At 42.6% G+C, this 72,089-nt stretch overlaps 1 protein-coding gene across 1 annotated transcript; it reads left to right on the top strand.

Moving 5' to 3' along the window:
• The first annotated feature begins 2,539 nt into the window (after nt 1-2,539).
• On the top strand, nt 2,540-59,665 carry SH3BGRL2 (SH3 domain binding glutamate rich protein like 2). Its single transcript, XM_082634365.1, has 4 exons — nt 2,540-2,726; nt 39,622-39,807; nt 55,021-55,101; nt 58,518-59,665. The coding sequence occupies exons 1-4, from the start codon at nt 2,682-2,684 to the stop codon at nt 58,527-58,529; spliced, it is 324 nt and encodes a 107-aa protein (XP_082490491.1). The 5' UTR covers nt 2,540-2,681; the 3' UTR covers nt 58,530-59,665.
• The last annotated feature ends 12,424 nt before the right edge of the window (nt 59,666-72,089 follow it).

Genomic DNA, 72,089 nt, shown 5'->3' on the forward strand with positions numbered 1-72,089 from the left:
TCACCCTCCACGCGCCTGCTTTGTTGTTCTCTTCCTGTTGACTACCTTCCTCAGCTTCTCTGGCTCTCACGTTGGAACAGGGCTTCTGAAAGCACTGAGCTTCCATGTCACAAGATGAAGTTCAAGCGTTCTCTCTCTCTCTCTTAGTCCTAATTTTATTATATTTATTTTATTTTTTTCAAATTTTTATTTATTTATTTATTTTTGGCTGTGTTGGGTCTTCGTTTCTGTGCGAGGGCTTTCTCTAGTTGCAGCGAGCAAGGGCCACTCTTCATCGCAGTGCACAGGCCTCTCACTGTTGTGGCCTCTCTTGCTGCGGAGCACAAGCTCCAGACGCGCAGGCTCAGTAGTTGTGGCGCACGGGCCCAGTTGCTCCGCGGCATGTGGGATCTTCCCAGACCAGGGCTCAAACCCGTGTCCCCTGCATTGGCAGGCAGATTCTCATCCACTGTGCCACCAGGGAGCCCTAGTCCTAATTTTAAATCCGTAGGGAAGAGATGTTGCCTGGCCTTACTTGGCTCAGACGCTCACCCCTCAACCCATCAGCTGTGGCCAGGGCTCTGGGTCTTGCTCTATGAACCAGGGGCGTGTTGGGAAACCACCCCTACAAGCTCTTGGATCAAAGCCAAGGAAGAGATTCCAGAAAAAGGCAGGGAGTTAGGCAGACAAACCAGTGAGAGCCTCTTGCTGCATTCAACCAAAGCTGTATTTTCAGCATTGCCCCCCGTTAGGACCCTGATTTTCCTTCCTGAAGCAAAACGGACCCCTTGCTGTTCCTATAGACCCTGCATATTCCATCCTGCATCCCTTCTATCTGCCAGCAGAAATTCTACACACCTTTAAAGTCTCTTCTACAAGGCCACCCTTTCCCTCGCTTTCCTTTATATCCGTACAACACTCTGCTGGTACAGTGTATCTCGTTCTGTCGCTATTTCTGTACCTGACTTTTTGTTTTGCAGACAATAGGTGCTCTGCTGACTGAGGAAATGACTTATTCAGCTTTTCACCCACTCTGGTACCTGTTAGAGCACAGCCTCTGAGTTCTCATTTGTTGAGTTTAACCATATCCTCAAAGCTGAATAATTCCAAACCGAAGAAATTGAGATTTTATAAAGTTGCATTTATACAGGAAATACGGTATCTACCATTAAGAAAATTATTGTAAAAGTAATAAACATTCATCTCCGCGTTTACGGTGGCCAAATTAAAGTAAATCTGCAGAGAGAGATTATCTACAGCCAGCAAAATTTATAGTTAAAATTGTTGAATAGTAAGAAGAAATAAAGTCCCATTAGCATTGTATCTTCTGTCACTGTACTAAATAAAAAATGGAATATACAGACATGACTTCTGATAAATAGGGACGGTTATACACTTCAAATACTCAAAATCGCTCTAAACAACAAATGCTCCAAAATGATTAGTGTTTGTGCAAGAATTTTACCAAAGAGCCGGAGACCTCATCATCTAATTTCTTTGTTCCTAGAACTATTAATTAACATTGCTCCCAGAACTCTGCTAAAACTCCCCTGCTGAAAGGAAGAAAGTAAGTACAGTACTGCAGGGAAAACGGGTTCATTTTCACGGAGCTGCGAGAGGCTTGCGCTTTCGTGAAACAGAAAACACTTGCTGAAGAACTACTCCTAAACTCTTAGCAACTACATAGAAGCTTTTTATTTTAACAGCATCCTCCTGGGAGACTGCGCTGGAATGTGCAGCAGGTCTGAAAAAGGCACAGATTTGGCTCAACTGTAAATATCAGGTGCACAGAGGCGAAGCCATTGTGTAGGGGAGGGGGTGGGGCGGGCGGGGTCCTGATTCCCGATGCTGATAGTAGGATTCTAATTTCGCTTGGTATTTATTTTTTCTGCTACAATTACAGTTTTGCTAGAAAAATAAAATATCGGCTGTGCTCTCACCTGGGTTTCTAATTTTCAGCGTCTACCGAAAAAGAAAACCTCTCATTTACCCCGCAAAGAACCACCTTTCCGCAACTCCAGAGCCGCTGGGAAAAGAGAGGAGCGCGCGTCCCCACCGCCCTTACCGTCCCCACTTCCCCGAGCGCCCGGCCCGCCCCATCCCGCCGGCCGCGGGTCGCTGGGGCTTGCTGGGCGGGCAGGAGACCCGGAGACGATGGGTCTCCGCGGCACCACTAAGTCTGTGGACGTTTCTGGGAGGGGATGCTCCACACCAGTAAACCACAACACTGAAACCCCAGCTCGGACTCTGAACCAAGCTCTTCTTGCCTAGTTTTCTTTTTCCCCCTTCGTCTCGCCAGGATCCTCGCCACCCCCGTCATAGCTTCTTCCCGGCCTCGGGTGGCCTTCCAGCCACCTGCGCGCGTCCGGCATCGACGCGCAGCAAGGAGGCGGTTGGTAGGAGCTCGGCCCACCGCCATCCCAGGGAGCTGCGGGGACTACAATTCCCATCACGCCCCGCAGCCGGCTCCTTCCCCTCCCCTCTGCCCCTCCTCTCTACCTTGGCCGGCGGTCGGGAAGCTCTCAGCTTTTATCTGCAGACCGGGCGGGAGGGATCCGAATCCCTGCGGTCTTCCCAGACCGGAGCGCTGTGCCCGGCTGTGGCGGTGGCGGTGGCGGCGGCTCTCAGCCGAGTTCTGCCTTTGCGTCCTCGCCATCCCGGAGCCTCCGGGGGCCGACGGTCAGTCCCGGCGCGACGAGAGGATGGTCATCCGCGTGTTCATCGCCTCCTCCTCGGGCTTCGTGGCGGTGAGCACGTAGGGGACCGGCCGCGGGCCGGGTCTGCGTGGTAGGGGCAGCGGGGCGCCGATCCTGCGGGAGGCGCGCGGCGCTCGCCCCGGTGCGTCTCGGCGCGCTGCGCGTCCGGCGGCGGGAGCCGGCGCCCGGCAGGTGATCATCATCCTCGGACAATGAATAGGGCGGGGAGTCAAGGTTGGTGGGGGACCCCGGACTCACCCACGTGCCCACCCTGCACGGCCTGAGAGGGAGACAGGAAAATGGAGTCGGCGGGAAGCCCCCAGCTCCAGTTGAGTGGCTCGGGGATTTGGGGATGGGTGGTCCGAGAGCTTCGGGGGTCCCGCTTCCCTTGGTGTCAGTTCTTGCCGATTTGGGACACTCAGCCCGGTTCTGTGTTGTACGGGAGCTTGTCAGGCTGCTTGGTTTGCTACCCTAGCTCCTGAATGGAACAAGTTTAAGTGGAGCTTGCTCTCCACCCTCTGTGCCCCGCCACCAAGCACGTTTCTTCAGTTTTATACCTGCGCAGAGAGAACAGTAAACCAGGTTTTTCCTGTCGTGCCAGGGGTTTTTGTTTTGTCTTTTTTTTTTTTTTGGCCTCGGGTACTATAAATCTTTTTACATCTATATGTAATATGTGGTGCGTTTGGTTTCTTTCCTCCAGTAATGCTGTGCTCAGTTTCATCTTGGGGATATATAAATTGTGGTCTCTAATTATTTTAAGCTGTTTTGTTTGGTCGATATTCTTGAATTTTCTTTTAGGAAGAAGTTACATAGCTAGATGTCAGACTTTAGGGGGAAATTCAGTAATATACTTGATAGCCCACTGAATAAGACAGGTAGCAATATGTTCTACACGACTAGATTATTAAGATTTGGTTACCTTAGCTAAGAGTAAAACTCTAGATTTAAGAGGCTCTTTGGTGAGATACAGAATGAAATACATCAAAAAGTGCAATGCTGATAGCTTAAAATTTGGTCTGGCCAGTTGGTTGCAGGCCCAGCAACTCAACCATATTTTCCCAAAATTTGTTTCTGAAGCAGGTGAGATGGAGGATGGAAGAAAATGTTGTTTGCAGCACAACACTGAGGTTTCTTATTTAAAAAGGAATTAACTTACAATAGAAAAAAAGGCCCCCTTTTGCATTAGTTACAATAGATGGGAAATTCCAACTTATCTTTGTATGCAGGCATGCCCTGGTCCCCCACATTCCTGATAGTTTTGGTGTTTCTTGTTATTTGGGGCTGCTTAGTCATACCTGCCTTTTATAGATGTCTGCACTGAAGCTGCACTTCATGTGTTTGGAAACCCATACTGTTTCATGGATAGATTTTTTTCCAATTCACTTCTTCATAAGAGTGCTACAAGGCTTTTGGTTTCACCATCAACTTGCATGCTCCGATAATTGTTGCAATAGCATTTTATTGATTGAAAAAGAGATGCTTTATGTATTAAGAAGCCTACGCTGTCTATGTTGGACAAGTCAAACTTATGGTAATGACTTGGCTTATCCTGTAAGAAGGTCATATATCAAGAGAGTTCTGGAACCCCCACATCTCTGTTTCCTCAATTCCATTAACAAATATTTATTGCCTGCCTGCTATGTGCCTTTTTAACTTTTAAATTTAATGTTGGGTGTTTTGCACATGAAGCTAGACCTAAGAGACCCCAGTTTTGAGGAAGGCTCTGACGAGTGGTGTGAGTTTGGTTGAAGTACCTCACCTGTGCTGGAGTTTCTTGTCCATAGAATGAAGGGTTGTGATGAATAACTCAGCATTGCACTCTAGCTTTAAAGTGCTTTGAATTAATTAGTTGGGTAAATGTGGATAAACCCTCATAATGACTTCTTTCACATTGACAATATACATGTTAGTATCAAAGTGAATTTATTCTTTTCCTCTGGTGTTTTACTGGGATGGCTCAGGTCCCTTCACTAACACACCCGGTAGTCTGTGTTCCAACAAGATACGGTTTCAGCTGGAAGACATACTCTGTTATCACATACCATATGTACAGCCCATAAATGCTAATTATGTATTTTAAAGTACCTGATCTTTTCGGGTCTCAGACAATCCTCAGTCATTGAGTCTATCCAATTGTAAATTTAGCTCCTCTATCAGTACAGAGTTTTTCTGTAATTATGTAACATCAGTACTTTGGGTGAGGGTAAGTTTATGCTTCTGTGCAAGAATGGTGATTTCTAAGAGATAATGAAGTTGTTTAGGTCAGCTGTTGAGCAGAAGAGGCTCACTAGGGCTTATGGCATTATGCTGTATTGAGCTGTGAGGGCACAGCTGTGTTTTCCCTCCAGCGGTGTTGCATTGACCACTGGCTCTGTGTCATTCGGTGACCAACCATGACCAGCAAGTGCACGGGAGAATGAATAATGTGATTCCCAAGTCAGTTTGGTTTTAGCTGGAGTGGATCAAACCACAAGGAAGGAATGTGACTAGAAGTAGACGTGGCCAAGTAAGTCCCAGGAATTTCCAAAAAACATGCTCTGCCCAGTCAACAATAGATTTAAACAGTCTATCTGGGGAAAACTCTCATATCTTGTTCTGATTTGCCTGAACTCTCCAGCTTCCACACCTAACAGTGGTAGTTAGAATAATTAACACAAGGGTGATGGCCCTTTTCTCTTCCCCAGCTCCAAGGAAAATCTGCTTTTATAGGAAATAAAAGCAGTGCCACGTTATTATGCTATGGCTACTTGAAAATCAGATTTCTTATGCGACTGATCACGCTGCTGCATTCATATCGTAGAGAAGGGCACTTTATTTCAGTCCTAAGAAAATAGTGTACTTATAGCAGTGCCGTTTTAAAATCTAATTTATTCTGGTTGTAGACCCAGAAGGGGAGGTCTTGGTAACTTTATCCAGGAAATACACTAATATGGCTTTTTAATGTAAAAACATTGTAATCAGTCGATTATTTCATTCGTTCATTGTTTTACTCACTCAACAAGCATTTTCTAAGGGTCTGCCGCTCGCCTACCTCTGTCCTTGGCCTTGTGGGAATTGGAGGAGAGCAGAGGGTGTGGTTTCTGTCCTCAAGGAATTCAGGTGGGGATCAGGTGGGGAGATAAGATAGGAAAGGTGAAACCACCAGTAATAAAGTACAACCCAAGGACACATGCCTCTGTCAGGAACATTCTTTACCAGAGACAGAAATAATATAGGCGCTGGAGGGATGCATTGCAGGATGTCAGATAAGGAGGAAATGTGCCAGAAATCATAAAATATGCATGTGGGAGCCTCAGGCAGATGGCAGAGAGAGGGATTGAGTTGGATTTGGAGCCCGGGAGAGAGTGCCTGAGCCCATCTTGTTCAGGCTGGAAGGGGAGGACCCTTCGGTGGGAGGGGACAGGCGGCAGGGGTCCCTGTGGACCTTTTGAGTACGGAGTGGACTCTGAGTCCTTAAAAGCAGCCCGTGATAACAAACTCCAGAGTACTCACCATCTTGGAGATGTCTTCAGGATCTGCAGCTGGCGTGCTGTCTGGAGCCTTTTGTCCCCAGGGAACAAGGTGCTGTCTGACAGGGAGAGACCCCTGGTATGTGATTTCAGAAGAATCTTTACCCTCCTGCTTGCCTTGACTAAAATTTCTCAAAAAGGAATTAAGTTTGTCACTCTTTCTGAAAAGTTCTTGGGCTCAGTTGTGAGAGCTGGAAGAACACCAAAAGAGATTTTCTAGTGAAGTCCAACCACCTCATTTCACAGAAGGAAATTTGGGCCTGGAGATTCAGTGACTTCCCCTGAGGTCATTAGTGGCAGTCAGCGCTGAACTGAGGGTTAAATGGAGGCCAGGTCTCCTGAGTCCGGAATGTATTCCTTTGTACATTCATTCAGCCCTACATTCATGCATGCCTTGATTGACTCAAGCTCTTAGCAATCATTGAAAACCTACTAAGTACCAGGCTCTCTGTTAGGTGCTGTTAGGTGTATGAGGGTCAGAACAGAACAGGCACACACTCTGCCTTCATGGCATAAATCAGTGCGGACACTCCACAGCCCAGAGACCTGGGTTGCAAACCATTTCATCAAGGAGAACGAAGGGCTGATGCTGGCTTGGGGGATGTTTCCATGGGACAAGGGGACATGAGTTAGACAGAAGTAGTATATCCCTGGCTGTTGGAGGGGACCGTCACTGGGAGGGAAAGGTACAAAGAAAGCAGAGTTGGAAGCAGAGTTGGAAGACATGGACCTTTGTCCACGGCTGCATCTGTGTTTTCAGGTGGGTGTGGGAATGGAGGGGAAACATGTAGAAACTATGCGCAGAGTTCTCACTCTTTTTTAGCTGTAGAAAGGCGTGCCCATGCCTTGCCTTGTGTGACTTATGACTGTTTTAAACATGCAATGATCAGATCCATGATAATGATCAAAATGCATTGTGAAGCTTCATTTGTGTAAGGGAGCTTCTGAAAGGAGCTCCAAGGTGGTTAAAGTCAGGATGTGACCATATAAAACAGAGTGAGCATCAATTCGTCAGTGATTCTAATGCCAAAGAAAGCTAGTGAGGGTAAGCCTGGGCTTGCTAGGATCTTTAACTCAATCCTGAGTCACATGGCAAGGTTTATTCCCATTTTACAGATGGAGAGACTGAAGTTCACTGACCTGACTGAGATGATACACAGTAGATGGTGAGACCCTGAGTCAAAGTCTGGCAGGCAGGTGGCTCCAAAGCTTCTAGAGCAAAATTTCTCCACCCTGGGCCCTTGGCGGAATGAAAGTACCAGGGGTGCTCCACATCCTGCAGTGTACTGGACAGTCCCCTGTAAGAGCTGCCCGATGCAAAATGCCAGTGGTACCCCTGACAAGAAACAGTGCCGAAGGGCATTGGCAGGGGAGGGGAGGGAGTGAGTTTAGGGAAGTGGCAGGAGCATTATAAGAAATAATTAGGAGAGACAGGAGTAAGTTGGGAGTGCAAGGACAAAGTTGTAAGGGAATGTCAGGCTGGGAAGGCTTGTGTATCGGTTTCCTAGGGCTGCCATTAACACAGAACCGAGAACTGTGGGGCTTAAACAACAGAAATTAGTCTCACAGTTCTGGAAGCTAGAAGGCGAGATCAGGGTGTTGGCAGGCTTTCTTCCTTCTGAGGGCTGTGAGGGAGACTCTGGTCTGTGCCTCTCTCCTAACTTCTGACGGTTTGCTGGTAATCTTTGGCACTCCCCCTTGGCATGTAGATTATGACCCTGGTATCTGTCTTCATGTCCACATGGCATTCCCCTTGTGTGTGTGTGTCTCCTCTGTGTCTACATTTCCCGCCCCCCCCCCGCCTTTTTTTTTTTGCAGCACGCAGGCCTCTCACTGTTGGGGCCTCTCCCGTTGCGGAGCACAGGCTCCGGACGCGCAGGCTCAGCGGCCATGGCTCAAGGGCCCAGCCGCTCCGCGGCATGTGGGATCTTCCCGGACTGGGGCACGAACCCGTGTGCCCTGCATCAGCAGGTGGACCCTCAACCACTGCGCCACCAGGGAAGCCCTACATTTCCCCTTTTTATATTGAACTTCCGCCTACCCTATTGGCCTCATCTTAACCTGATCATTTGCAAAGATCCTATTTCCAAATAAGGTCACATTCACAGGTACCGGGGGTTAGGACATCAGCATCTTTTAGGGGGACACAGTTCATTTCCCATAACAGCATGCAAGTTGACAGTTGAAATAGAAGGACTAATTGATGGCATTTCCCCCCTTTAATTGGAAAGACTATGGGTGCATTTCCTGAATCTTCAAGTCAGCAGCTGGATATGGAATTATAGTCAATATATACTAAGGTCCATTGCTAGAAAGGGAGATTTATCGATATCCCAAGTGAAGACCTGACCTCACTTTTTCTAGTTCATCTTAATATTTCCCAAATTTGATATTTTTTCCATTCTCTGATACTTTAAACTTGTAAATATAATCAAGGGCCTGGACTCCTTTACGAAATTAGGGACTTTTTAAAATCCATGTGCATTAGGACATTTTAAATAAATATTTCATTCGATTTGAGGAAACTAAATTTTGACATCTGTTTATAAAAGTATGAGGTGGTTTCCACATCGCAGGAGTGTAAGCCTAATTGAGCCTTGTTTATTTCTGTATTTTTCAATGTTTTGATCAAAAGCAGAAAACAGCTATTGTGAAAAAACCCAACAATTCTACAGGAAGCAATGTGAGATACTAACTCTAAAGAAAATTTCTTCTTCAGATTTTTCATGTTTAATTTATAAAAAGTTCTGAAATGAATTGTTTTTTTTTCAGTAAAGTTAGAAATGGGTGACAGAATAGAAAAATTCTAGATTCTTAGTGAATGTTTCACTTTTAACATAAAAGTTAGTATGACTTAGCGATCATTATATATGAAAGTTTGAAACACTGCATTTTGAAACGCAGATTTGAAAAAAACTGGATCAAGAAATTATTAGTTTAGCTGTCCAGGGTTAATCTTTTTAAAATTTGCCCTCCAAACTCTAAACTCAGAAGGAGACCCTTTTAGGTTTCATCAATTTTTCAGTAGGGACGGCTTTCAGGGGTGTTAGTTTAGCCGCAGAGTTCGTTAGAAACTCAAGTTCTCATTTAAATCACATTCCTGTATTCATTATTTTTCTGTGATCAATTTTATATTACTCTGTTTATCCATTTTGCAGAAAAAGAGCTTAGCTTTCCAGATGAGAAGTGTAGTGAAAAGTTATTTTTTCTCAGAAATGGCCAGTGCTTTTTTTTTTTTTTTTTTTTTTTTTAACCAGTACGCGGACGTCTCCCTTTGCAGAGCACAGGCTCCGGACATGCAGGCTCAGCGGCTATGGTTCACGGGCCCAGCTGCTCCGCGGCATGTGGGATCTTCCCGGACCGGGGCACGAACCCGCGTCCCCTGCATCGGCAGGCGGACTCTCAACCACTGCGCCACCAGGGAAGCCCAGAAATGGCCAATGCTTTTTAACATGTGAGGGAAATCCTCTATTCCTGATCATGTACAATTCTCTTTTTGGGCCCTCTTTCTCGTTGTAGCTTAACGACAAGTCGCTGAAACCTGTTTGGTGTTTTTTAGACCAATAGGGATCAGTACTTACCGTTGCCAGAGTTTTGATTGGCAGTTGGTGCGGCTGGGAGAGTGGGACGGGGGGTGTCAGAGGTTGGAAATGGACACCAGCTGCAACTGAGCATCTGGTTTAAGGCAGTGGTTTCCCTCTGCCCTCTGAAGAGGCTTATCTGAGTTTATCTGCCAGCACAGGCTAGTCCCCCAGGAACTGGGCTGTGGTAATTTAAGGTTAGAGTTTTTATTTCTTTTATGTTTGATTGTTTTGTTCCCAAATGCTAAAAAAGAAATCGACTGAGGAAAGGTACCTAATGGAATGTTTCCCTTCTGGACTCATGACAACTCTGCTGTAGGACTGAAAGCTGAGCTAGATGCTGGCAGAGGGGGCCCCGACCTACAATCCCAGGGACTTTTAGGCTGGTATGGCCCCTGGGAGACCCTGGAACGGTTTGATTGGTCTCCTAGATCTGATGCCTTGGTTTACCATTGACAGCTTATGTACTCCTGAGGGGACCTGACCCTTCTGGGCTGGCTTCGTAACTGGCAAAACCCCAAAGGGGGTTTCCTGGAACTGACCCCTGAGAGTGGAGTGGCGTGCATCAGGGTGTGTCTGCCTTGTTGTGGCACCTTTGCGTGCTCCCTGCCAGTATGACCTCAGAGCTCCCAAAGCCAGAAAGGGAACACTGGCTGTGACTGCGGGCAGAGAGTTCTACTACTTCAGGATGCATTTTCCATTTCCTACTGGTGATGGATAGCCCAGATCTGGAAATGGCTTTTTGTCACCTTGGCTCTAGTGGCTTGGGAGTGGAGGGCTAAGAGTAAGAGGTGACTTGACAGGTCAGTTCAGTGGTATTTGGTAAATGCAAATATATGTAGTTAAAGTCAGCAGCTATTGCTACACACCAATCCAATATTAAAACCAAAACAACGAACAAGGACCTACTGTACAGTACAGGGAACTATACTCAATATCTTGTAATAACCTATAAGGGAAAAGAATCTGCAAAAGAATAGATATAGATATATGTATATCTGAATCACTTTGCTGTACACCTGAAACTAACACAACACTGTAAATAAATTATACTTCAATATAAAAAAAGGTAAATAAAAAATACACCACCTGTATGCAACTTAAGTTGGGAAAAGAATTTGTGACTATAATATCTGACTTAAATCAGTTTATGACCACCGTCCGATTTCAAATAAGTTCAAGTGAAAACAAAACGAAATAAAACAAAGCAAGACAAAAAAACCTAAAGCAGCACAGCCAACATAGCTTTTGAGTTAGTTTTCCTTCTGTGGGTTGCACAAGGAGTGGGAGTATGGTCTCCATTCATGACGTTCCCGTGTGGATTGAAGCTTCCAGGTTCCCTGCTTTAGTTATCATGTTCATCAGGATAGTCCCTTTGACTGGAAATTGGCCATTTCCATAAGCCTGGATCCCCAGTTGACAGGAGGTTTGGGTTACACTGTCATTTTATGATAAACTACATACTAGCCAAAGTAGGTCTTTGGATTGAATACCTACTGGTTTATGTAATTCTGGAGTCAGTTTACATTCAACCCGTGCACCTACTTATGCCTCATCTTTGGATTATGTACCATTGGAGAGATGTCACCCAGTGCAGCACATTGGCTACATTGGTGTAGCCTCATGGTTAAGGCGGGGCTCGGTCCAAATCCTGGTCTGCCATTGGTGAGCGACATGACCTTAGGCAAGGAGCCTCAGCCCCTTTATTTGTAAAAGCGGGACAGCAGTCGTACCTTCTGTGTAGGATTGCTGTGAGCATTGAAGGCCTGAGGTGTTCCACATACAGTGCCAGGTACATAGAAAGTACTCGGAGCATTTTACCTGTTAGTTCTGTTATATCATTATGAACAGCAGGAGCAGTGGTAACAGAAGTCATAAAAGCATGAAACACATTATAACCCTGAGCTGTGCAAGATCTTTAACCATCAAAATATTACAGACAGTACATAGTGCCTACTAAGCCAAGGATGCATGCTGATACAATTTTTGGAGAATTCTTAGTACAGTTAAGTGTAAAGAGTTTTCAACTGAAATTTGAATAAGAACATTACAATTTGAGGTGGTTCCCCAACAAACCACCTAATTAGAGTTCTTCTGTAATTTTTGAACACTTTATAGGGACACAGCATGCTGTGCACAAGTCACTAAACCATATTTAGTCACAGCCTACAAAGTGCTTACTATGATGCAGATGGGCACTATTCCTTTCCTGTACACAGTACATGACTTTAGAGTCCTCATCTGATTTAAGGTTTCCTAAACTTGGCAAGTAGATTTCACCCCAAATGGCAGCTCTGTCTGATGAATGGTGGCTGCCTGCAGACGGGTTTTGGAGCCTTGTCTGGGATCAGCTGGAAAACACCCAGTGTGGTTTTTATGTTTGTTTGTTTGTTTGTTGTTTTTGACTGCATTGGGTCTTCATTGCTGCATGCGGGCTTTCTCTAGTTGCGGTGAGCGGGGGCTACTCTTCATTGCGGTGCGTGGACTTCTCATTGCGGTGGCTTCTCTTGTTGCGGAGCATGGGCTCTAGGCGCACAGGTTTCAGTAGTTGTGGTGTGTGGGCTTAGCTGCTCCGTGGCCTGTGGGATCTTCCCGGACCAGGGCTTGAACCCATGTCCCCTGCACTGGCAGGCGGATTCTTAACCACTGCGCCACCAGGGAAGCCCCCCACACAGTGTGACTGATTGTTGATGTCTGCTGTGGCCCCAGAGGAGGGAAGACCAGGGCTTATCCCCATACTTGCCAGCCCTGACTCTGTGTAGTTGGACTCTGTCTTTCAAATTCGTGTAACTGAATGCAGAATATTTTCAGTCTGTAAGAGGGAAGAGAGATATGAGACAGGGGGTTGAATTGGTGGATTATATCCTCTGCAAACATCTCACCTCGAATATGGGGTGAGGACGTGGCAGCAGAGAAAGGGCAGGATTTCTGTGGTTAATGAAAATGAGTGATACTTCCCGGAAAAGACAGTGAGTATCCTGACTGTGAAACTGAACACCCAACCTTGTTTGTTGTTGTGAGACGTAGGCAGGGTTCTTTCAAATCTGGCAGATGGGCAGGGGTGGTGGTAAAAGAGATAAGGGGCTTTGTGGAAAAAGGTGGTAGAGACGGGAGAGGGAGAAAAGCACTGGCATAGGTAGATTCGAGGATCCGCCTGCCCACTGTGCCGAGCCTCGGACATTGAAACGTCAGGTGAACAATGAGTGTTTACCTGTGCCCAGCAATGTGGGAGGATTTTTTTCTGCAGGTAATTTAAACCTTACAATCATCCTACAGGCTGCAGTCTATTATACCCATTTTACAGATGAGACTATTGAGGCACAGAGTTGTTAAGTAACATGCCCAGGATCATTCAGCTCAATGAAACCAGATTCGAGCCCCTGTCTTCTGACTTTGTGTGTGGTACTTGTTTCGTGACCTCACATTGCCCACCAGAAGGGCCCCTGATCGGAGATCAGTGAGGACCTGGTCATGCCAACCCAGAAAGCTGGCTGGGATAACAGTGCGTGAACTCATGCTAATGAAGGGGGAAGGGCCAGAACTCCACTCAGCAGGTAATTTTTAGGCACAGTGTCCTCAGGGCTTGTGAAAACAATAGCTTTGCTTCTTCAGAGACGCTGATAAAAGCTCTAAGGAGTATGGGTTGAGATGGAAAGCTAATATTTCATAATAATAATAACAACTGCTGTTCACAGCGTGTGCAGGAAGTACTCAGGGCTTTGCGTTTGTTATTTGTATTCCTTACAGTCATTTGGCATGGTAGCCATTGGAAGTGGAGAGAATAGATTTTTCTGAGCAGAGAGACCTGGGTTCAAATTATGCCTCTGGTTCCCTAACTGGCAGGGTAGCTTAGCAAGCCTTTTTATTTTTCTGGATCTCAGCGTCCCCATTTGTAAAGTTGTTGGAGCTTCAAGAAATGGCAGCCATCAATAATATTATGAGTTTAAGTCAGCAGTAATTCTCTGGTCTTTGGTAAATTTTCAACTTTAAGTGAACTATTAAGATTTAATTAAGGGAAAAGAATTGTTCTTATAATCAGACAATAGGTCCTGCATTCGATGGAACATGTCCCTAGGAAGACCTGAAACTGTGAAACTGACATTGCTTATTGGGATTAGTGTGAGCTAAGAGGTCACGGTCTGGTTGCAGAGGCTGGAACCCCATTGTTTTTGATTTGACAGTGTTTAAAATTTTTTTTGAGCAAAGATTTTAAATCCTGGGAGATGTCTTTCTCACCCCTCCACATCATCTGGATTTCCCATTCTTCTTGAGACATCTGGAGACCTTTTGATCTCCATCCTGGCATGGATCCACCGAAGCTGACTAATGGTGGCCCCTTCATGGGGGCATATACCCTGGGGGTCCCCACAGCCCCCCACCATTCCCACCATCTTCCCCACTCTGAGCCATTTGTTCTTGAGCTCGTGCTATTCTTTTTCTTATGTTAGAAAGTATTTCTTGGCATCCGTGTCTATCCAAAGTGGGTTAGATTGAGAGGATTATATATGTTTCATGTAGAATGGGAGCCAGTGAGAGTTCTTTTGTGGAAGAAAAGACATAATAGTCCCAAATGGTTATTAGGTGTTTGTTGGCTGCGTTCCTTTCTGTTAACTGCCGGACTCCTGCGGGCATTTGAATAGTCGACTCTCTGTGGAAGCTAATTATTCTGGGAGGTAAAAAGTGTCTATTTCCTGTCTCTGCTGTGCCAGCCTCCCAGTCAGTCTGTAATCTCAGAACTGCGGCTTGAGGTCATCATGCTCTGGAGCTTCTTTGGAAAGGTTGGAAATGAAGCTGATCATACCCTAAGCCCGGGTTCATCCGTAACACCGCTGTCAGCATCTTGGGCTGCATAGTTCTCTGTCGTGGGAGGTTGCCCTGTGCGTTGCAGACAGACAGCAGCGTGCCTAGTCTCTACCCACCCGGTCCCCCAGTTGCGACAACCAGAAATGTCTCTAGACATTCTCCCGTGTCCCCTGAGGGGTAAACTCCCTGACTGAGAACCCCAGCTCTCGTCACCAGTAGCGGAGAGGAAATGCTCACGGTGTGATATAAGACTTAGATCGCTAAAGCTGGAAGGAACAGAAGAGATCATTTAGTTCATCTTTCTCTTCTGCTGAGGTGTGAGCTAGTAAAGGGCTAGCTGGCTCGCGTCTACACTGCTTGTCCTGATCCTCCTGGAGCAGTGTGCTGGGCGTCGGGAGACTTGAAATCTGGTTCTGGAGATGCCCTTTAATCAGCTTTGTGTCTTTGGACAAGAAACTTTGCATTTCTGGGCCTCAGGCTTCTCATCACGTGACCGTTGTTGTCTAGTTGAGATAATTCACATACCATAACCCTTTAAATAGTTGTTTTAGTGGTTTTTCATGTTGTCACTGTGTTGTGCAACCATCACCACCAGTTCCTTTCATCAACCCCAGAAAGAAACCTGTGTCCATGAGCAGTCGCACTCCCCAGCCCCTCCTCCCCCACTCCTTGGCAGCCACTAATCTACTTTCTGTCTCTGGATTTGCCTCTTCTGGGCATTTCATATCAATGGAATCATACAATACGTGACCTTTTGTGTCTGGCTTCTTTCACTTAGCACATGTTCTCCAAGTCCAGGCCTGTTGTAGAATGTCTCAGCGCTTTGTTTCTTGGTATGGCTGAATAACGGTCTATGTATGAATGTACCACATTTTGTTTATTCATTCATCGGTCGAGGGATATTTGGTTTGTTTCCATTTTTTGGCTACTAGGAACAATGCTGCTGTGAACATTTGTGTTGGAGTTTTTGTGTAAATGTGTTTTTAGTTCCCTTGGGTATATTCCTAGGCGAGGAATTGGTGGTTCATATGGTAATAACTGTGTTCACTTTGTGAGAACTGCCAGACTGTTTTCCAAAGTGGCTACTCTGTTTTACATCCCCACTAGTTATGTATGAGGGCTCCAGTTTCCTCACACCCTCACCAGCACTTGTTACTGTCTGTCGTTTTGATTCTGGCCATTTTAGTGGGTGTGTGGTAGAATCTCGCTATGGTTTGGATTTGCATTTCCCTACTACCTAGTACTGTTGCTATTGTTTCTTAAGCACTGGTTTAGATCTTTTTTATTTTTAAGAGCTAGCTTTAACTTTTAATTTTTTTTCTTTTATTCCACACTTAGACCAGTAAGACAGAATTGAGTCTTTAGGGGATGTGTGTGTGTCTGTGTGTAATTAATTGAGTTAATCAATTCCCCTATGTTCATAAGTACCTTCTATTGCCCAGTGTTCAGCCATGTTTAGGACAGAATATATGGCATTATCCTTTTCCCCCAAGTAGCTAATCATCTGATTGAGGGAAGAGCACAGAAAACAGAGCCATAGGGAATATAGTGCTAGAATGAATGATCTGTCCTGTAGGTAAGTCTCCAGGGCAGATATATTTATCTGGGTAAGGGCAAAGGAAGTCATATTCTGAGCGAGACAGAAAGATAGCATATCTTCAGTGGGGAAGGTGGCTGTTTTTAAGATTCTAGAAAGTGTCACTTAAATAAAAGGCTCCAGTGGAAAATTGAGAGACTTTTTTTTTCCAAAATATTTTGTTTGAGCTTGGCTTGTGAACTAGAACAGATGTCATCTTTCCTGTTCTTTTTTAAATTTTTTTAATAAATTTATTTATTTATTTATTTTGGCTGCATTGGGTCTTCGTTGCTGCTCACGGGCTTTCTCTAGTTGCAGCGATCAGGGGCTACTCTTCGTTGCGGTGCGCGGGCTTCTCACTGCGGTGGCTTCTCGTTACAGAGCATGGGCTCTAGGCGCGCGGGCTTCAGTAGCTGTGGCACATGGGCTCAGTAGTTGCAGCTCACGGGCTCTAGAGCGCAGGCTCAGTAGTTGTGGCACACGGGCTTAGTTGCTCCACAGCATGTGGGATCTTCCTGGACCAGGGCTCAAACCCATGTCCCCTGCATTGGCAGGTGGATTCTTAACCACTGCGCCACCAGGGAAGCCCCCCTGTTGTCTTTTTGTCAAAGAAATGAATTTGATTTGTGTACCCATGCTGCCTTTTGTTGTAGACTGGATGATTCCTTTTCCACTGGCGTGCATTTCCTGTCAAGTGAGAGCGTGACACATGCATGCTCTATAGTGAGTTCCATAGTGATATTTTAATAGTGAGCTTGGTTCTAAGAGATAATTAACCAAGATGAGATGATTAATAATTCACCTTTTTAAATTCCTTTTCCATTAAAGGAGGGAAAACAGTGTCATCCTTCTAACAAGATTAAGTCTGCACGTTAGGTTCAGAGAGTGTAGGAGAACCTCACGGCTGCTGAGAGCTTCTACCTTCAGGGCCTCACCTTTTGGCCTTGCATCTTGGGCCCTCTGATCTGAATCTGACCTACCTTCACAGCATTTTCTTTCACTATTCTTTAGACCACTGTATACACACGCCAGGCTTTTTTTTAAACCCCTGCCTTCTGGGCGTTTTCTCATGCTGCTTTCTTTGCCTTGACTGTGCCAACCTTGCATTGAAACTGGTCAGAGTCCCCTCCCTTCTTTGAAGCCCATGCCAATAACATTTCCCAATGAAGGCATCCGTCCTTTGCCCTCCAAACTGGGAGGGTGCTGTTTCCACAGCCCTCCAGGGTGTGGAACTGCTCTCCTGGCACCCAACGCATTTCACCCTTGGTTACAATTATTTTGTACCCAGGTGGTTTGCATGCCAAGTTCTAAGCTCGTTGCGGTCAGGTCCTATTCATCTTCTTATCACACACTGCCCCATGTTTCCTGTTAGAGAGCTTGGCATGTTGTATTTATTGAACACGTGGAGAAGAAGTATTGTTTCTGTAGCTTCCACATCAAAACCAAAAGCTAATAAAAGTTGGTGACCATGCCAGGGCGGGACTGGAGTGGAGTATGTCGTAGACGAAAGTCTGATTGGAAAACAGAAAGGCTGCGAGGGCCATGATTTATTTCTCTGCTTTGTAAACAAGTGGCATGAATCTATGTTATTAGGGATAATTTTATTACAGTATTACGTCTCTTATCCAGATATCATAATTCTAGAACCTTCATTTGGGAGGAAGCAGTGAAACCTCTGAGAGGCAGTCGGCTATTCTACCTTCAGTGGAGCAGGGGTCAGGGAGCTGACCTCAGGGCCTCACCCAGAAGACTGGGCATGCAGTAGGCCCCTGCGGCCTTGGGCCCCGCTGAGGGAGCACCAGGGGAAGCTCTGAGAAGGGTCAGCCACCTTCTGAAAGCAGAAATGGAGAATTCCAGAAGCGCAGCTTTGGGCTCTGCTTGACATAAAATAAAACAGCGGGCTCTTGTAAGTGGGCTCTGAGAATGTCAGTGCACCACATCAAAGGACAGAAATGGGCCAGAGGGATGATGCCTTATCCAGAACAGATCAGATCAGCTTTGGCACATCTTGGTTTGATGCACCCTGCTGAACAATGCAGGAACACATGTGGTGCATTTCAGAAAGATTTCTAAAATAAAGGTAGCTTAAAACAAGATAATAATAAATTTGTGCTCAAAGGGCCAAGTTTTAGTTATACGGAAAACCTCACTTTCCGACCCCAGGAGAAAGTAACTCACTTGCTCTTAACTCTGTGCCCGTGTGGCCTGCCACTTTTCTTTCTCTCTACCTTTCAATATCACAGCTGTAGACTCTTTTTCCTCATCATCTTAGGAGTCGTTTATTTTATATTCTTTCTATATTTCTCATGCTGTGCTTCTCTTCCTTGCTTCCACATCAGCTGCAGCGTTTATAGCCCATCCCGGGCATCTTCCCCACGGAGCACCTGCCTTTGGGCTGCCCTGGCCCCGTGGGCACTCCTGTGTTACTGCCAGTTTTATATGGAAGTTACTTGTTGACAAGCCCTGTCTCCACCCCCTTGCCCAATGACTAGGCAACGCATCACACTGGAGCCCTTGATTTGTCACTTATGTTCCCCTAGTTACTACGGCAGCGTTTACAGCCTCGCGAGGTCTCCACAAGGTCTTGTAAAACCTGTTGAGTGAACCATGCCTCCTTGACCTTTTAGAGACTTCGGTTTTTCTTTGTGCTGCATCTCTCTGCTCTCTCTCTAATTCCTTTTTTTTTTTTTTTCAGTTTTAATATTTTTTTCATTGAAGTATAGTTGCTTTACAAGGTTGTGTTAATTTCTCATTCTTTGTTAACTTTTCCACTGACTCTTTGGCGTCAAGACGGAATGCAGAAATGACATGGCTGAAGATAATGAGGAATCTGAGGCGGAGACACCAGAATTTGGAGGAGCTCTTCAAGACAGACTGTCTTATCTGGGCTGCAGGAATCAGGGTCGTCTGTGGGAAGGGTGAGAGCTTGCAGAGATTCGAGCTAGCTTTGAAAGCGCCTCGTGGCGGTTGTGTGGCATCTAAACAGAATGGAGTGTCCAGCTGAATGGGAATTTTCAGCAGACAAGGCGCACTGACCGGCCTGGCTCAGTAGCTCGAGGAGGGAAGAGAAAGCTGACAGGACCGGTCCGTGGGACGCGGGTGAAAAGGCCCAGACTTTGTCTGAGGCATCAGTGTGCACCCACTATGGAAATACTAATTCATTATATGATCCCCCTAAAAATGTAATTGTGAGAACAATCAGCTGTCCCCATATTATTTGTCCAATGTAAATAGATATGGTTTCTAGATCACCTCTTAGGATCTCTTTTTGCACATCTGAGAATGGACTGGCGTAGAATTGGGAAGAACATATTCCAAACACGCTGTTGCAGGGCAGCATCTCCGGCCATTGATAAAAGCATGGCTTTTGGCTGCAGTCCTGTCGTTCTTGGTGGAAAATACCGTCCTCAGCAGGATTTCCTCGTTACTGCAGAGGGTTTGGACTATTACAGCAAAGTTTGCTGGAGCAGGTTTTTCTACAAACTATCCTCTAATTAACAGGAAGCATGTGTGTGAACAGTAGTACGTCATTTTCATAGATAGTCTTGCAAAAGAGTGGCATTTTAAGCTCACATTTTATACTTGGCTGACTGTTTCCTTTAAGGAAGTAAACATGTAATCTTGACAGGGAATGCAAAAACAGAAACATCAAACCACCCACATCTTTCATTCCAGGTTTTTGCTAATGTTTTTTATGGCTTCGCATTGCTAAGTAATACAAGTTGTTTTGTTTTCATTTTTTCAAAATGCAGAGTAAAAGTAATTTATTGCATGAGTTGATAGAGAAGTTAGTTAAAGCCGTTCATATCGCATCAAGCAGGTGGGAAAGGAGACAAATCAGCTAACAGGTATGTGACGAGCAGCTCTTCGGAGACACCCTGCTGAGTCCCGGGGGAACACAGATGTGATACACACATGGTCTTCCTCCGCCAGAGGAATTTACAGTTAAGTTGGGGAAAGAGGCACAGGTACACGCAACTGTTATCAACAGCGCCAGGCTGTATATCATTAAATGGTGGTGACCGTGGGTATAATGGGAGTTTGATGAAAAGAGGATCTGGGAGGGCTGTGGTTGGTATAAGTCAGGGTTTCTCAGCACCAGCACTCTTGACATTCTGGGGGGCTGTCCTCTACATCACGGGGTGTTTAGCAGCATCCCTGGCCTCTGCCCACTAGATGCCCGTTGTACCTGCCAACTGTGACAACCAAAAATGTCTGCAGACATTGACAGCTGTTTCCTGGGGGGGAACAAAATTGCCCCAACTGAGAACCACTGGGTAAGCATAGTTGATCGCAGTGTGGGCTTTGGGGCTGAACCTTGAAGAATAAATAGAACTTGGACAGGAAGTGTGGACCATATGGAGATGATTTAGTTAACAGAAACCATTATCTAAAGACCCAGTCAATTTCTTTTTTTCTTTATTTACTTGTTTACTTATTTATTGGAGTATAGTTAATTTATAATATTGTGTATGTGTCAAGTGTACAGCAAAATGATTCAGTTATACATATATATATATATTCTTTTTCAGATTCTTTTCCATTATAAGTTATTACAAGGTATTGAATATAGTTCCCTGTGCTATACAGCAGGTCTTTGTTAAGGATCCAGTGGATATTTTTGAGGTGGGAGTGATGTTTAGGAGGGTATTTGTCATTTGGCCTGTCTCTGGATTTAGGCTTCAGTCATCTGATTATTCCCACTTAGAAACCTTTTCTAGTTGCTTGCCCTTGGACCATGATTTTGAACTGGTCATTGTCCATCTGAAACGTTCATTTGTACGTTTTACACCTTGTGTTCACGTTGTGTGTGTCCTTCTCTCTTGGGATTTTTAAACAGTTTAATGTCTTTGGCACAGGGTAACTTTTGTGATTATTTGGCAATGCTTAAAGCTGTTCCCTAAAGAAATAAAGGAGAATGCGTTTTGGTTCATTTGCATCTTCTGTGAATGGGAAAAGATCTGTGCCTTTGGCACTGTTTTTATAGTGGTGTTCGTAGGTCTGTGTCTCTCTACTCATAATTTGGATTCCTGTTTGGACCCCTGGATGGCACTGGTGTCAGGTTATGGAGGCTGATTGCTTAGCCTGTGGTCATGGTCCTTTGCTCATGTCTTCTCTAGAAGCTTTGAAGAACTTTAGTTTGCTGAAATTCCACCTCCCACTTGAACTTTAAAAAAAAATTTTATTGAAGTGTAGCTGGCTTACAATATTGTGGTAATTCTGCTGTACGGAGAAGTGATTCAGTTATACATATATGTATTCTTTTCCATTATGGTTTATCACAGGATATTGAATATAGTTCCCTGTGCTATTCAGTAGGACCTTGTTGTTTATCCATTCTGTATATAATGGTTTGCATCTGCTAATCCCAGCCTCCCAATCCATCCCTCCCCCACCCCACCCCCTTCTGCCACTTACTTTTTGTTTTAATTAATTAATTAATTATTTTTATTTTTATTTATTTTTGGCTGCATTGGGTCTTCGTTGCACTGCCCGGGCTTCTCATTGTGGTGGCTTCTCTTGCGGAGCACGGGCTCTGGGCGCACGGGCTTCAGTAGTTGTGGCACGTGGGCTCAGTAGTTGTGGCTCGTGGGCTCAATAATGGTGGCTCACGGGCTCTAGAGAGCAGGCTCAGTAGTTGTGGCACGCGGGCTTAGTTGCCCCACCTGCCACTTACTTTTTAATTACCCCTCTTTTCTTTCTTTGAACATACTGCACATACTTATTGTATGTTCCATATCTGATCATTTTAATATCTGAAGTGTTTGTGAGTTTTTTTCTTCCCTTCTGTTTTTGCATCTCTGACTCATGGTGCATTGTATGTTTCTGGAATGCTTAGTTTTTCAATATTAACTGCTTCCTTGCTAATATCTTGAAACTAGTTGCTTGAAATAATGCATGGAACTTAAGGCTTTTTATTTTCGTTTGGGATGATATTCTGGGACTAGAATTCTTGGTTTCCCAATTCCTAGACATAAATCGCTTGGCAGAGTGGGGAAGCGGATGTGGGGCTGCTTGTTAGGAGATGTGGATTCCAGTCCTAACTGCTGGGTAAGTTCCTTAACTAACCTCTCGGTGTCTTAGTTCTATCATTTTGCCAAAAGAGTAGGTTGACAGGTCATTGAATAGTTGTAGAATAGATGGCTCATTTCAGGATCACGGTCTAGGCATTGGCAATTCCATGTCCATTGTTTCTGCAAGTTTATCATTTTCCAAGGCAGGGTATAGGGTACTTTAAAGTCAAAGAGGTATAGCATCAGTTCCCTGCCCTCCAGAATTGAAATTACTTGACTCGACAGGAGCCAGTGGCTCTTGGACACACAGTGAATATGGGTCGTGTTCTCTGGAAGTTCAGAAGAAGTAAGTGGAGAATATTCTGGACAGGGGTGGTACTGTGTGAGAGGTGGGCTCAAAGCTGGGCGTTGAAGGAGGTAGGACTTCACTGTTGAGAAGTCAAGAGGGTGTTCAGGCATGGGAAGCAAGGGTTAGTCACTGTGGTGAGGAACTAGGTGTAGGGAGAGGAGAGGTGCGAGGTTACGTGGAGAAGTTGGGACCTCAAAGGCCAGTCCCACACCCCTTAGCCATACCTGCAGTGTCCCCATCCTCCTCACCCTAGCCCTCGACAACCACTAATCTACTTTCTGTCTATAGATTAGTCTGTTCTCTGGACATTTTATATAAATGGGATTATACAATGGATGGTCCTTTATGACTGGTTTTCTTCACTTTAGCAAAATGTTTTCAAGGTGCGTCCTTACCGTGCCCTGTATCAGTACCTCGTTCATTGTTACGGCCACATAATACTCCACTGGATGGATATGAAATGCAAATTCCTGAACCCCGTCCAAGTCTTACCAAATCAGAAACTTTGGAGTCAACCTCCTCTCTGCAGTCTGTGTTTTGACAAGCCCTCCAGGTGACCCAGGTGCACTTATGGGTGGAGAGCCACGGCTGCAGGTGGGTGGGAGAGGGGCCTGAGCTGCAGAGGTGGGCCTCGTGGGCCTGGGCATGGATTTCTGCCTCCATTTCAAGGAGAATGGGAAGTTTCTGGAAGGTTTTTAAGCAGAGATCTGAAACCGTTATGTTTATGCTTATCTAAAAAATTCATTTTAAAAAGGATATATTGTACAACACAGGGAATATACCCAATATTTTGTAATAACTGTAAATGGAAAGTAACCTTTTAAAATTGTATAAAAATTAAAAAAAATTTTAATAAATAAAACTAAAAAAAAATTCATTTTAGCTTCTCTGTGAAAAGTGGCTTTGGGGGAAAGCTGGTCAGAAGAAAATACAGGAAGATACAGGTTGACCAGAGATGATAGCTTGGCATGGGCTAGTGGGAGTGAAACTGAAGAAACATGGATGGGTTCAAGAAAAAATTTGAAAGCAGAAACTTGATGATTAAGGACTCGATGATTAATTGTATCATCAGGGAGAGTCAAAGATCGAATCCTAGTTTCTGGGTTGGGCAGGTGAGTGGGTGGTGGTACCATCACTAGATCTTCTGAATTTTCTGGTTTTCCAATATGTGGGTAAATGTTAATCACCTGTTCCTCCCCCTGGAACCTACTCTTTCAAGCAACCCTCGGGGACAACCTATCAGATGACATTTGAGTACATACTACGTGGAAAATACTCTCGGGAGACACGCCATACACATCTAGAACCATAATACTAATATTAATGTGTCTAACTATATAAAAATAAAAAAATGTCTGAGAAGGTGAAAAATAAAGATGTAACCAAGGTGTGTGGGCTCAGGTGTGTGTCTTTCCAGGCACACTGGTGAATTTCCATAGTTTAGAGAAAAGAGATGGAGTGTTTGATGAGAGGAGAGAAGAGATCTGAGGTTCGTGGCCAATTCTGAAAGGACCGCCGGCATGAGGTGAGGTGCTCGGCTGTAGGGGTGTGATCCAGGGTTCTGAAGGTGAGATGGAGACAGGACACCACTGGTGAGAGGCCTGAGAATCTAGGAGCAGCAGACTGTAGAGCCGTCTTAAATTTTTTATTTATTTGTTTGTTTTTTAAAATCGAGAGCCAATGAGGAATTGTAAAGATCTGACAAAAGTAGTGGTATGTGCTTGAGAAGAACATTCTCGCCTGCCTTGAGAGGGGAATGGGTAGGACAGTAAGATCCCTGGAGGCGTGGCTGCCAGCAACATAAGAGTTGTAGAAATGGGGTGAAATCAGCAAGATAAGGGGAGTGGTAGAATTTTCAGGGCTTGGCAGCTGAAGGAAAGAGAGAAGAACAAAGAAGAGGAGATGACTTCATGCTTTCTAGGAAACTGGAAGACCCTGTGCCTGCTGTAGCTCGTGATGCAGGACTTGTAGAGAGAGGAAGGCTGTGAAAGACACTGACTGTAGTTTTTTTTTTTTTTTTTTTTTTACATCTTTATTGGAGTATAATTGCTTCCCAATGGTGTATTAGTTTCTGGTTTATAACAAAGTGAATCAGTTGTACATATACATCTATTCCCATATCCCTTCCCTCTTGCATCTCCTTCCCTCCCACCCTCCCTATCCCACCCCTCTAGGTGGTCACAAAGCAGCGAGCTGATCTCCCTGTGCTATGCGGCTGCTTCCCACTAGCTATCTACCTTACATTTGGTAGTGTATATATGTCCATGCCTCTCTCTGGCTTTGTCCCAGCTTACCCTTCCTGCTCCCCATATCCTCAAGTCCATTCTCTAGTGGGTCTGTGTCTTTATTTCTGTTTTACCCCTAGGTTCTTCATGACTTTTTTTTTTTCCTAGATTCCATATATATGTGTTACCATATGGTATTTGTCTTTCTCTTTCTGACTTACTTCACTCTGTATGACAGACTCTAGGTCTATCCACCTCATTACAAATACCTCAGTTTCATTTCTTTTTATGGCTGAGTAATATTCCATTGTATATATGTGCCACATCTTCTTTACCCATTCATCCAATGATGGACACTTAGGTTGTTTCCATCTCCTGGCTATTGTAAATAGAGCTGCAGTGAACATTTTGGTACATGACTCTTTTTGAATTATGGTTTTCTCAGGGTATATGCCCAGTAGTGGGATTGCTGGGTCATATGGTAGTTCTATTTTTAGTTTTTTAAGGAACCTCCATACCGTTCTCCATAGCGGCTGTACCAATTCACATTCCCACCAGCAGTGCAAGAGTGTTCCCTTTTCTCCACACCTTCTTCAGCATTTATTGTTTCTAGATTTCTTGATGATGTCCATTCTGACTGGTGTGAGATGATATCTCATTGTAGTTTTGATTTGCATTTCTCTAATGATTAATGATGTTGAGCATTCTTTCATGTGTTTGTTGGCACTGACTGTAGTTTTTTAACATGAACGAGTGATCACATGGGATTAAATATTTAATTGTAGTTTTGAAGAATAAAGTTATTAAATTTGACGTAGCAGATTTTATTGACTCCTTTATCTTTTTCATTTTAATTCAATTCTTCTACTGTCTTACTAGGTTGTCTTTTAAAGTTATACCAAGAATTAGAAGCAAATATTGTTTCAGTAACCTATGATCTGGAGTGTGAAGGGACTTGCCTAGGTTATTCTGAAAATACCAGTTCACAATCAGAAAATAACAGGTAGGACTTCCCTGGTGGCGCAGTGGTTGAGAATCTGCCTGCCAATGCAGGGGACACAGGTTCGAGCCCTGGTCTGGGAAGATCCCACATGCCATGCAGCAGCTAAGCCCACGCACCACAACTACTGACCCTGCGCTCTAGAGCCCGCGAGCCACAACTACTGAGCCTGTGTGCCACAGCTACTGAGCCCGCGTGCCTGGAGCCCGTACTCCACAACAAGAGAAGCCACCACAGTGAGAAGCCTGCGCACCGCAACAAAGAGTAGCCCCCGCTCGCCGCAAGTAGAGAAAGCCTGCGTGCAGCAATGAAGACCCAACGCAGCCAAAAATAAATACATAAAATAAATTTAAAAAAGAAAAGAAAATAACAGGTAACATTTTTGTTAGTGGCAGATTAGATTCGAGTTCACTGGAAGAATCATTCTGCCAGCAGCAGGACAGCTGGAGCCTCTCTTTGATCAGTTCTAAAACATTTCTTTAAACCCAAGAACCATAGACCATGAACTCTGCTGACACCTGGCTAAGTTTCGGTTAGGGAACTAAATGAAGTGATTGGATTTAATTACATGTTCTTGATCTTAATCTGTGATTCCAAAACTGTGACTCCAAATAAACAGGCGCTTAAATTCATGTTGGCTATCAGCTTAAAAAATTGATGTTGGTTATCAGTTTAAAAATACGCCGGACGGACTTTTAGTCCTAGAGGACAGCCATGGGGACATTTGTTAATTCCTCTTTACTTGTCTGACATTTGTGGTTCTCCCTGTTCCACTTTCTAGTTTGTTTTTTTTTTAATTTATTTTATTGAAGTATAGTTGATTTACAATGTTGTGTTAATTTCTGCTGTACAGCAAAGTGATTCAGTTATACGCATATATATACCTTTTTCATATTCTTTTCCATTATGGCTCATCACAGGTTACTGAATAGAGTTCCCTGTGCTACAGTAAGACCTTGTTGTTTATCCATTCCATATATAATAGTTTGCATCTACTAACCCCACACTCCCAATCCATCCCTCCCCCGCACCCGTACTCTCTAGTTTTAACTCTAGCATTCGTTTTCTCAGTCCCTGTATGCAGCAGAGACGGGAAAGTCAAAAAGGTTACTCTTGTGAACACACAGCAAGGGACAGCGCCTGTCTGTTCCTGGGTTTGGTGAGTCTGGCCTGGGCAGTTGAGGTGCATTCTGCTGTGATGAGCTCTGTGCAGCGTGCGCCTGAGGAGACCCGTCCTGCCCTCGTCACTTGTTGGCATGAGGATACAGTCTCGCAGAACATGCACTAGCGTGATGGCAGCCATGCTCATCTCTAAAGGGAAGCCCATTCTTACCAAAGGGTATGTTCCCAGAGAGTGGATCCTGTCAATGGAAATAATCAATAAACAATCAATCGTAAGAATAGAAAAGAGTTTTATTTGAGCCAAACTGAGGACTAGCCGGAAGCCCGCTTCCCAGGTGACTCTGAGAAACTGCTGTGCAGAAGCAGGGTTTCCAGCACAGTTTTATATCTTGTCAGAACAGAGAACATGAAACTAGTCAGGGTTACATTTCTTCAAGGTTTCAGAAAAAGAACATTCCAGCCAGCACCCAGCAAGTCAGCATGGCCTTGGCCCCTGGGAAGGGAGTCTTAGCCTCAAAGGAGGACCAGCATTGGCATCCCAGGAAGAGAGGCATTTAATCTCTGTTTTTAACACGGACATCCTTTACTTTTAATCAATGTGTCCTCTTCTCTAATAATTAAAACAGATGTCCAATGTATGTTTGATAGGCCACAGTCTATTTTAGTCAGCATAAAATTCAATGTAACTCATGGGAAAGCCAGAATGACTTCCCCATATCTCAGTCTGTGAACATTTCTTTTTATCAATCCTCTCTGCGTTACCTAGTTTTATAGTTTGGATACTGTCAGTACCTTGACTCCCTGTAACTCCCAGCTTTCTTGGGCGTGAGCTGAAGGAAGGCAGAGGCAGGTGTGTACCCACTAAGCCTAGCACAGTGCCTGGCACCTGCTCGACCCTCAGAATGTCCTTCTGGAGTGAACAGATGAGTGACTCACTGAAGGAATGGCGTTGTACTGGGCCCAGGTGTCCTCAGTGATTGGCAGGAGAGTAAGCTTGCCAAAGAACAGAAGAGCCGATGAGGTCTGTGGCCTTAGAATTAAAAGTGTAATAGTAATAGTGACTAGAGTGTGTTGAGATCTTTCCCTACGTGCTGGGCACTAGGAACATTACGTCATTTAATTTTCTTCACCACCGTCTGCCCTAAATTCTGATCTGCCTTTCACCGATGAGGAAACTGAGGCTTTGATAGAAGAAGTAACTTGCCCGAGGTGACAGATCCATCCCTTGCTGGTTGTCCAGAACTAGAACACAAATCAAAATGAAGTGGCCCTTATGGGGATCAGGCCACTGCCCTTGACATCATCATCAGATGTTCTGACTATCATGGAAAAAGTCACAGATGAACCAGGGCCCCTCGAGGACATCAAAGTCACAATTCCAGTACCTTCTCTACACCATTCCTGTTCTAGTGCTACCAAACTGAGATAGGAGAGGCTCTTCATCTAAAACAGGGGGAGAGAGAGGGAGAGAGAGAGAGAGAGAGAGAGAGAGAGTGTGTATGTGTGTGTGAAAGCTTTCCTTAGGTAGGTTATTTTTGGAACAGTGTTAAGTGTTGGACTCACAGGCAGGTCTGTGGTCATGCTGAGCCCTCAACACAGTGATGTATTGTTAACAGAAACAGGGAAGTTAGGAGAAGGAGGTAGATTGGTAGGTTGATCTTATGACAACAAAACCTTGTCAAAACCTTGTTGTGTTGTTTTGTTTTAGCAGTGAAGTTTGAGGTGATGGTGGGACGTTTAAGCATACATTTCCAGAAAGGCTTTGGCACTATGGATTGGCCCTGGTGAAAGAGGCCAATTTTGAAATGCAAATTTTAGATATGTCTCCATAGAGGTGACAGTTGAAGATGTGGAAGTATGTGATGTCTTCAAAGTATTAGTATCAAGAGAAAGCAGATTATAAAGGATATGCAAATGGAGGATAAGCATCATTAGAATTAAAGGACAGTGATAATCATTTTTCTGGTCCCATTCATCTATAACACAAAAGTGGTAAAAATTTTGTAGTTAAAATCCTACTCTCTTCCCTGATGTCAATTAGTTGTTCCTGAAAACGAATTGAAAGATGTTAGATTTTTACATTAAAAAAACTCACTGAAATTTTTCATTTGAAAGATTTTTTAGTAGATTAGAAAATTATGTTTCTAGGTTTTCGTAATGAAAACTTTTATAGACAACAAGCATTGTTTTCAGTAACAAAATAATAATATCAATACATTTCCTAAAATCCATTTTGTGAAATAGTTACCTGATAAAGTATCATCTTTACTTTGAAGGGACAAATCAAGAAAGAAGAGGGTGTGTGTGTGTGTATATATGTGAGCGTCTCTGTGTGTTTTAATATCTGTTAGGTAGCTTACTATCGATATAATTTGTCATCATGAAAAATGTCAGCCCGTTTGAAACAGCTTTCTTTTCTTATAAAAGAAAAATATATCTAGAATATACTTAAATTTCCAATGGTTGGATAATGTTCTAAACATTAGAGTTAAATACTTAATAGAATCCATGCATGCAATAAGATAACTATGAAGATTATAAAAGCAGAAAATATTTGTAATACAACCGAAACATTCTACCCAAAATGTGTATGTTATTATGGCAACCATATAAAGTCTGTTTCTGAATGTTGAATCCTTGGAAGGTAATATAAAAAATAATTACTTCAGGATGATATTATTTTTTTAATTGAAAAGACGACTTAACATTATAAACATGGAAAAAAGAAGCCAATGCAAGTTGGTTAAGAAAACAGGATCCAAAGTATTTACTGGTTAAAAAGAAAATATGTTAAAATAATTTATTCAAGCTCAATAATGTTTATTTGTTTAATACAAACATATGGAGTGCCTAGTAAGTACCAGGGGCTGTGCTAATGATACACAGACAAAAAAGCACAATCTTTTCCATCATTGAAATTGTATTGCTTTAATTTACGACATATAATAATGATTCTTTCAAAAATTGCCCTGTAGTTCACAGTTCCTCTTTCTGACACTCTGATTCCCTAAAACTCAAGTTTCAATCTCTTGCAGACAGCCTCTCTCATTGTTATCTTCGGCTTGGTAGCCTGGTATTTGCTTTCTAGTAAGACAGACTGAAATAGACACCAGAGACACAGTACTTTACGTGTAATCTCATGTTGAGTTAAACAGCATTTGAATGTTGCCAGTGAGCCAGTGGCTTGTTGGGGTTTCTTCTACACCCTGTCCTGCTTCCCAGAAAGGAAACATATCCGTGGGTGTTTTAGGGGAGGAGTGTGTCCGTTTGCAGGTAAGAGAGAACCTGAGTAACGTGAACTTAAATGAACAGAGGTGGTTTGGTCTCTCCAGGTTAAGTCTGGAGACTGATTTGTTCAGGGCCTGTATTTCTGGGATCTCTTGGCCTTTTCCTGATGCTTGTTGTCTCATGGTGGAAAGGCGGCCCCTGCACCTCCAGCCCTCACACCAAGGTTCCAAGTGAGAAGAGGGAGGAAGGGCAGGGACAAAGGGCCCTGGTATTGATCCATTAGCTTCAGCGGGAGAGCAGAGCCTCGTGCAGAAGCTCCACCCATTGGACTTTGACCCCCAGCTTAGCAGTGGGCTCTGGGTCAGTGACTTCCCAGCTGCAAGGGTGGCTGGGAACACAGGGCTTTCACTTTCTAGTCTTCACAGGAGAGGTAGTGAATAGCTTGGAGTAACTAGTCCATCGCCTGCCATTTACATCCTCTTTATGAGAATATAATGCCTAGTGAGTCCAACAGTGTGGTATTAGTTAAAGAACTTGCCATGGAATGATAGATCTTCGAGGTACCCTACTCTATTGCTTGGAAGTTCCTGTGTCTTTGACCCAGAAAAGATCATCAGACCTTTCTTCCCTTTTTATTTGGAAGGAGGAGTTGTCTTCGGGCCCCCTACCCCTCCTAGTCTAGTCCAGCCCCTCCTCTGTAAGTCTCATCAGGTTATAAGAAAATCTGTCCTCTTTCCTCTGCCTGCCTTTGATTTCTTCCTTGTGGCAGACATAAAAGGCCCTGATCAGCCTTACATCTGCCTCAGGTCAGAAGAAAGAAAACTGTGTATTTGAAGTGTGAAAGGAGGTGAAATGAAGAACTGTTACATCCAATGCCTAAAGTCTTTGAAAGTTCTATGAAGTTACTTTATATTTTTTGCAGAAGGCCACATCTAGGGCAAAGAAAGAAAAGTTAACACGCTTGAATGAATGAAACAACTGAGCAGTGCCTATTACTGTTTAGCTCTTTTCTTATTTAATCCTCTCAATAAACCTGTGAAAAAAGATTCTGGGTCCATTTTACAGATTTGGAAACTAAGGCCAAAAGAGAAGCTTAGTAATATCTCCAAGGCTACTCGACTGACAGGGCCAGGGTTAAAACCAGGACAGTCTAACTCTAAAATACATACTTTTCTTTTTTTCCAGTTTTGCTTGTTATCTGCCATCTGTGCTTTGTCTTTTTTTTTTTTTTAATTGAAGTATAGCTGATTTACAATGTTGTGTTAGTTTCAGGTGTACAGCAAAGTGACTCAAGATATACATATATGTGTGTGTGTGTGTGTGTGTGTGTATGTATTATATATATAATATATATGTATTCTTTTTCAGATTCTTTTCCCATATAGGTTATTACAAAATATTGAGTAGAGTTCCCTGTGCTATATACTAGGTCCTTGCTGTTTATGTATTTTATATATAGATGTATGTATGTGTTACTTCATAATTTATCCCTCCCCGCCACCTTTCCCTTTCCCCTTTGGTAACCATAAGTTTTCTATGTCTGAGTCTCTTCCTGTTTTGTACATAAGTTCATTTGTATCATTTTTTTTAGATTCCACATAAAAGTGATATCATAAGATATTTGTCTCTGTTTGACTTACTTCACTTAGTATGATAATCTCTAGATCCATCCATGTTGCTGCAAATGGCATTATTTCATTCTTTTTTTGTGCTTTGTCTTTACACTTGGTTTCCCCCAATTGCTCACATTAAATCTCAGTTTGAAAAAAAAACAAGCCCTATCTTATTCAAATTGATAATGTCTTTATTTACTAGGGACTCCCAAGGTCCCAGGGTACAGCCTCTGCTGTGTTCACCCCGGAATTCAAACATGATTAGACACGTCTGGAAGCGTCTGGAAGAATCTGGCAGGGCCTGCTTAATTACATAAGTTAACTGGCAGCCTTCTGGGAAAGAACTAATCCTACGCGAAGAGAGAGTGGAGAAGTGCAAGTTTACTTGCACTCAGTGCCTGAGAATAGGGGGTAAGTGTAAGTCAAGTGCAGTATAATTTAGTTAGCCTGGCCTCTGATCCAGTCCCTAGGGATTCCTGGAGTCAGGAGGTTGCCAGTGAAAGCTACCAGTGTCTTCACTAAGATTTGCATGGGTCATTGAGTGTTCACGCTACATCAGCAGATTGAGCAGGACCAGCCCAGACAGCTTATCACCGGGGCCGGTTCATCAGGGCTTGGGTCTTCAGCAGATCTGGGTCCTGCAGGGCCCCAGAGTTGAAAGGGTAAAGGTTTTTTGTCTTAGTCCATTAGGGCTGCTATAAGAAAATACCACAGACTGGGTGGCTCAAAAACAACAGGAATTTCTCACAGTTCTGGAGGCTGGAAGTCCAAGATCAGGGTGCCAGCATGGTTGGGTGCTGGGGAAACCCCAATTCTGGGTAGCAGACCGCAGTCTTCTGGCTGTGTCCTCGCATTGTGGACGGGAGCAAGACAGCTCCTGGGCCTCTTCCATAAGATCACTCCACCCTCATCACTTAATTACCTCTCATTAACCTCACCTTCTGATGCCATCACCTTGGGGGGTAGGTTTCAACATAGGGGTTTTGGGGTGACACATTCAGGTCATAGCACTTAGCAACACAGCGGCCAAGGAGGCTGCTTCAGAGCACATGTGAGAAGCTCACTTCAGAGCTCCTGGAAAGATTGGGGGGAAAGTGGTAGGGGGTGATAGAATTCTATGGTAGCAGCTGGAAGCAGGGTCGGGGAAGTACCAACATATTTGCTTGATTTTCATTTATCATCAATTTGCAGATATATCAACAATCTCATAAAAAAAACATTTGGGCAGAACAAAATACTACATTATGCACTTGCAGGTTTTAAAATTAACTGACAATAGCATTTGTTTAAACATAGAATCACATCCAACTTCCTACTTCAATGTCAGTGTCAGTTTTAGAAGGGAAGTCTTTTTTGCATTCGGGGTCCAAAGATTCTTCTGAATTATTTAGGGTGTTTACTGTTTCATGTAACATCATAGACACACTCCTTTTTAAATTCATACAGCTTTAGTATTCACTGAGAAATATGGGTGTTTGATCTACATTCCTGTTTGGCTAAGCTTCAGTTACATTTGTTCCTAAATTAAATTATCAATTTAGTTTGACCTCTTGAATAGCACCTGGAAAACTTTGATGTTCAGCAGTGGGGTAATAATTCTTTTTTCTTTTTTTTTTTTTGCGGTACGCGGGCCTCTCACTGCCGTGGCCTCTCCCGTTGTGGAGCACAGGCTCCGGACGCGCAGGCTCAGCGGCCATGGCTCACGGGCCCAGCCGCTCCGCGACATGTGGGATCTTCCCGGACCGGGGCACGAACCCGCGTCCCCTGCATCGGCAGGCGGACTCTCAACCACTGCGCCACCAGGGAAGCCCCTGGGGTAATAATTCTTTAATCATCCACTCAGTTAATATTTTCTGAGAGCCTCCTGTACGCCAGGCCCCGTGCTTACGGAGCTGACACTCTAGAGCAAGAGGTGAGCATAAAAACAAGTAAACAGATAAATAAAATTGTAATAAATTTAACTAATAAAACTTCAGCTTAGGTGGCAAGAGAGGGCTCTCCAAGGAGGTGGCACTTGAGGTATCTCATCCTCATGATGAAAGAATCAGCAGTACCGTTACACAGGCCTTGTACTTGTGAAAATCCTGGCTGTTCACTGACAGCCGTTTACTAAGCGTCTGCACTGTGCCAGATACCATTCTAGACCCCAGGGATCCAGCAGTGAGCAGAACAGCAGACAAAAATCCCCTGCCCCAGGGGCTTTGGCCTGTGCCGAATTTGTGTTCTAGTAGGACGAGGTGGACAAACAAATGTGTAAAACGACAGTATGTCAGATGCTATGTGCTATGGTAAAATCAAGCCTGAAAGGGAATAGGGCGTTTTGGGGGAGGGAGGCTGGTAAAAGTGTAAAATCGCATAGTCAGGGAAGGCCTCACTGAGAAAGTGAGCTTTGAGCCGGAAATGAAGATCTGTGAGCTAGCGTAGAGTTGGCAAACTTTTCCTGAAAAGGGCAGTTGTTAAATACTTTAGGCTTTGGGAACGGTACAGCCTCTGTTACAATGGCTCAATTATGCTAATTTCTCTAGGACGAAAGCGTCCAGGGAGAACATGTAAATGAACGGATGTAATTGTCTTCCAATGCGACTTTACTTATGGACACTGAAATTTGTATCTCATAGAATTTTTATATGTCATGAAATACTATCATTCTTTTGATTTTTTCCCCCAACCATTTAAAAAGATAAAGATTATATTTGGCCGTGGGCCATAAAAACACAGTTAATGGGGCTAGAACTGGCCCGTGGGCCTCCCTGAGATAGAGCCCAAGAGATTTAACAGTGTCCGTTCCCCTTAATTGCTTTGGATGACGTGTAATGGTGTACCTTTGAAAGATAAGGTGGAATGCAACTCATGCTTTTGCAGGTATCTGCCTGTTTTAGGTGCAACAGCTTTGCTGTTGCTTCACAAAGAAAAGAATGAAAATTCGTCTGTTTATCCAGCTTTTTTTTTTTTTTTTTGTCTTACAGCTTTTATTTCTAGGCTCTGCTGTGCAATAATAGCTTTTATTTTCAATCCATCATACTACAGTATTGCCGAAGACATTTTATGTAGCAGTTAAGAGTTTTCCAGGTAGCATTGCATTGGGATGCAAGCCGTAGAAAAGTTGCTAAAAAGTGGCTTAACTAATTAGGGGTTTTATTTGTCTAATAAGGTTTAGAGTGGGCTGCACAAGACTCGCGTGGCAGCTGTAAGATGTCATCAAGAACCCAGGTTCCTGTCATTCTGCTTGACCACCGCCATTCTTGCATATGGTGTTGGTTTTCACAATTGCCAAGTGCTTTCTGCACCTCCGGGCACCACGGGTGCCTTTCTGCAAGAGAGAAGGGAGAAGGGTCACCAAGTGCAAAATGGGCTTTGTCTTTGCATTCATTCGGTGGAGGCTTCCCAAGGAGCACACGCCCCACATCTCACTGGCCAGCACTGTGTTCTGTGATCACCCGTAGCTGCAGAGGAGTTGGGTCAACAAGTTTTTGTAGCTGAGCACATTGCTTTCTAAAACAAAATCAGGCTTCGGTTATTAAGAAAGAAAGGGAGATGGGCTACTGGATAAATAGCGTTATCTGCCATGGCTTCTAAGTGTGTTTGAAGAAAAAAAAACAGTCACGTGAGTTACAGGTACCGTCACCCATGGCTAAATTGACATGGGTGAAGGCCTTGACTGTCGCCCCGCAATTTACTTCTCTTCCACAAATTTCTCTCCCCTAACTTCTTTTGATATTGATTGCAAGGTGCGTTTTGTTTCAGAACGGTTGAAACGTAAATAAAACTCTTTGTGTCAAGGAAGTGACGGTATATGTTATTGTTATCTGAACCCTGGGTTTATGCCGGCCGTGCAGTGCCCTTGACGGCTTCCTCTTGTCACGAGGAAAGCCCTTCCCGTGACCTACGACCCCGGCTTCTCCCAGGCCCCACCTCCTGCGCTGCCCTGTCCCTGCCGCTCATCCCTGGGCTTCCACAGTTCCAGCCGCGTTCACCTGGGAGATCTCAAAACAGCCCTGCTGCCGTGACTCATCTTCCTTCCTGAGGCTAATGTCACAAACATCCCCTTGAAACTTCCTTCTCTGGAGTACAATTTCTCCCCTTTGTTTATTTGGGTGACCTGCTATCGTATTAATTTTCTGTGGCCTTAGCTCTTTTTTTTTTTAATTTTTAAAAATTTTGAACATGTGCTAAAATTATTTCTAAACTTCAACAAAAGCAAAGCAAAATATGATAATTTGTTTCACCTTGTCTCAAAAAAGTGAACTTTTCCCTGACACTGCATTCTGAAAGATTTTTTTTTAATGTGATGTCAAATAACAAATTCAACAATAATAATTAAGACGTTTTACAGCACTGTTATGTGCCAGGCAATAAATATTGTAAGCTACACATAATTTATCTATAACCTTCACAATATTCCAGTGAAGCAGGTAATACTATTATTCCCATTTTAAAGATGGAAAAACTGAGGCATAGATTAAGTAGCTTGCTCAAACTCTCCCAGTAAATAAGTGGGGGAACAAGGATTTGTAGCTCTTTTTTTTTTTTTTCTTTTCTTTTTAATCATCTGGCCTTTCTTCTAAGTGTAAGGAGTCAGGGAGGCCAGCAAGTAACGAAACGCTCCAAGTCCAGCTCCATGTCCTGCTGATGTATACGAAATGCCCCTGGTCTCTATGGCCATGGACTCCTGCCCCGCTCCAGGTTGTTTTCTATGGGAGGCTTTCTTTCTCTCTTAAATTTCTTCCCTTTAATCTTTTGAATGTTGACACATTCACACTTTTCCAAAAGGTTTACACACATAGAGTGAAAACTCTTGCTCTCACTTTGTCCCCATCCTCCAGTTCCCACCCACCCCCCAGGCAACCGTTTTTGTTAGTTTCTTATATAAACCTTCAAGCATTTTTCTAAAAAATGAAAATACAAGTAAATACAAAAGTGTTCCTATTTTTCTCCTTTTTTTTTTTTTTTAAATGTGCCTAGTTTACACACAGTTCTGCTCTTTTTTTTTTTTTCTTCCATGTATACATCTTGGGGACCTTTTCATACCAGTGTTAGCAGTACTTACAGAATTTCTCCTTTTTTCTGTTTCAGCTGCTTAGTATTAAAGTGATCTCTGTGAAACACAAAGCTGGTTGTGCCTCTCCTGCTTTCCTCTTAAAATACAGATATAATTACTTACATTTCACACCTCATGCTACCATCAGCCATAACCAGTGTTGGTGAGGAACTGTGCTTTGCTTCCTGAGCACTGATAGGGTATAATGATGCATTTGAATTTTTTTCTTAAAACAGCGACCCTTTTCCCCCAGTTTTATTAAGATATAATTGACATACAACACTTGTATAAGTTTAAGGTGTACAGCATAATGATTTGATGTATGTATATATTGTGAATTGATTACCACAATTAGTTAACATCCATCGCCTCACGTCATTTGAATTTTAATATTCTACGATGTAACTTTCAAATATTGGCTATAAGGAGGAGGGGTGTTGAGACATGGACACTCTTAGACTAATGGTAATGTAAATTGAGGTGGCCTTGATGGAAGACAGTTTTACCCTGAGTCCTTCAGGAGTCTGAGAAATATCTCTGCCCTTTCACCTGGGTTTCATTCACAGGGCTTTGTCCTAAAGTAGTCTTGAGCGATACCATCAAAGATATATAAAGATGATATTATTTCTAGTGGTGAAACCTACAAGCATGCTAAGTATTCAACAATAGAGTAATAGTTAACTGTATATCTACATGATGGAATTGCCAGGAAGATATTAAAATTCATACTTCTGAAAAATTTTCAGTGACAGAGGGCAGTGCTCATGATACATTTATTGTTCAGTGAAAGGGGCAAGGTGCAGTTTTTTACCAGGTGTGATTGTGTGAAAGGAAAGACCAGGTGAGCGGTAGGGGATTATAGTCCAGCAATAAATACCCTGTGTGTGTGTGTGTGTGTGTGTCCCTGTGTGTTTATGGCCAGGAGGTGGGGGGAGTAAAGAAGCTGTGTACATGTCTTGATTTATCCTCATATTGAGCCTTTAAGTACCCACATTTTGGAGTCGTGGTGGATGTTATATGTCTGTACATTATATATGGAAAACCAAGGTTTGACTATGGATAAGTTTCATTTTTGATCATGCTCAGGAACAATTGAAATGTGCTGGGTATGTAGAGCTCCAAATATGGATATTAAATCCAGACCCTTTTCTCTATTTAAATTTTGGCAGTGGCTGTCTGGATAGTAGGGTTGTAGGTAACTTTTTGTTTGCTTTACAAAGGCCAGTGGGGACCCACTAAAGAAGGATTTTAGGACAGTGACATGATTGTCTTGATAAGAACGCACACTAGGACTTGGATCAAAATAGGTGAACGCCTTCAGCCTCAGGGTCGATAAACTCTACCTGGTAGAGTTGTAAGGGGAGATTAAGTAGGATGGATGATACTTTTTTGCACACCGAAGTTACAAAATAATATATATTCTGAAATTCTATGAGTGAGGAGAAAAAGTTAACTTTTTCAGACATGAGAAATAGCTTAATTCAAGAAATGGAGATAATATCATTTTCAACTTGGATTTACAACCATACAGTAATTCTCTCCTTTTATAATATTATTGTGCTTTAAAGATGTCTTTTTTTTTTTTTTTTTTTTTGCGTTACGTGGGCCTCTCACTGCTGTGGCCTCTCCCGTTGCGGAGCACAGGCTCCGGACGCACAGGCTCAGCGGCCATGGCTCACGGGCCCAGCTGCTCCACGGCACGTGGGATCTTCCCGGACCAGGGCACGAACCCGCGTCCCCTGCATCGGCAGGCGGACTCTCAACCACTGCGCCACCAGGGAAGCCCGATGTCCTTTCTTGCCAGCCTTTTATTTCTGTCCATACTAACTATGCCGTCTGGTCATTAGTCATTCACAGACTTGAACCCAGTGATCAGAGACACATGTCCCTGAGGCTTTTGGGGAGCCGTCGGATTGAGGTGGGGTGGAGGGGATTGGCTGGGACAATCTGTCTGTGAAGGTTTGTTCTTCAGCATTTTATTTTCTTTGTCCAGAGGTCTTTCTAGCTGCTTCACTTCTCAAAGTGATTCTTTTCTTTGGCCATTATAACATTTACTTCACCGCTTAAGTTTGTTTTTTTCTGCAGATTTCCCAAGATCGTTTAGAAAAAGCACACTTGTTTTCTCATGTTTTACATGCCGTGGTTAAGATACCTGAATACTGTCACCGCATCTCAATGAGTTAATCCGTACCTTCCATTAAGAAGGTTGGTAACATCTGGAAAACCCGCAGATGTGTTTGCAGCTCTTCAAGAGCGTACCTGACCCCTAGTGACTGGAGAAGGAAACGTGCACCATCAGGGGAAAAAGAAGGGTTAAGACAGAGAGTTCACAGTAGGATGGTGCTTGTTGTTTACTCTCACCTTGGAAGTGGAGAACACTTTACTCCTGTGAATTGATGAAAGGATGCTTTCCTGACAGTGGCTACAGCTGTGGAATATCTGAAAGAGGCTGCTGAGGGGAATAAAAATGTTGCCTCTCCCAGGAATCAATGAAGTGTCGACATCTCAGATGGGCGCTCTGTGGTTTTCAATTGGTTGGGGACAGAGAGGGCTTTCGTGACTGTACATGTCAACTTCTGGGGCTGGGAGTGGGTAGTGATGGCCCCCTGAGAACTAAGTGAATCTCCCACCTCAGACCTCGTCTGTCCCTCCCAGACCGGCGGAGTTGTGCCCCAGAATTCTTGGAGAAATCACTGTGTCAGTACTTGCTGAGGCGTCTGCTGGAGGATCACCAGGGAGTGGACAGCGTGTGCCGTCTGCAAAAATCACCTCTCTTTTTTGGCCTAGTGGCCTCTGACGATGAGCACTCACATCGAGTTCAAATCGGAAATGTTTCCACTGGGTTTTGGAGGAGCATTTCTCCTTATGTGTTTGTCTTCTGTCTGCAGATAAAGAAGCAGCAGCAGGATGTGGTTAGGTTTCTGGAAGCCAACAAGATAGAGTTTGAGGAGGTGGACATCACGATGTCGGAAGAGCAGAGGCAGTGGATGTACACGAACGTTCCCCCGGAGAAGAAGCCCGCCCAGGGCAACCCTCTGCCGCCGCAGATATTTAATGGGAACCGGTACTGTGGAGTAAGTAGCAAGTGGTTGTTATCTCATCATTTCTTTGCCTGATTCAAAACAGTCGTCTGGAGAGCAGTTGGGTGTTTTTCAACGCAGACTGACCTCCTTACCTAGTACCTAGTCAGTTCCACCAGTCCAACAGAGGGTGGATTCGAGAGGGTGTATGAGTCCAAGGTCACAGACTATGCCTTCCTGTTTGCTGTGGGAAAAGGGGGTGGGAAGGGAAGCCGCGTATGTGTGTGTTTACTGTGTTCTATATATTTTTTTTTTTTTGCGGTACACGGGCCTCTCACTGCTGGGGCCTCTCCCGTTGCGGAGCACAGGCTCCGGACGCGCAGGCTCAGCGGCCATGGCTCACGGGCCCAGCCGCTCCACGGCATGTGGGATCCTCCCGGACCGGGGCACGAACCCGCGTCCCCTGCATCGGCAGGTGGACTCTCAACCCCTGCGCCACCAGGGAAGCCCTGTGTTCTACATTTTAAAGCGTATTTTTTTATTAATACATTTTGGGGGGCAGAGGGGAAGAGGTCATTGTTCTTGAATCTTTTTCTCTCTATAGTGTAAAAAAACTGCTAATGGCTGATTATAAACCAGAGTTTCACTTTTTTATGATCATGAGCCAGATGGATCACGATGAACAACTAAAATACATCAGATGCCTTCCTGCTGCATGTGGCATTGAGAAGATGAAGGCACTTTCGACTAATTATTTTCCTTCTCACCTCTTCGGTTTAGAAAAAAAAGTGAGAAATGTCTCCCTAATGAGTAGTTAGGATTTGCTTTCTGCCATAGCTTTAAGTATGTAAGTCAGTGTTTATTTTGAGACCTGAACTGCAGTTCTTTAAGGGTGGCCAGGAGAAGGGGAAGGGGCTACAATGCACAGGTGCTCAAGGTGAAATAAATAACCTGGTGCTCGTTAGGGTGGAGAAAAGGGATAACAGTGCTTTTGGTGGCTGGAAAGGAAACAGTTCTCCAAGAACATGAGGGAGAATGAAATGCTGGAACATAAAGCCATAAAGATTGTGCCCAGTTACATGTCATGAAGAGAAAACCGAACCTGGCACTAGACACAGATTTGAGTTCTAGTACTACTTTATGTTGGCTTGACACCTTTGGAAAGTCACTTATCTCTTTACATCTCAATTTTCTCATCTTTAGCAAAGGACGATAATATCTATCTCACTTCCCAGGATATTTGTCACTGTTTCTAAAGTACTCCTAAAACTCTATACCCACCGAAACTGCCATTCAACTGTAAGACCAGAATAAAGGCATTTTCACAGCCGCAAAGTCTGAGGAACAGAGAACCAATGGATTTTTGTTTTAAGTTTTCTAGCACTGTTTGACTAATAGCTTTATTTTGAACTGTACAGCTCACACACATTTTCATCTGTTATCTTATTTTGGTCTGCAGGCACAAAAGTACATTTTCTAGACGCTGTAATCATGAATGGGATACACTCTCGGTAACCATATACTTTCCCTAATATGAGATCGTGATGTAAAAACATTCCACAAAAATAGTAACCTTTATTCTTATCTAATAATGCAGCCTATTTCTTGTCGAAGCTGCCTCTGCAGACACTGAGGTTTGACCATCCTCTGCTCTTGACTTCCCTCTCCATTTCTCTACCCACGTCCTGCATACATGGTTCAGGGCTGTTGACATCTCCCAAGTTTATTGTAAAAGTGGAGTTGTTGCTGGTTTTTTTTTTAATCCTTGTTGTTTCATAGACCTCTCAAGAGGAAGGAGGCAGAAACCTGTTTGCTCTATCACCATAAAAGCCGAAGTCTTCAGAGCCCTTTGAGGAGAGGAATGTATTCAATGAGTAAAAAAGAACGTGATGTGAAATACAGTTAATGCCTTCCCTTTATTTCCACCTCTTTATGACTTTCTAAACCTCTGTGTATCTTTGCCCTATAGAGTCTATGGAGGTTCTTTCAGGCAGACTGGGAGCTGGCCAGCGGCTTCCATATTGATTGAACTGTGCCAGATAAATGGCTGCTCGAGCGGTGTCAGTCGCGTGGCAGTGTGACAGCAGTACTGCCGTATTCCTTCTGTCTGTACAGTCTGCTCTGGCAGGAGTTTTGAAGACAGTGTCTGCTCTTATCAAGGTCAAATACCTTCGACTTGGACAAAAGCAAAAACATTCGAGGGCAACGAACCGTGGCCTCGCGCGTCCCACCTGCTTCCGTGCACCTTGCATTGCCCGGCAATAGTTTATGAGTGGTCGTATCTGGTCGGATAACCTGTGGAAACCTGCCATATTGCAAGTGACAGGATCCAGTAAGCATGAAGAGTCTCCTGTTTCCTGGAATTGGCTGGAAACTTATTACTTTGTTTTAAACTGGATGAGCCAGGCATGTGAGACATACACAGCTGCTAAGCTGCTTGCTAACCAGTGTGGACAACTGCCTTCGCTCTCTCCTTTAGCACAGGAAAATCCTGCCTATTGGGAGGAATTCCCCACCGAATGGAAGCTCCCCTGGCATGTCCAATCAGTTCTTCCCACCCCAGATTTGGACACTGAGGAAACGATGCCAAAACACAGCATCAGTTGGAGGTGGCTCAGTGAGTGTCCAGGGGTGATGGGGCCAGGCAGAGCCTGGTGGCTGGACACCACATGGCTGGTGTCCTAAAGAGGCTGATCCTGGGGTGTGGCCTAGGTGTGTTCTTGGTTCCCCAGACATGGAAGTTCCTCCTGTTTTCTAAACTGGTCCTCCAGGCTTAATGTGGATTCTGTGAGCTCCCCGCTATACCTTCATACGTTCTTTTCCTTTTAAGTTGCCAGTGTCTGTTTCAGTTGTCTGTAGGCAAGAACCCTTATTGGGGCAGACTGGTTGTCCTTGCTGTTCCCCTGAAGTGTCCTACTATAAGCACGATTCTTCTCTGGAAATGGGTTCCTAAAGGTCAACATCCCAATGCCTATAGGCTTTTCTCATTTTAGAAAGCTCAGATCCTCACATTCAAGGTTTAAACTCTGTTCTCTCTCTCTGTGGAGCTGGCATGTGTGGAATGCACTAGAAATAAAAACACACAAAAGGAAAACATTTCCTCCCATTTCTTTTCTACCTCCCCATTCAGAAGAAAAAAAAAATTGGATTTCTTTATATTTTTTCTTATTTTTTATTGAAATTTTTTTATTGTGATAAAAACATACATCATAAAATTTATCATCTTAACCACAATTAAGTGTACAGTTGAGTAACGTTAAGTGTATTCACATTGCTGTAAAACAGGTTCCCAGAACTTTTTCATCTTGCAGAACTGAGACTCTATACCCATTAAATAACTCCTGTTTGTCCCCTCCCCCCATCCCCCGATAACCATCGTTCTACTTTCTATATCTATGAATTTGACTACTTTAGAGACCTCATAAAAGTGAAATCATATAGTATTTGTCCTTTGTTTTATTTGTTTTGTTTTTGTTTTTTGGCCACGCCGCGAGGCATTCGGGATCTTAGTTCCCCAACTAGGGATCGAACCCGTGCCCCCTGCAGTGGAAGCGCAGAGTCTTAACCACTGGACCGCCAGGGGAGTCCCAGTATTTGTCCTTTGTGACTATCTTACTTCACTTGGCATCATGCCCTCAAGGTTCATCCATCTTGTATGTCTTAGTCCATTAAGGCTGCTATAACGAAATACCACAGACTGGGTAACTTACAAACAATAGAAATTTATTTCTCAGAGTTAAGTCTAAGATCAGGGTTATACTAGGGTTGGGTTCTGGTGAAGGCCCTCTTCTAGGTTGCAGATTGCCAACTTCCTGTAGTATCCTCACGTGGTGAAGGGGGCAAGGGAGCTCTCTCAGTCCTCTTTTTTTTTTGGCTGCGTTGGGTCTTCATTGCTCTGCGCGGCGTTTCTCTAGTTGCAGCGAGCAGGGGCTACTCTTCGTTGTGGTGGACGGGCTTCTCCTTGCGGGGGCTTCTCTTGTTGCAGCGCACGGGCTCTAGGCACATGGGCTTCAGTAGTTGTGACTCATGGGCTCAGGAGTTGTGGCTTGTGGGTCCTAGAGCACAGGCTCAGTAGTTTTGGCACACTGGCTTAGTTGCTCCACAGCATGTGGGATCTTCCTGGACCAGGGATCGAACCCGTGTCCCCTGCATTGGCAGGTGGTTTCTTAATCACTGCGCCACCAGGAAAGTCCCAGACCTCTTTTATAAAAGGCATTAATCTCATCCGCGAGGGCTCTGCTGTCGTGACCTACTCTCCTCCCAAAGGTCTTTGGGCATCTGCATTTCAATGTATGAATTTTGGGGGGATACAAACATCTAGCCTATAGCATTGAAGCATGTGACAAGATTTCCTTCCTTTTTAAGATCTCCATTGTATGTATGTATCACATTTTGTTTTTCCACTCATCCATTGATGGACTCTGGGTTGCCTCTACCCCTTGGCTATTGTGAATAGTGCTGCTGTGAACATGAGCTTGCAAATATCTCTTCAAGATCCTGTTTTCAATTCTTGGGGATATGTACATATTAGTGGGATTACTGCATCATGTGGTAGTTCTACTGTTAATTTTTTGAGGAACTGCTGTACTGTTTTCCATAGTGGTTACACCATTTTATAAACCCATCAATAATGTACAAGAGTTCTAACTTCTCCACATCCCTGCCAACACTTGTTATTTTCTGTTTTTGTTTTGTTTTGAGAGTAGCTATGCTAATGGGCATGAGGTGATATCTCACTGTGGCTTTGATTTGCATTTCTTTGATGATTAGTGTTGTTGAGCTTGTATATAATCTTTGAGAAATGTCTATTCAAGTCCTTTGCCCAGTTTTCAATTGGGTTATTCGGCTTTTTGCTGTTGAGTTGTAAGAGTTCTTTGTATATTCTGAATACTAACCTCTTATCACATATGTATTTTGCAGGTATTTTCTCCCATTCTTAGGTTGCCTTTCACTCTGTTGATTTTATCTCTTGATGAACAAAGTTTTTAAGTTTAATGTAGTCCCATTTGTCTGTCTTTGTTTTTGTTGCCTGTGCCTTTGAAGTCATATCCAGGAAATCATTACTTGCCAAATACAGTGTCATGAAGCTTTTCCCCTAGGTTTTCTTATAGCAATTTTGTAGTTTGGGGTCTTAAGTTTAGGTCTTTAATTCAGTTTTAGTTAATTTTTGTGTATGGTATAAGATAAGGGTCCAACTTCATTCTTTTGAGTGTGGATATCTAGGTTTCCTGTTAGCATTTGTTGATGAGACGGTGCTTTCCCCATTGAGTGGTCTTAGCACCGTTGTTCATGATCATTTGACCATATATGTGAGCGTTTATATTTTTTTGGACTCTATTCTGTTACACTGGTCTGTGCCAGTACCACAGTTTTTATTCCTGTCGCTTTGTAATATGTTTTGAAATCAGGAAACATGATTTCTTTAACTTGTCCTTCTTCAAACTTGTTTTGGCTATTTGAGGTCCCTTGAGATTCTGTATGAATTTTAGGAGGTTTTTCTTTTCTATTTCTGCAAAAAATGCCATGAGGATTTTGATAGGGAATATGTTGGATCTTTAGATCGCTTTGAGTAGCGTTGACATCATAACAATATTAAGTCTTCCAGTCTATGAACATGGGTGTCTTTTCATTTTTTGTGTCTCCGTTCATTTCTTTCAGCAATGTTCTGTAGTTTTTAGTGTACAAGCCTTTTACCTCCTTGGTTAGGTTTATTCCTAAGTTTTGTGGGCGTTTTTGGCGCTATTGTAAATAGAATTATTTTCCTAATTTCCTTTTCCAATCATGTATTATTAGTGTATAGAGACACAAGTGATTTTTATGTGTTGTTTTTTTGTCCTGCAACTTTGCTGGATGAATTTATTAATTCTTTCATTTTATTAAAAAAAAAAACTTGTAGTTAGAAACGGGAATGCAGCCAAATTTTATTTGACTGGGGTCACATTAACCAGTTTGTGGATTTGCCATCAAGGGGGAAGAACACAATGACCATTCAGATAATCAAGATGAGCTGGTGCATGTTTGGCCAAGGATGCCAGTACTTAGAACTGGGCTCTGGGTGAAGGTGGGGAGAGAGGTGAAGTGAGGTAGGATGTGTGGCTGGAGATACTCATGTAAAGTCCTGTCTAATGAAGAGAGGACAGTTCAGCTGAGAGACAGAGGGCAGACTTTTATAGAAAAGTAACCATTTGATTATTTTCCAGGAGGCAACTTTCAAAATTATTTATATTTTAAAACTGTTGAATTACTTTTTTTTGCAGTTTTAGATGATACTTGTAGAATGTTAAATTTGTGCCCAAGCATTGGGTGTATTGCTAGCCAAATAAGATTACATTAAAGCTACTGACTAGTTTTGTTTAAGTAATGATTTGGGGGCCAGCTATGGCAGCCTTTCCCCATATTACCTAGGTTAATGGAGCCTGAAAGTAGACGACAGACAGGTTAAGACTAATCTTCATGAGGCACAGAAAAACTAAATGACCAGCAGTGGTTCTTTGTAGAGTATCCTCTCCTTTTCTTTCTTAGGTATGAAAGGAAACAAGGAGATGTGTTAGCATTTTCTAACCACTGGTAGAGGTTCAGAAGCACACCACAAGAATACCTAAATGTACGCAGTTGTATTGTTCCCAAGTGCAGTGTTTATGTAAGACTCTTGAGAAGATTGTCTCTGGATGATATATTTTAAGTGTGTTTGGGGATCTTTTGTGAAGCTGAAGAACCAACTCCCTTAATTAATTAGTTTTACAAATCCCTGCCTCATACATATAATTTTATTTTTAAGAAGATTACACACAGGGCTTCCCTGGTGGCACAGTGGTTGAGAGTCCGCCTGCCGATGCAGGGGACACGGGTTCGTGTCCCGGTCCGGGAAGGTCCCACATGCCGCGGAGCGGCTGGGCCCGTGAGCCATGGCCGCTGAGCCTGCGCGTCCGGATCCTGTGCTCCGCAACGGGAGAGGCCACAACAGTGAGAGGCCCGCGTACCGCAAAAAAAAACAAAAAACAAAAGAGATTACACACACAACACACACATACAGACACATACCCTTGGTATGTGCAGGGGATTGGTTCCAGGACTCCCCACGACTACCAACATTCACAAATGATCATAGTGTACATACCATTTTGTGCCCTGCTTTGTTCTCCCAACAAAAATAGCTTCCATGTCATTGTAAACTAAGTTTTTAGAGGTTGCCTCTTATTTCCCTGGGTGGATTATTAGAAGTAACTTAATCATCACCCACCTATGTTGAAGTCCAACTGTCTGCAGTAATTAACAGAACTTGGTTTAGAGTCCATAAGAAAAAGGAAAGTTAAAGTCAAAACTTTTCATTTTCCACAGGAGATGTGGTCTGTCTCTAAAGTAGGGATGTTATTTATGTAGGTTCAAGGCAAAGCCCTGAAAGTCACCCGACACACATTTTCCTCATCTCCATACTCCCTTGGTCACCAAATCCTGTAATTTTTACCTCCTACATAATTCTCTCCTGTTTCTCTTTCAAAGCTCAATTCAAACGAGCCTTGCCATTGACTCTCTCTAATTAACTAGGACTCTGGTTATTCCTCCCCCTCCCCCATGCCCAGCAAACCTGCCTGTCATTACTCTTATTATGACCTTTAGTTCACAGAATTTTTTTTCATGTCTTTGCCTTCAGCTGGTCTCTGAGTTCCCTGTACTCACCCTCAGCAGGGTACGTGGCATATTTGTCTTAGTATCTGGTACCTATCAGAAAGCTGGGAACACAGAACATACTTAACGAAAATTGGTTCTAGAAGTGGCTGAATAGCTCCACACGTTTTCAGCCAAGCAGGTAGCTAACCCATTCTCTTGGGTCTCGCCTTGTCAAGGTTCTGAGCATTTCCATTGCTGTTTATTAATAAAACTCAAAGCCAGATCTCTCAAAAGCAAGCTTATTGAAGCTTCTTCTAAATTTTACAATGAAATCTCTTTGGTATATCACCTCTATTAGAAGCTTACCTACCCCACAGGTAGAATTTTCTCAGGAAACTTGTGATCTGAATTTGAAAATCTGTATTCTGAGGTTTTCTGTCTAAAAGATCAGTTATCTAATCAAGGAGAATCTTCTCCTTCAGATGTTTTACTATACGTGATCTCATGCGGCATCCTCACAGATACTAGGAAAGGGTGGTGGGGAAGGGAGATATCAGTTCTCTTTATCGCTGATTGCTGGATGCCCAGAAGCATAGCAATTCAATTAGATATTCTTTGCAGTCTTATCTCTTCTATATAACCCTAGTTTTTATTCTTCTGTCTATAAATGTTTAATCTCCCATTTTCACTTTACTGAGATGTTTGTCTCAGTATTCCACAGTGATGAATCCCTAGGACATGTCTTTCATGAAAACTATGGTTTGTGCTCTGAATATTGAAATATTCAATATTTCAGTATTCGTCCAGACAATTTCAGGGCACCCCAGTTGCATGTTTAGCCGTGTATCTTAACTAATATCCAAACTGGCAGTTTCCCCTTTGTTAAAATTTTCCTCTTTTCTGAGCTTTACACAGTTTAAGTTAATGAAAAGAAAACAAAACTGTTAAAACACTAAGGCCATGTTAATATCAATGTTAACACAATAAAGTCTGTTGACGGGAGGGTACAAAGTGAAAAGTCAGTCTCCCCCAGATTCCCAAGATGTAGCCTCTTTTATGAGTTTCTGCTTTGTGGTTTTAAGTTACCACCACTCTGTGTTTCATAGACTAATATCTATATTGCTTGATTTTTTTTTTTTTTTTTTTTTGCGGTACGCAGGCCTCTCACTGCTGTGGCCTCTCCCGTTGCGGAGCACAGGCTCTGGACGCGCAGGCTCAGCGGCCATGGCTCACGGGCCCAGCCGCTCCGCGGCATGTGGGGTCTTCCCGGACCGGGGCACGAACCCGCGTCCCCTGCATCGGCAGGCGGACTCTCAACCACTGCGCCACCAGGGAAGCCCTATATTCCTTGATTTTAAATTAGACAGTATTTACTTTTTTCTTTGGAAGATGGGAAACTTGCATTCTTATAGCTTCTCTCATTTCTCCCCCGTTTGACTTACACACATGTGCACGCGCACAGTGCATTGCTAAAGTTTATAACAATCACATACTCATCTGTAGGTATAATACCTGTTGTATACTTTGTAAATATACCACATTTACATTGTTATAAACATATAAATATTCTCTACAGAACTGTTCAGTTGTGTGAGTGGTCACAGAGGAAGGTGTATAATCCTATTGTACTAAATTCCTGTGGCTTGAAGAACGACACAAATATTTATGAGACTTTTCTTAATTGATTTTAGCCTTTTCACTTACTCCTCTGAGTATTTCTTAAACTTTTATTGCTGGTTGCTTTTCCTGTGTTTAGCACAAAATTGTTTCCCATCCGATTTCAGTGGGTGCTTGGGTAGATGTACTTGCTTGCTCCGCCATCTTGTATCAGAATGGTCAGAAGTGGTAAATGCGTTAGGAATTTTAAATCTTCAGCTTTGGACTTACTCGCATTTTTGGTATTTGGCCTAAAAATTGCTGAATGAAGCTGTTTTAGACAGCTACATCTTATATATCCTACCAGGATTGGAGCTGTCAAATATTTTTTCCCTCTCTATTAAGATTTCACAAAATGGAATATAGCATTAATGGTCCTTAACCACTGAATCAAAAAATTCTGCTCAGAGGCTACCCTCAGGCTTGAAAGACATTTCGGGAAGAAGGAGTCTCTGCCCATTTGCAGCAGCAGCAGTAGCTCTGTAGTCTTGGGAAGAATTTTTTTTTTTTTAATTTCTCCTTTGGGGTAAACCAACTTTGCTTTGGCTCATTGAGAAGTGCTTGCTGCCACCATTTCCTTGTGGGCCACGTGTTGTTTTTGTTCCCTGCAACCTTCTGTTGGGAAAGGCCCTTGGCATGTAGAAATAATTTGGGTCTGTCACTTGTTACCGACTTAGCGTGGGAAGCGATACAGCTTTTCAGAGTGGCTACTGTGGGTTTTCCTCGCTCTTCTCTGAGGGGACGCTAAAAGGGCAAAGAACTTTAAGGCCTTTGTCTCAAATGCTTGTCCAGTCCATAATAGTCTAACCGTAGTGAACGGGTGATGTCCTTAAGTAAGCTCTGTGGAAGAATGAGACTGCTGTGAGCTCTACCTGTTGTAGATTTTATCATGAGCTTATAAATGTCTCTAACATTGGTTTTCACTTAAACGCAAACAGAAGTATAGGTAATAGAAGCTTTTTTTTTCTTTTTCTTTTTAACAGTTGTTTAGCTTGCTTTATTCTTCTTAAAATTGTAGCATTTAGATAAATATTCCATTAGTAACAGTGCTCAGTTATGCTGATATCTTTATAACCCAGAATTTTTTCTTTTCATTTGGCACTAGAAACAAAGTGAATTTTTCAGCCTTTGTTTTAAATGTAGTTAAAAATGTTCCAGCTTCTGAAACTGAATGATTTTTTTTTTCTTGAATATGCTTTATGTATTTGTACTCTCCTCCAAAGGTGATTTTAACTGATCGTTATATTTTATAGTCACAGGAGGTTGATTGTCTTACAATGTGCAATTTGCAGACATGTATTTGCAAACACTTCAGAGAGTGTCTTTGACTATAAGGAATTCAGCAAGCCTATTTAGAAACTTTATAGTGAGTTTTAAAAATACAGTGCTTTTAACTTTTGCAGTATGAGTTCTAGTGTGGTTTGTTTCTTTTAAAATATAAGCCTGATAAGTGAAATGAATTTGATAAGAAAGCAGATCTTTCTCTTTTACTGGGGAATGTCTAAGGCCAGAATATAAGAGAACTTTCTATCTTAATAGAAAGTGATTTTAAGATTTCTAATACTATTTTACTTATATTATTTCACATCATAGTATTTAGTTTATTACCTCTAAAAGAGGGTATTCAGAACTTCTAGATTTTAAATTATCAATCATCTACTCTTTGCCTCAACATGACAAAGAAGATGATTTAACTTCTTACAATTTGAGATTCATCAGGCCATTCAAAAGCTTTTGTATATCAGAAAGTAAATTTTTTACATAATTCTTTAAATCGGTAAGTAATAGAGTAGAAATAGGATTTAATCAGATTACATTATTAGCATGAGATTACCTAAAACATGGCATGTCGGTCATTAATTAGCAGACACAACTCATCACCCAGTTTGCCTGGTGTGTGTCAGGTACTATTCTCACGTTGACTTTTAAAAATGATTTCCTTTAAATTATTCTGCTTTTAAAGTTAATTACCAAATTTTATGTTTGTCACTTTGGGAGTTAATTACCTTGGGTGACAATTTCTAAACTGTTGGGAGCATGCAATTTAATATTCGGTAAGAAGTCCCCCAGCCGTGGTGATGTGGCACTGAGTTAAAGGTTCATAAACTAAAAATAGTGGTTATAACTTTTATGACAGAAATACAGTTCAAGAGAATTTTTTATACAAATAATAAATGTTGCCATTCTGAGATTTCTTAATATCTGACATTTCTAAATACCTTTGTTGGTGACTAAAGCCCGGTGCCAGTCTTCTGAGAGGTCCAGCTTGTGGGGTGGAAGGAAGAGCATGAATTGCGATTTAGACCCATTATGTTTAATAGTCTATTATGCACAGTTAGTTGCTTACCTGGAACCGGAATAGAGAGGAGAATCAGAGCTAGGGATCTGAGTTTAATTAGAGCCGTGGCTGCGATTGAGATTCCCTAGGGAAAGAATTTAGACCGAGTAGTGGCAGAATATGGTGTAGAGAGAAACAGGTACACCAGTTTTCATATGGTGGATATCTAAAAGGGTAACTGTAGCTTAGCTCTCTTCCTCTTGTTACCACATTGAACATAAGCAACAAACGATCAGATAGAGAAAGTGTGGGTCAAACAGGGTTATTTCTTGAGCCCAGGTCAATGAAATGCTACCCAATTATTTGGAACTGTCTTTGTTACAAAGAATATTGGTAACAACATTTTCAGTTCATGGGATTTTGCCTAAAATTCTACATCAAATTGAGACATAGTTTTTCTTATTAAAAGTTATACAATTTTCCATACATTTCTATGAAACCTGTAATACCTAGAGTCGGTCGGAACCTCCAACTGCCCCATTGAGATCGTCTTCACTCAGTGTCTCATACAATTTCTCAAACTTAACATTTTAAAACTCAGCTCCAACCTTACCCTCAAACCTACTTTTTCTCTGGTCTTTCCCATCAAGTCACAAAGCTCAGAGCTGCTTTAGATTTTTTTTCCCAAAAATTTTTAATTGAGGTATAGTTTTTACAATATTACATGTTTCAGGTGTACAACGTAGTGATTCACAATTTTTAAAGGTTATACTCCATTTATAGCTATTATAAAATATTGGCTATATTCCCTGTGCTGTACGATATTTCCTTGTAGCTTATTTATTTTATAATAGTAGTTTGTACCTCTTTATCCCCTCCCCCTACCTTACCCCTCCCCCTTCCCTCTCCCCACTGGTAACAACTAGTTTCTTCTCTATGTCTGTGAGTCTGTTTCTTTTTTGCTATAATCACTAGTTCGTTTTATTTTTTAGATTCCACATATAAGTGATATCATACAGTATTTGTCTTTCTCTGTCTTATTTCATTAAGCATAATACCCTGCAAGTCCAATGGAAAAGATGTCATTCTTTTTTATGGCTGAGTAGTATTCCATTGTGTATACATACCACATCTTCTTTATCCCTTCATCTGTTGGTGTGGACACTTAAGTTGCTGCCATGTCTTGGCTATTGTAAATAATGCTGCAATGAACATTGGGGTGCATTAATCTTTTTGAATTAATGTTTTCGTTTTCTTCGGATATATACCCAGGAGTGGAATTGCTGGATGATATGGTAGTTCTATTTTTAGTTTTTTGAGGAATCTTCATACTGTTCTGCACAGTGGTTGCACTAATTTACATTCCCACAACTTGAGGGCTCCCTTTTCTCCACACCCTGGACCACATTTGTTATTTGTGGTCTTTTAGATGATAGCCATTCTGACAGGTGTGAGGTGATCTCTCATTGTGGTTTCCATTTGCATTTCCCTGATGATCAGCGACGTTGGACATCTTTTCATGTGTCTGTTGGCCATCTGTATGTCTTCTTTGGAGAAAGTTTTATTCAGGTCTTCTGGCCACTTTTTAATTGGGCTGTTTGTTTTTTGATGATGAGTTGTACGAGAGCTGCTTTAATTCTTAATTCTCCCTAACCCTCTACATCAATTACACAATTGAGTATGATCAATCCTCCTCCAAAATATACGTCCAGTCTGTCCTGTCCTGTATTTATGACAGGGGCTCTGGTTCAGGCTGCCTCCGTCTCTTACCTGAACTCCCCCAGTGCACTCCTAACCCTTGTCCCCGCTCCTCTTCTTGCTGCCCTCTCTCTGAGCCATTCCCCATGCAGGCAACGCGGAGATTTTCTTAAAGGAAATAGGTCATTCTACTCCGTTGCTCAGAACCCATCCGTGATTTCCTTTTGTACTTAAGATAAAATTCAAAATCGTTGTTTTGGTTTACAGAGTCTGGTACATGCTGATCCCGGTCACATCTGCCAGCTTTGCTCTTCCCCGGTGCTGTTTCCTGTCTCAAAGGCTCCTATCCCAACCCCTTACTTGGCCAATTCTATTCATTCTTTACATTTCAGCCTAAATGCCATTTTCCAAGGAGGTATTTGCTGAGGGTCCCCCTTCAGATGTGTTGCTTCTTCTCAGCATGGTCAAGGAAGGCCTCCCTTTGCAGGTGACTGGCCTCAGGGCTGACCCGAAATGACAGCAGGAGTGACCGCTACAAGATCTACAGAAGGAGCAGTGCCTGCAAGGCCTGAGGCTGAGATGACCGGGAATTGCAATCAAGCTGCCTTCAAACCACACGAGGCTCAACAATTCAAAGATTTTTCTTCAGCTGAGGCCTGCTTTGCAGGAAGCAGATCTCCACTCTAAGTCATCAACTCTCGTTTAGATCCCTAAACAGGTTTCAAAAGTATTTGTAATGCCATTGACCCAGCTCAGCAGTGGGTTCGTGAGGGCTCAGTGACTGATACGCTGGGTGCCCCATACCTGGTTTCCTCTTGGGCAAGAAGCATCATAGCATACAAAAAGCACTGATTTCGGGCTTCCCTGGTGGCGCAGTGGTTGGGAGTCCGCCTGCCGATGCAGGGAATGCGGGTTCGTGCCCCGGTCTGGGAAGATCCCACATGCCGCGGAGCGGCTGGGCCCGTGAGCCATGGCCGCTGAGCCTCCGCGTGCGGAGCCTGTGCTCCGCAACGGGAGAGGCCACAACAGTGAGAGGCCCGCGTACCGCAAAAAAAAAAAAAAAAGCATTGAGTTCAACACCAGTGAAACTTGGGCCCAAATCTCAGCTTTTTTACATATCGGCCGTCAAACTTGGGAACCATATTTCTTTGCTCTGAGCCAGTCTCTAACCTGGTGGGCGGTGGTTGGGATTAAACAATGTGCTGATGACCTGGCACTAAGCACAAAGCAGTTGCCTACAGATGATTCTGATCTTTGTCTGCCCGTGATATTTACCCTCTGCCTAAAGTTATCCAAGGGATTTCTCTCAAATTTTAAGACTGCTTCACATCAACTTAGCAACTATGTACAATAGTATTACACATGCAAGCTTTTGAAAAGAAAACAACTGATGAACATATTGGCCAGAATTCCTTAATGGCTTCTCTCCTGAAAGAAGGAAGAGAAAAGTGATTCTGTGAGGTAAAGATAAATGTTATAGAGAATATAGTTTCCTCTAGTTTTTATTTGATCTTTTTATTCTCTCTGATCTGAAGACAGTCTCAAGGAATGTGGAAAACTTCAAAAGCAGAATAGAAGCACTCAACTTTGACACATGGAGACCTTTATGGCTTTTCTGTTTACACAGTGATTTTTTTTTTTTTTAAGCCCTAGATAACAAAGTATCAAGAGTGGAATTGGGAGGCAGCCTTCCAGATTGAAATGCTTAAGTAAAACCTTAGGTCACAGTGATTCCACACAAATAAATGTTAGTTTGACACTCCAGGGAGCATGTTCTGATTTGATTTCTGTCCTCAATGTTTTACATTTTAATCCTGTCACAGATTTTGGATTAAAAAGTTGTTACCTTTATCATCATGCTCAAATGTTGAGGCTCAAACAGAGCAAATCCAGTAAATTTATGTAGCTTTTCCCTGGCCTGGATGGAGTAGTGGTACATTTTTTATTTACATAGAGACTTTGTCAACAGCACCAAATACAAAGACAATTATTTGCTTTTGTTTATTTTCTCCTTCTCTTTTTTCTAGGATTATGACAGTTTTTTTGAATCCAAGGAAAGCAACACAGTCTTTTCATTCTTAGGCCTGAAATCACAGTTGGCATCAAAGGTAGGTCAATCTTTTCTTGTTTTAAAATGTATCTTTCTTGGGGCTTCCTGGTGACGCAGTGGTTGAGAGTCCGTCTGCCGATGCCGGGGACACGGGTTCATGCCCTGGTCCGGGAGGATCCCATGTGCCGCGGAGCGGCTGGGCCCGTGAGCCATGGCCGCTGAGCCTGCGTGTCCAGAACCTGTGCTCCGCAACGGGAGAGGCCACAGCAGTGACAGGCCCGCGTACCGCAAAAAAAAATTAAAAAATAAATTAAATAAAATGTATCTTTCTTGAGTTGTTCTTAGGGATTGAGGTTTAAGGAGTCCATATCTAGTCTCCTAAATTTTCAGCTTTTGCTTTCTCAAATGCACAGTTAGGACTGCTCAGGGTAAAGACGCACAAGGAAGCCAGTTTTTTTTCTTTCCCATTTTCAATTGTTGCTGTATATTAGAGTTTATCTTTATTTAAAATTCAGTTTATTTATAATTTATATCTCCTTCTTCCAAGAAAAATTTAAGGTAGCAAAAAATAGTAGGTGCTTTTTATTTTAAAGTGCAAGTTCACATTACTTTACATTTTTTGAAATAGAATCAAAGCCATGTTTTTAAGGTCGTCTGCAATTTAAGTCATTTACATTGGAAGGGACATGGTTTGCAATAATAAATGGTCAACCTTGAAAAAAAGGGCAATTCCTAAACTAATCAGAGTGTTTTTGAAGCCACTTTATTATGTCATATGTCTTTTAGCAAATGTAAAGGGCTCAAACTTTTCTAATATTTAGAGCTATAGATGATATATATTATGGTAACTTTGTGAAGCACATGGATTCACTTTCAAAATAAAAACTAACATTTCTTTATTAAATAAGGCAGTATTTTGATTGTTATTCCCACTTCAGAAATACTGTTTTTTTCTGATTATGAAAGTAGCCTAGGCTCATTTAGAAAAATTGGGAAAATGCAAAAAAGTATAAAGTAGAAAATAAAAAGTCACCAGAGAAAACCACATAAACCTTTTTGGTGTATTTCCTTGCAATCTTTATATACATAGCAATTGAGGTTTTGACTGTATTTCAAATTGAGACTGAATTCTAAAGCTTCTGTTTGTAACACTGAATTGAAATGAAGGTACATTGCTGGGAACTTTGATATCTGTAAGTAATAGGTCTTTTGAGGCTACCCAGGATTTGTGCCATTTCTGGAACACTTGTGGGAGGAAGGCAGAGACTATCAATAATAAAACTGATACAGTAACACCTGTAGTTCCTCGCCGATGTGAAATCATGCTTTATTATACATCAGTAAGTCCACAGATGCTTGTGGGTGGTTTCTGTGCACATGTTTTAAACAGAGACAAAACCCACACAGAAAACCCTTAAAGGCTCTTAAAACTATCTTTATAAAGATGGGACATTGGAATACTTAGGAAAATGAAAGTATTTTTGTAACATGTTTCATGCAAAGACATGTAAACCATCCAGATGTATCTTCAAAGAACTGGAAAAAACTGGGGTAGGAGCAGTCTAACGGATGCATAAATCCAGCGGACACCAGCGTCTGTGCAAAAACCTTTGAAAAATACTGTGTGCTTTTGCCATCTTGGTTCTCATTTTCCCTGAAGATGTAGGTTCCTTTGAGAGGCTTCGGGCTGACTTTTGTACTCTTTGAAAATATTTATTCTCTTAGAAATTTCTCAGGAAACCTATGACCTGTAGAATGTGCATTCTCACGTGACTTAACGGTCATGGGATTGGAGTTGGTTTTGATGCCATTGAGGTTTGCTTGATTGCAGGAGGCCATTGCATGGTCAGTGAGGGCGCTGACCTCCATTCAGCCATTCAGCCCCCCGCTTTCAGGCACCTGAGTCAGTCAGACATGGGCAGGGGCCCACAGAACCAGAGTGGAAGGCCACAGTGCCAGTGTGTGTTCCATCCCCTCTTGTGAGCCATTCGGGGTCTTAAGGGTTAATAGCAACTCATACTTCTCTTCCATAGGAAAGAAGTGCAAATATCTTTTTTTTTTTTTTTGCGGTACGCGGGCCTCTCACTGTTTTGGCCTCTCCCGTTGCGGAGCACAGTCTCCGGACGCGCAGGCTCAGCAGCCACGGCTCACCGGCCCAGCCGCTCCGCGGCATGTGGGATCCTCCCGGACCGGGGCACGAACCCATGTCCCCTGCATCGGCAGGCGGACTCTCAACCACTGCGCCACCAGGGAAGCCCTGCAAATATCTTCAAGAGCAAGTCAGCATTTCCCCCCTTTCTAGTTATTCATTTTGTACCTTGGTAGTAATTCATTATACAGTCTACCCTCTAAGGCCTAGACGGAGCATTCACGGGTGTAATGTACCAAAAGATGGAGCCCCCTTTCCTGTCTCCTTTCCTACCCTCTCTGCAGTACACACACGCAAGACCAGGCGAGCAAGCCCGCCAGGGGACATATAAAGACTCCATTAGCATCTAATTGCTGTCACACAGTGAGGGGAGAGAAGGTCCGTAGGAAAAGAACATTCCCAGACCCAACTCTAGACCCTGGGCAGTTCTCCAAAGTGGACGGGGCAGAGGAAGGTAGGAGGTCACAGAATGGCGGCCTGCAGGCCACATTGGCTCTGGATGTGTTTGTCCTGCACAGACTTTTTTTAAAAGACTTCAGGTGGGTTGCTGATATTTAAAATACAGATTTCCCACTTTTCTCCAGAATTTGAATTGTTGCAGCCTTGGTGGGGGGTGGAGGGGGTCCCACATCCTCCTGTGGCCGGCTGGAGCCCACCGTGGTACCTACCGAAAAGAAAAGAAGGCCTTTTCACCAATACTTTTCAGGTAGAAAATCATCAGTTTTCTTATCGTAATAGATTCAAAGCAGAGCCTGAAATGGCAGTTTCTGCTTTCGGATCCCTGCCATTCAGGGGTGATATTGAAAATATGCAACCACCAGTAAACCTTGAGCGCTGACCAGCCGGGGAGCAGGTCTCAGAGGCCCACTCCCAGCCGATGCCAGGGGTCAGCCATCCAGTGGCTGGATCATGGTAGCACTTGGGGGAGAGTGGTATCAGCTATTTACCAATAGGTATGGCCATTCCAGTGCCGTTCTTCCCCTCAGGTCACCCTCCGCAGGGCCCCTGAGTAAGGTAACCCCCGGCCACGCCACTCACCCAGGTGTGAGTAGACCAGTACCTCAGAGGAGTTTCCTCAGTTGTTGAAAACATGTGGCTTTCTTTCCACTTTTATATTTGGCAGGTCAGGTGGGTGTGACTTAACTCTGGGCTCTGATCCCTAAACCCAGGATATATTTGCTCTTATCCATCACATGGCGGTGATTTATTGTGATTTCCAACATCTCTGTTCCTGACATTTGAAATATCATCGCCAGGGTGAAATTTCTTGCCTGCACAATGCAATAACTGGCTTTTTTTTTTTTTTTTTTTTTTTTAATAAACAGGCAGAACCTTAGCGAAGATAAGCGGAAGAGGACGGAGATGCATTTTTTGGAGCGCCCCTGGTACTCAGCACACACCTGCTTACCTAATGCATCACTGTGACAGAAGCCACATGCATTATCAGTAACTTTGCTTGCCATGGAAAAGGTGTTTTGGGAAGACATGGGTCTAATGGGATTGCATGAGTGCTTTAAACCAAATCAGGACCGTGGTGGGTTTTTTCCTTGTTTTCAGAATTGCCTGCAGTTGCCTCACTCACCCGGAGGTACTATCACCTGTTACAGGTGTGCCTCCTGAACAACTGAATGATAAGCAGGTGGCACCATCAGAGAGAAAATAACTGGATCTGCCCTGGGTTGTAGTTGATGCCAGGATTGCTCAGACCTGCTTCTCTTCAGGCTGCCTAGGTGGTGTCCTTGAAATTAGTCTGCCAGGCTATTAGAATATTTTGATCAGAAAGAAAAAAAGCAATGTTGGTTGACAAAGGGCTAAAGATCTTTGCTGCAGATTCACAAGCGTCACTATTCCAGTGCTTTGTCATAACTGTAGAAAAAGTTAGATGTTCTAGCCTCCTTTTGGTAATGGAAATTCTTACCCCCATAAATCCTCCAAGCCCCTACAGATGTTTCCAGAAATCACTGTTGCAACAATGTGTGATCAGGACCAAGTGACAGGGATGAAAAGAATTGCTGTTTTGAAAAATACATGCTTCTTTATCTCTTACAAAGGAAAAGTTTCACCTAATGTGTAAGATGACTTAAAAGATACATGTAAAGAGGTGCACTGATAGTTAATTTATAGGGACATTATCTGACTCATACCTGAAGGCATTTCAGCTCTAGCAACTTATTATGCGTAAGTGCACATATATTTTTAAACGCAGCTCCCCTAACTAATAGCTGCCTATATATTTTGCAAAGGGATTGTATTTTTCGAGAAAGGAAGATCTCGGTTAGATATATTTTGTGACCCCTTGATGAGGCATATTAAAAGATACTAATATTGCTGCACAGTTTAATTTTTTTTCCTGTGTTACTTTTCATTGGTCCTCTGACTCTGCCAGCTCATATATCTGGCCAATGCACAGTTCCGGATTTTCACAGTAACATAGATACGTGTTCTCATTCCATATATGAACACCAGTGATTTTCAGAACAGAGCACATACAAGAAAGGGGCTGTCAGAGACTCACCCTGAATTGTACTTGGCATGTGAAATCTCTCCTTCCTTTGGTGTGGATGCTGATAAACACTGAACCTGTCTACTTCGTTAGGGCAGAGGCTCCTTTTCTGCATCCTTGTCCCTGCTCACATTTTTTTAGAGTGTTTAGTTGCCAAACCTGGGAATAGTCTTGAATAGAATAAATTCAGAGGGCTGCCGAAGATATTCTGCTATTCTCAGCGTCCTGATGGTGGACCTGCCCTTTAGATTCTGAGCAGGAAGTTTGTAAGAAGTGGAAAGAAAAGAAGAATTTAGTCCCTGTCACCTGGGTTCTCTCTCCCTCCAACTTGCTAAATGTGGACTATTCTAAAGAACTTGTTGAATGCTAAAGCCGACATCCCAGCCTGAGATTTGCATCCAGGACTACAACCAGAAGAAAAGCATGCCGCTGATTCCTACATGACTGGAACAGATACATAATCCACAATTTTCTCTGCAAGGAAAGCTGCTGTAAAATCATGGCTATGACTGCTTAGTTGGCATTAAATACGATCCAGGTCAAATTCCACTTGATAAATCCCAGGGACTATCCAGGAAATTGTTTTGAACTGGATATCGTGTTAAAGTCTAAGAAGACTTAGAATTTCTTTTTAAGATACAGCAATTTTTAAACAGTTAATGTTGCAGAGGTCTAACTTACACTTTGTCAACTCTTGCCAGTGAGTACCAAGAAGCAACTTGGTAAGATTGAGTCTTGGGGTTGTAGGATCAATACAATACTTGCTAGACCAAGAAAGCTACTCAGAATTATTTGTCTCAAAACCTCTGAATTACTCTGGTTGTAGTAGGCCCAGTATGGTTGTCCTAAACAGACTAGATGAATAGGAGTGCTAAATTATTTACCACAGACCATCTACCCCACCCCAATTTTTTTTTTTTTTTTTTTTTTGGAGCAGCAAAGAAATAGGAGAGACCAGCTTCACCTGGTATTGTACTTGTTATGAGCAAGCTAGAAACACATTGTGTGGCATTTCCCTCAGTACCCAGGCTCTGCAGAGTCCTAAGGTATTGCCCTCTGGGACCACACCGTGTTCAGAGAATATTGTGTCCTTACTTGTGTTTTACCAGCTGAATTCCAAACCTGTAATGGTTTTCTTCATCCCTTCTTTAACTAGCTGCCTTTAGATCTGAATAATCACAGTCTTAAAAATCTAGGAAAGAAGTGGATGGGAATTGCAGGCATAGATGTAATATCAAAAGCATTTTAAGACAGAATTTTTATTTCCTATAGTAGGCTTGTTGGGGCAAAGAAAATGTGCTGCTAAAAATCAAATTATGCCGTTTTAAAATGAGATAAAATACAGAGTGCCATCCTGCTAGGTATATGCAGACCAAAAGAAAATTTAGTTGGGGAAGTACTTGTTTTTCCACATTCTGGTATTCTATTAAAATCAAAGAGGAGAAAAGGAAGATTTTTTTCTCTCAGGCTCTAATATATTTTAGATTTGTTTCTGTTTTATAGATTTATTCAACACTCCCACATAGATGTTTTTATATTACATGAATTTAATAATGAACTAAACTGATTTTTGTCCTTTGTTGTTGAAAGGTACCAAAGCCTCTTTCTGGTTTGTTTTGTTTTGTTTTTTAATTTGATTTTGCTGTATAGGGTTTTGCTTTTTCTAGAAATGCTTACATCTTTTCTAAAGTGTCAGAGCCCACTTTGATCTGCAAAATTCTTGTGTTTAGGTTTCAATTTGTATGCATTTGTCTCTAAAGGCATTGGTGAAATCTCAGATTTTATATTCAGCATTAAAGAGGAATAAATTACAGAAAACACATATTCTGAAAATGGAGTGCTTGTTCCCGACCATTTCTTACACCTTTTCTAATTTTGTTTCTGTGTTTGGTTGAAACCTTGTTGTTTAGTTGGGATGCTGTATTTCTGCTCCCATCATGAACCCCATACCTGAAAGCTGCAGATTCGTTGTACAAATGCAGATGGATCATTTGAGCACTTGAGGAGACACACTTGTGGTTGTGTGTGTGTGTGTGCGTGTGTGTGTATATGTGTATGTGTGTGTGTTGGAGGTGACTGCAGAATCATCTCAGATAGTGACCAGGACAAAGGATAGCGTTAAATCACTCATCCCCTGGTTGGTTCAAATAGACGACGGTGGCTTCCTGAGTACAATGAAGGCATGGACTGTGGATTCCCTTCCCTAATTTCGTGCAGGAGAAAAGTACAGTGTAGCCACAACCCTTAATAGCAGGGCCGCCTTTGCTGCAGTCACCTCTGAAGGCAGAAGACGTTTCTGAAAGCAGCGTCTGAGGTTCAAGCCCATCGCTGAACAATTTCTAACTTAAACACCAAGATGAGGGAGGCTGAAGGAGGAGATAAGGAGAACAGGCTGTCAGTTTCCAGAAATGCACTAAACTGTGAAGCCAAAGAAGCCAAGTGATCCCCGCCCACTTGTAACCCAGATTTTCAAAGTTTTCCTAGTTTTCTAGAAATGCGGGCCAGGTTAGTTTGGTCATCCCATTAATCAGCATGGGTGGAAGCCCTAGAATGTGACAGGGACTGTCTGAGCAGGACACTAGTCTCTACCCTCAAGGAGGAGAGAAACGGAGAAGCATTAGCAGCAGTGGCAGGGGCAGTGACTTGAGAAACAGGTCAGTTCACAGTGTTCCAAGCGATGGTTCGTCATCTGAAACGTGATGTATAGTCTTTTTCTTTGTATGTTTCAACCAGTCCAATTTTAAAAATTATTTCATACGTGCAACGGAATAAATACGTACACACACACGTATATAATATATACACTGACATATAAAGAAAAATAAACCCCCGTGTGTCTGCCACCAGCTGCCTGCCTTCCTTTGGGGCTCTGCGTGCTCCCTCCCTGACCCTGTCTCGTCCCTGTTTGATAGCGGGAGCCCCTCCTGAACGCCATGTTGATCGTAGCCTTCCTGTCCTTTATTATTTTACCTTTGTGTACATATCCTTAAAAACGAATAAATGGAATTAAACTCTATTCTTCTGTCACCTTCTTTCTTTGGTCATTGCATTTGGGCATAATCATTTTGAAACACGTGCCCTAGCTTGTTTATTTTCACTGCTAAGTATTATTTTGTTGTATATCACACTTTTTCCCTTCTCCTGTTGCTGAATGTGGAAATACATCTTTCTTTGAAATAGAGAAAGGAAATGTTGCTACAGACATTCTTTTATGGGATTTCTGGTGCACATGCACAAGTAGATGTATACCTTGAGTAGAATTGCTGTGTCACACATGCAATAAAGCACATCATCAACCTCAACAGATACAGCTAAATTGTTTTCCAAAGTAACGGTACCAACTGACACTCCACTGGTGTACTAGAACTTCTGGTACTCTCAGTGTTCACCAACATTTAAGATCATCAGACTCCAAGTTTTGTCAAGCTGAGGTGTGTATCTGGTTGTGGTTTCATTTTGCATATATTTGTTTACTAATAAGATGAACGTGTTTTTACTATGGGAATTACTGTTTCTTCCTGGAAACCCCCCCTCGTGTCTTTTACCATATTTTCTATGGTGGTGTGTTTTCAATTATTAATTTTTAAAAGTTCTTTATACTTAACCTTTTCCTGGTTAATGCTCACCTATTAGAGAGAAACCATATTTGGAGTGAAAATCCTCTGAAACTATTTCCAGAATTATGAAAAAAAGCATGTGAAACTTTATTCTACTTGGAGAAAATAAACACAGATATTGTGTGTTTTTACTGTATGCTAATTTTCACCTTGTCAGCGTATCAGCCAAGAGAAGATACACCTTGGAAACCTCTCTATGCTCTCAAAGGGTCCCTTCTTTGAAGAGATTTCAAGGCTCATCAATTCCAGTTATTTGGTAGGAAATTAATGTCATGATTTGGTTTTCTGCTACAGAATGAAACCAGAAGGAAATCTTTATATAGACTGCATGTTTATATATGCACATTTCCTTACTATGTTAACATAGAATAGGCTTACAACAGTAGGCCAAAATGATGTTATACTTAAAAGGACATTTAAAAAATGATTAATTTGCAGGACACAGTTTTGAGAGCATTAGCCCGCTGTGGCCCCCTTTGCCTGGCAAAGCAATAAAGCTGTTCTTTTCTACTTCACCACCCGCCCCCCGCATAATGATTTATTTGAGTTATAGGAGACTGGATTGAACCTATACTCATAATTAACTAATTCTTAATCTGAATGCAATGTGACCATCATGTGACTATAACCCAGTATGTTGTGGTAGTAGCGTGTTTTCATGTGTGTAAACTGGTTGGCAGGTATAAGAACAGGAAACTACAATGCAGTCTTCTTTTCTGAGGCCCCTGCTAATCAGGGGACAGCATTTTTAATAGACCAAGGACCCTGACATTTGAAAGCATATTAACTGAAAACTTGGTACTGCTTATAATGAACGGCACAAAGATGTAGACCTTTTTATTAAAACAGCGGTCCATACTCCTGCAATATACATCCTTTGGGGTTCTATAATGATAAAACTCACTGTAACCAAACTTTCCACTAAAAAAGCTCTAGTGCAAATATCTATCATCATTAATGTAATGGAAATGAAAGCTCTGTAGTACAGAACAGCGCTGCTCAGCGTGGTACCAGCAAGCCACATAGAATTATTGGACCCTTGAAACGTGGCTCATTGACTTTGTGATGTGCCATGAGTGTGACATATGTTCCAGATTTTGAAGACTTGGTATGAAAACTGTAAACTATCCATTTTTATATTGGTTATGTTTTAAGTGCTAATATTTTGGATATATTGGGTTAAATTAAATATTAAAAACTAATTTTGTCTTTTTTTAATGTGGCCACTAGAAAATTTTCAGTTACGTATATGGCTTGCGTTATAGTTCTCTTGGACAGTTCTGTTCTGTTCCAGCCTCTTTACCTGAATTTCCAGTAGAGAAAGAAATACCTTTAAATGCTTTTTTGGATTTTGGCAAAATATCTCCTTTTTTAATTAGTTTTCTGAAAGGAAATGTGAACCTCTTCTGGAATATAATTTTCTAATACTGATGCCAAGGATAAATGCTTTATCTCATTTTGCTTTTTGTCCCCCTAGCTTGAAGCATTTTTGTCGTGAAGGGGGAGAGTGTTTTTTTCCTGGAATAAAAAGAGTAATGTGTGTGCCTTGTAACATGAGACATCTCTCTGTGTCCAGCCTCTCGTTCCTGTATTGTCACGTAAAGTTGATGTCCCCTGTTGAATCGGTCCACACCTGTGAACTAAGTCATGGTGGCCTTTATCTGTTTTTTCTTTTTTTTAAAAAAAAGGGGGCTTCCCTGGTGGCACAGTGGTTGAGAGTCCGCCTGCCGATGCAGGGGACACGGGTTCGTGCCCCGGTCCAGGAAGATCCCAAATGCCGCGGAGCGGCTGGGCCCGTGAGCCATGGCCGCTGAGCCTGCGCGTCGGAGCCTGTGCTCCGCAACGGGAGAGGCCACAACAGTGAGAGGCCCGCGTACCGCAAAAAAAAAAAAAAAGAAAAGAGGGACTTTAATGAGTCACACAGATACCATCTATAATCTTCAGAACAGTGATGAATATTAATAGGATTTTGTCATAGATTTCCTAAAATGTTAGTTCTCTGTATCTGTAAAACTCATCTGAGCTCGAAAGAATATATGGATAATATGCTTTTAAAAGCATTCTGGTCTCGTTGTCAAAGATTAAAACAGAATGTGAATATTAAGGGGAAATAGCTTCCTTTCCCTGCCCAGGGTTTTTAACCATTTTCTTTTTGCTACTCTCTTAGCAAAATAGTTTGGGGGGAAAACCTGTATTATTTTTATCATAAAAACAATTGGTCGCAACAGTACTCATTAAGTGGTAGAATGTTTCTTTGAATCATTTAGTTTGGGACCCTTCCCTGAAATAAAAGAGTGATTGTAGTATAGCCTTTGCCAACCAAGAGATGCCAGCCATCTGTGTTTCCTGTAGCTGCTTTTGCATGCTGCTTTGGGGCTCTTTATTTGTCATTTTAATGAGCTACCACACCCAGGAAGGATTTAGCCTTTGGGAATGGGTGGAACAACTTGAGATAAATGATAGACACATTTTTCATGCTAATTTGATTTAGCTTATTGATATTATTTTCCCATCTGTTCAGTTGGGATGATATTTTTCTCTTAATTTTCTCCCTGTCAATCCATTTCATGTCGTGTGCTAATATTATCACCAGGTTAAAAGACATGGGCTCTAGGACCGTCCACAGCTAGACTCAGAGATGACTGAGATCAAGAGCTGGGGCAGAAACACCACCAGGTCAGCACTGACACTGTTGCCCTAGTCCAGACTCGTCCTTTTCTCTCTCCCTGCCTGTCTTTCGGGATAAACCACTCTTACACAATCCGCTCCTAGCCACATCCTAACCAACATGTACAGGGGGAACAGGGTGATGAGAACAGCAATATTATTCCTCTCCAGATTGGCAACCAGAAGGACCCCGGCTGCTTCTTCCCGTCCTGTACTGTTTTACAGGCCTAAGACATATTTATTCTACTGGATCCCAGTCATAAATGAAAAACCAAACACTGACCTGTTTCCCATCCTAGTCATAAGTTGGCTGGGCAAACAGAACATTTAGCGGCTACATATTTAGCAGGTAAAATGACCACAGCATTCAGACTTGTGGGCAGTCTCTGAACGACGACAGCAAGAAACCAGTTCCCTACTGTTGACTCATTCAGGGACCAGGCTGCCTCTTAGACCATCCAGAGTGACCCAGTTCTCTAGGGCCAGCTTGACCCGAGCCCCAAAATGTAAACAGCTACATCTGCGTTGAGGATGGACGGGTATTACTGGAATCAGGTAGTGCAGACAAAATGACAAGTGGATGAAAGGGGAATTGGGGTGATGGAAGTGCCTACCCAGGGAGACAGCTATCTTCCTAAAAATGGGTCATTTTAACAGAGCATGGATTTTAAGTTTTCTCCAATGTTACTGAAAACTGTTTATTAGTCATTCTCATTGCAGATGGCCCTTTACTGGGTAGTATTTTCAATATGCTATTGTTATAATGTACATTTTAATTTTCTGCTGGTTGGAACAGCATCCTTTGTGTGGTGACATAAGTCACCAAATAAGCTGTTCAGCCAAAGCCCAAGAACTCTATGCTAATAAGTCATGGGGTTTTTTTGTTGTTTTGTTCTTTGTACTTTGGTTTGTATCTTTTACCTTGTAACCTCTGAGAAAGTACAGAATAACCCTTTCCTATTTCAGAAATGGCATAATCACTAATCACCAGTTAAACCCAAATATGATGTTATAAAAACCAGATCCATATCTCTTATCTTGTATTAAGACCATCGTGTGGGGCTTTTTGATAACTACACTAGTACCTGTATTGATATTTACATTTGTGTGATGTAGTATTCTTTGTACCTTACCCATGAGCATAAATGTGTACTGTTGAGTATCTCAGAAGCTGCTTTTTTTGGGTGTTTCTTATCTTATACTATTTGGTCTGGGTCAGCTTTGTATGAAGAGAGAGGAGTTCCTTATATGTCCTCTTTTTACTTCGATACAGTAAATTTGTTAGATAAAAGCTGACCCTACAGTCAAATGAAATATATGGTTTGTTAGTGTGTGTTCAGTAGTCTTTGATAATTAATTACATGGCCATGTACTGAAAAGTCTAGTTTTTTTCTTATGGTATCACTGGTAACTTTGATGCCTTCTGTCTTCTGCTGACAACTACTGGTTGCTAAGTGGGAAACGTGTTGTATTAGACTGTGACCAATCAGGAGATACACACCCCATGGTGATTTAAACAGGGGAAGTTAAATATCAAGAATTATTAAACTTTGATGAAAAGGTAACTCCCAGATATAAGAAAACTATATTTTACCCTGGGGCTGAAGGGGAATACCCAAGGAAGGACAAACTTGGGAGGAAGGGTGGCCGGGCTTCAGAGCTTGTTGTAGTTACAGCCTACTGGCTGGCTGAGAGGTTCCCGGTTCCCCTTGGGCAGGGCTGCTCTACGGTTGCTTGACAACAGGAAACAAACCCCACCCCACCCTCCTGACCCCCACCCCGGAGTGTAGGCGGGGCCAGGTGAGCCCTGGCCAGCAGGTGCTTGCAGATGGAGATGAGGTGCCAGTGCTGGCAGGAGGCCTGAAGCATGTGTGTCTATGTCAAGGGCGCTTGCAGGGAGGTTGGTCATCACCAGCCAGAGCTACAAGGTCCCCGAGGCACCAGGTGTTCTGGGAGCCCGAGTTAAAGCAGCACCATCAGACCGACACCACTGACCCACCTCGCAGCAGCCCCACAGGAGTATCCCCTTGGTCCTGCAGTGTCCCTCCAGCACCCTCTACTGAGAACGCAACATCGTGCTCACTGTGCAGGAAAGATGCTTAAAGGAGTGCTGTCCATCATTACGGAACATGCGTTGGCGCATGAATTTGGAGCTAAGACACAATAAAGTGATAGCTGCCACATATCATAAAAGGATTCTCTTAGTGACTTTTCATCTGGAATTAGCCTTGTACTTTAAGAGCAAAGGATGATCCATGTTTTGTGAAGTGTAGGTAGTTTAAGTGAAAACTTGAAGTCAAGCAGTACTGATGCCTGGCTAACAAGTATCCATTGTGGGAAGCTAGCAACTAAGTTGCTAACTAAGCTGGTGAGTGTCTTGTCACAAACATAAACGTTAGGGGAAGATGTAAAGCTCAGGATGTAACCTTGACTTCCAGTCAGCCTTACTTTGTGGTTCTCAGTTTTATAAAGCTGTTGAAATTTAAAGGAAAAAGCATAATGCTGAGGAATATATTTAAAGCTTCTAGAAATGACTCTTCATGTAATCTGTTCCTTAGAGGATATTCACCAACCTGTTTTTAGAGCATTGTTCTTAGCCTAGCACTGGAATTTCTCTTGAATTCCCAAACAATAAATACCAAGAACCAAATACTTCCATAAAGAACAGAGTTATTAGCTCTTTTTATTTTTAATTTACTCCTGTGGCAAACAGAAAATTGAAAAAAAAAAACCTGTGAAGTCTGACCTATTTACTCACCCTAAAAGATCTACCTCTAATGGAAAACAAGGCAGAAAAGCTTATTAGGAAACGGTAGGCGCCAGATCCAATTAAATCCAGTGATTAGGTGCTTTCCCAGACTCTCGGTCTATGGTGACTAGTGATTAAACGGATGGGTAAATGAAGAGATGGATGATCCAGCCAGCGAGCCTTCTTTATTAACTTTTAAGTGAGCTTGAAGTGAAAGAAAAATTAATTTTACTGAGAAAGTAATTGGCTTCACAAGATGACTAGTCCAGGATTCTCTGTTCCTTCCCAGTGCCTTTCTCAGCTTGCTGCTGGAATGCTTGTTTTCTGTTTTGATTTCTCAAGGGCATCTGAGGCGTTTGTGTGCCATCAGGACATGTTTACTAAATCAAGAGTAACAAATAGATATTCAGAGTACCAGCGCCCTTCTGGACTTTGTTGGGAATAGAAAAGTAACTTCTAGCGTGGCTCTGTCATTTTAGGAGCCTATGGTGTTGATGTCACTGTGGTGCCACCAAGCCCACTTGTAGAAAAGGTTTCTGTGGCTCAGAGGAGCCGCCCCGACAGCCTCTGCACCCTTTTAATTCGTAGTTTCTATGGTGTGGATTTCACTGGTGTCTGTAAATCAGTGGTAACATTGGTGTTAGTTCCGGTAGTTAATTACCCTGACCCACAAGCCCAGACTTGTCAACTGTTAATATGTATGCCAGGGAGGTCGGGGACTTTATTATTTTACAAAAGTATTAGTTAAGGAAACATTCTAATTTCCCCAGTAGCCAAGTGGAAGGGTCACTGCTGGCTTACCATGGAAGCAGACCAAAATTTGATACTTACTTTTATTGTGTAACTACCCACTTTATCAATTTTTTTTTTTTTTGCGGTACGCGGGCCTCTCACTGTTGTGGCCTCTCCCGTTGCGGAGCACAGGCTCTGGACGCGCAGGCTCAGCGGCCACAGCTCACGGACCCAGCCGCTCCGCGGCATGTGGGATCTTCCCGGACTGGGGCACGAACCCGTGTCCCCTGCATCGGCAGGCGGACTCTCAACCACTGCGCCACCAGGGAAGCCCTCAATTTTTAAAAAAATTTATTTTATTGAAGTATAGTTGACTTACAATGCTGTGTTAATTTCTGCTGTACAGCAAAGTGATTCAGATATATATATATACATATATATATATACACATTATTTTTCATATTCTTTTCCATTATGGTTTATCACAGGATATGGAACATAGTTCCCTGTGCTATACAGTGGGACTTTGTTATTTATCCATCCTATATAAAATAGTTTGCCCTACTTTTTCAATTTGATTGCTATTATTTTATATACATACAGAAAAAAACAACCCTTCATTAGCACAGCCAATTCATTCACTAACATAGCCTTTGGGTTGTTTCTCTGTTCAAGGAAAAACCGTGGCCTTCCTGGGCTCCTTATTAATTTTAGCTCCAAAGTCAAAAAATCAATGCGAATGGTTTTTAGAAGCCTGACAGAAACATGCCAGTTTAGCAGTAACTAGATATAGCCCTTAATACGAGCTCTCTGCTGTTCAGTATTTTTCCTGGGTAGAGCAAGGGGGTGGATGATAAAAACAGCATGTTCTCTTGTCTTACAATAACCTTGATTACAGTCAAAGTTCTTTGCCTAACAATAGCTTTGGTTACATTCAAAGCTGTCAGAAAACGACTATCTAAATTTGAAATGTAAGACTTAGAAAGTTCCCATTTATTTATGTGTATGTGTATGTGTGTATATGCAAACACATGCATACATATATATCTTAGTGGAGATTTGTCTCAATTTTTAGCTCTACCAAATCTTAGTTTTTTTAAAAAAAAAAAAAGAGGCAAGGAATATCTTTAAACAGAATGTTCTTTCCAGTTATTCAATTTAAGTCTTGGCCTAACCTATGAAATGTGACCTACAGCAGACATAAGAAGTCAAATGCAATAACTACAAAGTCAGGACCGAGAAGAATCATGGGGAGAGAGTGACAGGTAGAACTGCAGAAGCCGTAGCCCTGCCATGGCTTATATAAGGACCCAGGAACAAAGGAGGCGGTTCTAGCATAAAGAGAAAAAGTTGAACAACTGAACTGATGATTTTTGTAAAAGTTTGTCATATGTTTTGAAATCAAGACGGACACATCTTCTGAATAGGCAGCTTAGAGGGAAACTTCACAAGATCACAAAGGAGCAGAATTGGAGGGCAGACTTTCGACCCTTGTGAACCCTTCTGAATTCTCCCACCCAGCATTCTTATTTCAGATTCCAAATACCATATATGTACATTTCTAAGTTGTAAAAGTTCAGAATGTGGAAGAACCAAATGTTAGTGATTAACTAGTGAAATTTCAGCGTGTTTCCAGAACTCTAAACGCGTCCTCACGTCCATGTTTGCTACTTTCCACTTTCTGTGAAAACCAACGCACAGTAGTCTCCAAAACTGCATGCGAATCCAGAGGAAGAGAAAACACTGACACCATGTTGTATGAGAAGAATTTTGTGTGTGGTGTCTGTGGAACTCGGTGCACCTTTAATGAATATTCTGGTAGCCAAACAAAGTCCAGGATTTTCCAGTGCTGATGTGGAAAACAGAATAAAAGAATAAAATTTAACAGTAGCCAGGTACATCATTTACTCTCTTAGCTTGAATTTTGCACAGAAAACTAGAGCTGGAATGGAATGGAGGAAAAAGCCAGTTTTCTTTACATATATATGAAATCTAGGCCAAGAAAATATATATTATATAGATATAATATAGGAACAAATATATACATTGTATATATAATACATATTATATATACAATGTATATTATATGCATTTTTTTTTCCTGGATAATTTGAAACACTACTGAACGTCTAGCACGTAGGTGCAGGGCCGGCCCCCCTCTGATAACAGGACTTGGGTGGTGGCGACACCTAGAGGCCCGACGGCTGATTGCAAGTTACAGAGTGGACTTCGTGTTGCATCTTAACCGTCGCCATAGCAATTCAAAGACCTGTGGAGATAACTGTGAAAAGGAAATCTACCGTTCCAAAAAGGTCTTTTTCAGTATATATTTACATACGTTACATTGGAAATGAAGGCTTTGGGAGGGGAAAATTTTGCAGTATCTCAGAAGGTTACCGAAGTGGGTCGGGAAACCTGGGTTTTCCAAGGAGGTAGGCGGTCCCGTCTTCCAGGGGGAGAAGGGGAGCGTGGAGAGACCCGGTGGAGGGCGGAGGATCGCCAGAGGTGTTTTGCTTGAGTTTACCTTGTTGCAGTACTCGTTCTCAAGGAGTTCTCGAGAATCTTAAAGTATAGACCTAATAAGATTCCCCACGGCACCAACCGCTGGGCCTCGCACCAGTAGGTGATA

This window comes from Mesoplodon mirus, assembly GCF_964341445.2.
Source record: "Mesoplodon mirus genome assembly, chromosome: 10".
Lineage (NCBI taxonomy): Eukaryota > Metazoa > Chordata > Mammalia > Artiodactyla > Ziphiidae > Mesoplodon > Mesoplodon mirus.

What these genes read in the sequence shown, in the direction of transcription:
- SH3BGRL2 (XM_082634365.1), top strand. Translation starts at nt 2,682, where the DNA reads ATGGTCATCCGCGTGTTCATCGCCTCCTCCTCGGGCTTCGTGGCG. An exon ending in CCTCCTCGGGCTTCGTGGCG is followed by an intron (nt 2,727 to 39,621) that starts GTGAGCACGTAG and finishes TTCTGTCTGCAG; the next exon opens with ATAAAGAAGCAGCAGCAGGA. An exon ending in ATGGGAACCGGTACTGTGGA is followed by an intron (nt 39,808 to 55,020) that starts GTAAGTAGCAAG and finishes TCTTTTTTCTAG; the next exon opens with GATTATGACAGTTTTTTTGA.